Source organism: Centrocercus urophasianus, unplaced genomic scaffold (genome assembly GCF_019232065.1).
Source record: "Centrocercus urophasianus isolate 14NV4802_14NV808 unplaced genomic scaffold, USGS_Curo_1.0 seq_10, whole genome shotgun sequence".
NCBI lineage: Eukaryota > Metazoa > Chordata > Aves > Galliformes > Phasianidae > Centrocercus > Centrocercus urophasianus.
The window spans coordinates 64290935-64362405 of NW_024884142.1; the positions used below are offsets into that span (position 1 = coordinate 64290935).

The window sequence follows — 71471 nt, forward strand, 5'->3', positions numbered from 1 at the left end:
AGGAAGAGACACTACCTGGTGTGGGTAGTCCCTGTGCAGCCCTACATGCTTCAAGCTGAATGGCTGGGACTGGATGGGAGAGCAGGATCATATCCTTTCTTAAAAAGACAAACAGAAGTTGTTGTTCAGTGGTACATACTTCAACAGGGCTATGGAGAGCTGCTTACCCAACCTTTGCTACTGAAGGGTACTGATCTGAGATTTTCCTGTAGCTTAAATGGTGCTAAGTTCTTAAGTGGTCATAGGATCAGTAAGGCTGGAAAAGACCACAGATCATTAAGTCCAACTGGCAGCCCCTCCCCACCGTGCCCACTAACCATGTCACTCAATGCCACCTCCACACATCTTCTGAACACCTCCAGGGATGGTGACTCCACCAGTTCACCAATTGTGCTTCAGAGCAGGCAGGATGACACTCTCAGTGTCAATTGCATCCTGCTGAAGAGCTTAACAGTGCAGTTTAACAATGGACTGATTTGTTGGTTTGGTTGCTGAATGAAGATGTTAAGATGCCACTGAACTTTTTGGAGATTAATTTCAGGACTGAACACATTCGTAATCCTGAAACCAGCCTTTGATTTGGACTTGGCATTTGCAGGAAAAAGATTGTTTGGAAACAGATGAAGAGAATTTTCAGCAAAGGGAAAATTAACACATCACTTTGAGTCTGGTCTTCACTGACCAATTTCTTAAGAATTTCATCATCCTTCATGCTCTTGGGCCAGTGCTGCTGACAGGAGGGGGAGGATCATCAGAGCCAGCATCCTCAGCATCTAGGAATGTGTGCTATGAGTAATGGTGACACTTTAGAGAACTACTTTGTTTCCCCAGGGCTTTCCCTCTTCTCCATGTAGAGTTCACTTTCATCCCTGAAAGTCCAACTTTCTGGACTTCCAGCACTGTCTGCTCCTGGTGGCCTATCCCATAGTGCCACAGGGACTGTACCAGGCACAACCTTTTCCCAGTCATGTTCTGAAGCCAGCTCTGTTGGCGGGAGGCAGCTCTGTCCCTGGGGTGCTGCAGTCATCCAGGAAACAAGCCTATGCTATAACCCCACTTCACAGGGCTGCATATATATAGATTCCTGTAAGCAGCTTTCTTCTTTGGCATATCCCTCCAGCCCATTATACCCTCTCAGCCCTACCTGCTCTCTGCTCACTCTCTCTTAGCTTCCAGCAGCTTTTCCCTGCTCCAGGGAAAACAAAATTCTGAAGATCAGAGAAAAGTATGATGACTTTATAGAAGAGCTCTCGTGTGCTCAGGGGTGAGCAGATTAAAGCCAGTGGCATCATGTGCCCTTGCAGCTCAGAAAACCAGCTGTATCCTGGGCTGCATCAAAAGAAGCATGGCCAGCAGGATGATGGAAGGGGTCTTGCCCCTCTACTCTGCACTGGTGAGACCTCACCTGGAGTACTGCATCCAGATGTGGAGTCCTCAATACAGGAGAGATGTGGACCTGTTTGAGAGCATCCAGAGGGGGGTTGCGAAAATGATCCAAAGGGTGGAACATCTCTCCTATGAAGACAGGCTGAGAGAGCTGGGGCTGTTCAGCCCAAAGAAGAGAAGGCTCCAGGGAGACCTGAGAGTGGCCTTACAGTATCTAAAAAGTGGCTGCAAGAGAGAAGGAGACAGACTTTTTAGCAGGGTCTGTTGTGATAAGACAAGGGGAAAAGGTTGCAAACTAAAAGAGGGGAGATTTAGATTGGATATAAGGAAGAAGTTTTTTTACAATAAGGGTAATGAAGCACTGCAGGAACAGGTTGCCCAGAGAAGTGGTGGATGCCCTGTACCTGCAGACACTCTGGCTGGACTAGTCTCTGAGCAACCTGATCTAGCTGTAGGTGTCCCTGTTCACTGCAGGGAGTTGAACTAGATAGGCCCTTCCAACTCAAATGATTCTACGAGACCTATGATTCTATGACACTGTGTTTGTTCCTAGTCCTGCTCATGGAGACATAACCCCATCTGCCTTGATTCAGTGCAGTGTGGCAGATCTCTCCCCTGAGGACTGAGGTGTACTTGCAGAGATGGCTATGCCTGCTTGGCCCATTGGATGAGTCAGCTTTTGGTTATGTTGCCCAAAGCAGAACCCTCTGCATTCTACTCCAGGCGAATGTGTGTTAAGGGATGCACCTCTGGCCTTTCCCAGGGAAAAGAGGTGGCAGGAGCTGGTGACTCTTCATCTGACTCCTCCTGAACCACTTTTCCACTGGGAAAGAGACAACAGAATTTTGCATCTGATTCAGACGGGATTGGTGCAGTCAGTGCTTTCTCTGAAGGAGTTGGGATTCCCCTGGACTGCTGCCAGCCCATGAAGTAGGCAGGTGCTGCTGGGCTGCCTTGCCCACGGTACTCTTTGGGTAGAGTTTTCCAAGGGTTTGCTGTGCTGTCATGGGGCCTGCAGAAGCCACTGGGTAGAAGAAGGGCTGATGGCCACCAGTGCTGCCCCAGGTGATGCACCATGACAACAGGACAGAAGTGTATTGGTTTTAATCTCCATTTTACCTTTTCCCATCCCAAGCTCATCATGGTTTTCCCCCTGACCATAGACAAGTCAACACTCCCTGCGATTTGTTTGTTACCAGCGAAATGGCTTTTCTTTTTTCTGACTCAAAGGAAGATAACAAGGAACAGCTAATGTTCATGGAAGATTGTGAGATGTCGTCATGAAGGTGTTTGGAGAACGGGAAATACTTGCCATCCTAAATTTAGCCCTGAAAGTCATACAGTCCAGTTTCCTGGCACAAATACCAGGGAAAGTCTAGAAATCTGAATGTCTTCCAAGCACGGCCATGACCCAGGGGCTGCCATGGCCACCAGCTGGGCTGGGACATTCCCATACTAGCTGTGGGGTCTCCTCCTTTAGAAATCTCCAAAAGCCACCTGGACATGGCCCTGGGCACCCTAATCCAGTGGCCCTGCTTGAGTAGAGGATGGAAAAGATGGACCCAGATGTTCCCTCCAGCCTCAGCCATGCTGTGATCCTGTGATAACTCCTGTAAATCTTGGCCAGGGCCCAGTGACCAGTGCAGCTTGCCCAGATTGGTGATGGTTCTTCATAGCCTACGACTCGCCTGGGCAAAAGCTGAAAAAGGGCTGTGGGCAGGCCATGGGGTACACCAGCTGGGTGTGCATCACTGTGTAAAACTAAAAAGGGGCAGGATGATATGAAGCAGTGAGCAAAGAATAACATAGAAAACACTGCAGGGTCAGCACACGGCAGGGACTGGGAGATAGAAGTAATGGGGTCTGGGGCAATCTGCAGCACATTACTGATGTTCTCCCAGTTTCATACCGATAGAGGCTCCCCAGAGGCCCTGTGTTGATATTGCACTTAGTATTAATTGTTGCCATTTGTGCAGGTGAGGTTTGGCTGATCACACCTTGTGGCAGTTTCATCCCATTTATGGAGTCTCAGACAGGCAGCACATGAGACAAGCCCTGTGTTTATCTCCCTGCAGATGTGCTGAGTCCTGTGAGTGGTCCTCATTGAAGCCACCAGAGGACAACAGATCTGCTTAGTGTCCAAGGGTTTGCACGGTTAGGGCCTGGATTATGAAACACAGCCACTGAAATAAAAACAATATTAACATCTAAGGAGGAAATGCCTTCTGACATAACCACAGGGGCTGCCGCCTTCTTCAGTGGCAGCGGCTGTGCTGGTGGCATGCGGGCAGGCTGCAGCCTGGGAGCTCTGCCCTCTGTAATCATAGGCTGCGTGCAACCAGCGGGACAGTGAGTGGCCTTCCAACACTTTTGGAGAAATCACCATCGATGTGCTGACCACATATGGGCATGGTGTTTTTATATGGTAAGTGTAACCGTGAGCAGGCGTTGGTATTGCTAAATGAATATTTAAAGCAAATGTCTGATAAGTTCCTCACAGGCAGTTTGACTTGTGAGTCACGTTGCAGAGTCCCCAACCTTGCCCCTCTCTATTTATAAGTTCATGCCTTGCTATATCTGACTCGCTAAATAAGCCTTCCAAACTGCAGCAGGGATTCTGGGGGCGTATTATGGGACGTGGGGAGTGATTTAGAAGAGCGAGGGGAGCTGGGGAGGGCACTGCAAATCTTGGTGTGCCCACTGCCTTCTGAAGAGCAGAAGTCCCTGCCCTCAGTCTGACCCACACAACTCCAATCTACTGGCACAGGCAGGGGGGAGCTCATGGCTGTGCTTATGACAGGCAGGCAAGAACTGCAGCAAGGTTACTCCAGGGAATACCCATATCATCACCCTCTGGAGGGCAATGTTCTTTCTGGTTTTACATTCTCCCAGTGGGACCTCCAGCATTACAGTGCTGTGAGCATCAGAGTGGCATTTACCCAGAAGGAAGGATGGACCTCAAGGTATTCCTTTAAGGGCTTCACCCAAAGGCAGCTCACTCCCAGGTCCTGCCTAGATTTTGGAAATGCTGCACTTCTTAATGTGGCAGACACTTTCTTCCCAATTTCTCTGATTCTATCTTACACAGCACAGGGAGAGATGGCATTGGCTCTAGAAGGGAAAGTGGGGTGCCAAACAGTGAAGTGGCCACAGCCTTAAAATGTAACCAGTATAACCGACTTAAAGATACGGAGTTGAAAGGAAAAATAGGACTGAAGGTGAAAAAAAAACTGAAGGTGAAAAAATAAGGGGGGGGAATAATTGATTTTCCAGAAAGTTTTTTTGGTTAAAAATCCAAAATAAGTTAAGTACTTGAGATGGCATGTCTATGTCTCAATAGAGATTTATTTATTTTTAGATCAGCTTTCATAGATAAAGATATAAAGGTTTTATGGTTGTCCTCCCACAGCAGATTTCCAGACCATTGCCTGTTGTTTGGCTCTGTCCACAGTGTGTTTATTTAAACAGTGCCACACTTTTCTTGGCAGGAACTCCTGATGACAGTATAGGAGAATATATCTTCTTCAGGAGGGAGAGCTTAGCAGCATGTTGAAGGAATAAAGGGTTGTTCTCTGTGCCACTGGCTAGATGCCTATTGTAGTTTCTCCACCAGAAACCAAGAACACATTTCCAACCCACCAGGATGCAGAGGGAGAATCCTGACCTGTCCTGCTTGCCTCCCCTCCCTGGGTGAAGGGCAGATACATTTAAGGAGCTCTTTAAGATTGTTTTGGATGACTGCATGACCACCTTTTCCCCTGTTGGCTACCTCTCAGTGGTGACCTTCTGCACAGCAGAAGGTTTACGCTGGTAAACAAGAGACCTTCAGAGTGTCATCTGGAGCTTAGAGCTTTTTGGTGAACATTCATTGCTGAAGGACTTCACAGGAAGGATTTTTCAGCAGAGCAAGGCAAAGTGTAGAGCGTTCATTCAGCTTTGTCCACAGAGCTTTTGGGAGCAGTGGGTCCTGTATACAGAGCACAGTCTGCACAGGGTTTGGTGTGCTGGCAGCCTGGGCTGGATAAAAACCAGCGAGCTCAGGAGGTGAAAGTTAGCCTGAGAACACTCAGTGGAGCCAACAGGTTGCCTGTGCTGAGGAGATAATCCATTATAAACAATAAACAGAGATGTCAGCACTCTCTAAGGAGGCACTTACAAGTGGTGTTCATTTTTTTTCAAGGATGCCCATTTGCCAGATCTATCCTGGAGATGATCTGTGATTCTCCAATGGATGTTTTCTTAAAACATGGACTTCTTTCACTGGGCACACAATTGTGCTTGGTCCCCTTCCTCTGAAAAACACAATCCTGGCACCAACCCAGATGACTGCGTGTTTGAAATGTACTTTTTGTAAGGGTGCTGTTGTGTCTGGAGATGCTGTGTGTGAGTGGCTGCCCTTTTTGTGTCCATTCTTGGAAGGAGGCTACTGTGCTGGTGAATTTTAGGATGGAGGGCACTGGGAAGGACCAACAGGTGTGCGGAGAGAAACATTTAAGCTGGAGAGACCTGGGAAACTCTTAGTAACATTTGCTTTTTGGTACTGAAAACAGGCACTTTGGATTGCTGAGCAGCAGCTTCCTCCTACGAAGCCTTTAGGACCCAACTGGAAATCTCCAACCAAACGCTGAGCCCAGAGTTGGCTGCTGGTGGCTTCATCCCATCCCACCCTGCTGGCACAGCTTGGAGCTGGAGAGCTTGTCCACGCTCGGCCAAAGCTGCAAAGCTGGTGTGCGGTTGGCAGTGCTTAGCACGTGTGTGCATTCAGGCTGCTGGCTGAGATTGCTAGGAAGCCAAAGGAAGAGGCAGCCTAAGACTTTAATCCCCCTCCTATCTGGAGGCTAAGTTAACCCCAGCTACACTGACATTTTCCAGCCTGAAGCCAAGTGGCCGATTACGTGCCTCATGCTAGCGGCAGAAACCTGTACAGATGGAACTTACACATCTGCAAACCCCAGGGGGTTAAAAATAAACCCCACCCCACCGGTGGCTGTTTCATGTCCTTTTAGAGGTGTGCCATGCTTTTCATGCATTTCCATTCTAATAATCCTCTGTGAGACCTGAGAAAATGCATTGGTGGCATTCTGATGTTTTGTTCAAGGCACTTTTTTTTTAAACTACTGCTATCTGGGCTAGCTCCCCTCTGCAGAATTATTTCACCAGAAGTACATTTGCCATCTATGTGCCTTGTTCTAAACTGGGAGCTACAACATGTTTACCAGCACGTTTATGGCTCTCTCTGCCACTGCTGTGCAGTCAGCAGCAAATGACTGAGTGTTTCTCAGCAAGGCAGAGACTTGCTCTCTGGAATGGGTAAACCATTTTTGTTTCTTTGCCTTTTTTTTTTTTTTCTCGTTTTTTCTTTTCATGCTCCAGTGCAAGGAAGCTTTGTTCAGAAGAGCACCATCTGAGCAGACTTATTTGTGCCATCCCTGCTAAGTGGTGTCACCCCTTTTGGTGTGGGTGTTCCAGCAGGTCCCTGGCTCGGGCATTACTCTGAGCATCTGGGGTGTCCTCAGGAGCGTGTCCTTTGCAGGAGGAGACGTGCATGCACTCTGGAGAGCAGCAGAGCAGAGCAGCTGGGCCCAGACTCACAGCTTCTTGGGCTGTTTGAGATGTGGGTGGGATAAGGGAATGACTGTAACATGTGGACAGCATTTGGGTGAAGGCAGAAAAATGAAAGGACAGGTAAAGCCTTTGTGGATCCTGCAGTGGAGGGGAGAAGCTGTGGTTGCTGAAGGAAGGGTCTGACAAGGTTGCATTGCTCTGTGTTTTGGGGGAGGGACAGGTGAGTCACTTGGGTATGGAAAATGAGGAGAGCAGCAAATTCAAAGAGCCCCTTCCCCACCATATGAAAGGGGACAAAGCTCCTTTCTTGAATGCTCACCTTGGGGAGACAAGGGCAAAGGACTTCTTTTCCTCTGAATGGAAGGAATGGAGGAAGACAAGAACTGGAACTAGAACAAAGTTGGGAGATATAAAAGAGTGAAGTTTGAGGAAAGCAGCAGTATGAGCAGGTCATGGCTATGCAGCTGGTGCAGCTGTACTGGAGCATGCCTTGCTGCTGCTGCAGCTGGAGCAGGGCAGGGAGCTCAGGACAAGGGCTGGGTGTTAGAAGGTAACCCCCAAAAGTAAAGCTGCATGAAGATGGGCTCTCTCTGCCAGTGTCCACTGCATCCCAGTCACTGTTGGTTGTACCCAGCCACTGCATGCTGCCTGAAACCCAAGAGAGCCTGGACAGCCTCCAGGAGGCAGGCACAATTCCCATATTGAGCCAGTCTTGCTCTTTCCCTGCTAGCACCCAGCATGGTTTGCCTTCGTGGGGGCTTTTATACAGGGCTGCATTCCTGCAGCAGGAGCCCCCAGCCAGTCAGCGCAGCCGAGGCCATATTAGGGACGCTGCTCACCAAACCATGGCTGCATGCCCTCTGCACCTCCCCAGCAGGGCTCTCTGTGGGGAGGAGGAAGGTGGGCAGGTGGGAAGTCTCTCCTGCTTGCCCTGCCTCTCTCCTGGCTGGGTGAAGGCCTAGGTTGTGTCAGGCTCAGTGGGCAGACTGCAGGGGTGCTGCTGGGGCTGGCACCCTGGCCATCACCCTGCTTCTGGCTCTAAGGTCTGTTTCTTGCAGGGACCTCCTTGACCTGGCAGCAATGATGTACAGCACTGTAGTGCTTGAGGAGCAGAAAAGTGGGAAAAAATGGCTGATAACAGTAAAAAGGAGAAGATATGGGCAAGTCCACTGATCCTCCTCTAGCACTTGCTGCTACAGAGCATGGAGGAAGGCTGGGCTGTGGGATCTGATGCCAGCTCTGCCATCAGCACGTGGAGCTCCTGACTCACCTGGCCTGCCACCTGCAAGAAGCCAATGATGGGGACTAGAGGCAGAACTAAGGCCCTCCTGGGAAAAGGCCTTTAAAAGTGAAAAGCATGTTTAGAATTCATGTTCATGTTCAAATGATGTCTCCAGATTTTTAATGAAGGAAAACAACAGCAAAATATGTGAGGGAGGAAATTCTTATAAATACTGTAGTTCTTCATTCAGGCATCTGTGGAGCTGAAGCTACTCAATAACCGGCTACTCTCAGCCTGTGTATGTAGATCTCTGCCATGAGGCACTGAAGCCAAAACTCATTAGGATTAAAGAAATAAATGTTTACATAGCTACGCTGAGCACATCCAGAGCTGCTGTGCTGAGGAGCTGGAGCAATCCCTGCGTGTGTGCATGGAGCTGTGCTAAGAGGCTCTCACAGGAGTTGCCTTTAATCTCTGTCATCTAGCTCAATGTCTTCCCCCAGAGCCGCAAACAACACCTCAGGGTTGGGTAGGGGTGATGGCTGGCCTGAGGCATGTTGGGCCCTGCTGACTGGCCTTAGGGGCCCTGTCCCATAACTCCTTAGGGAAGGCTGTGGAGGGCCATGAGGAACGTGCGTGGGTAAGGTGTGGCTGTTGGCATAGCATAGGCACAGCTGGGTGTCTCCACAGGCTTCTGTGGCAGGCCTTTTACACAAACTGTCCCTAGTTAGTTCTCAAGCGTGCCTGCTGCCAATCTGCCCATCACTGGGGGATGTATTGCAAGAGATCCAGGACAAACTGGAGTGTATGGACAGCTGGGCGCTCGCTTTCATGGCAGCGAGGGAAAATGGCCCTCAAAAAGGCTGGCACAAAGAAGGTGAGGGCTCATAACAGCAATCAGGTGCTGTTTGCAAAGTGCTGACGTCCTGTGGCCTGCCCTGAATGAAAGTGCTGAAGGTGGAGCTGGCAGCGAGCCGGCCTGCTGTTGTGGTTCTGGTGTCCCTATGTGAAGGCTGAAGCACGAGTTAATGGCTGTGAGATCTGTGGGCACTGGGGTGCCTGTGCTCCCTGTGTATGGCCATGTCTGCCTCCGCAGAGGGTTGTTTCCTCTGAGGAGAGGCAGTGCACAGGAGGAGAGGAGCCGGTGCTCCAGGAGCCAGCTCACAATCCCAGCCGCCCAGCCAGTGCTTTGCAGGGTGGTTCAGAATGCCATTGAGCACACAATTACTGCTTCCGGACAGAAGGCAGATGCTGCGAACCCAGACCTGTCATCTACCATAAATGTCATCTGCCCATACATCCCTGGTTTACTGGGGAGCAATCTGTGCTCCTCCCTGGCCCAGGCGGCCGCGTCAGCCCCGCAGCTGGGCGAGGGCACAGCTGGGCGGCGGCGGTGGGTGGCAGCGACACAGCGGGCGGCCACCAGAGCCCGGGGGGGTGACGGACACGTGTTAAACGGGAAGCCGTGTGGTTTGCCTGCGCCAGGGCGGCACGGATCGATCGGCGGGAGGACTGTATATCTCGGGTGTCTCTGCCGGCTCCAGCGATCTCATTTACGCTGGTTCGGGCGAGCCGGCCTTCACCGTAGCAAGGCGAGAGGAGAACGACGTTTGCCCGCTGCCTAAAAGTAGGAGAGCCTCCCGCCGCGCTCCTGAAAGCCGTCAGTGCCCCCCTGTGTCGGAGCAGGGCGCCGTTCAGCCTCACTGCACGGCCCGGCGCACACCCCACCACTGGGTGGCGCTGTCGCCAGGCGACGCGAGGAGGCTCCGGGGGGTGTCGGCGGCGTCGCGCCGCGATTGGCGCGGCGGGAGGGGCGGGGCCGGGCGCCGCTGTTTGGATTTAAACGTTGCAGCGGGAGGGGCGGGCTCGGCCTGCGGCGCAGCGCTACGCGCCGTTCCGTGCCTGTGCCGCTCCCGTTCCCCTCCCGGCCCCGCCATGGTGGTGCCGGCGCGGCGCGTGAAGACGGAGTACATGAAGCGCTTCAAGGAGCCCAAGTGGGAGTCGTGCGGCGCCTGCTACCTGGAACTGCTGCGCTACCGCCTCAGCCGCCGCCTCCTGGAGCAGGCGCACCGGCCCTGGCTGTGGGACGGCTGGGAGCAGGACAGCGTCGGCGGCAGCGGCAGCAGCACCGCCGGGTCCCCCTCGCCGCCGGGAGCGGGCAGCCCTCCGCCCGCGCAGGAGGAGGAAGCGGCGGAGGCGGAACGGGCCGGCCCCGGTAGGAGCGGGGGGATGGCTGGGATGGCTGTGGCGGCTGTGGCTGTGTGCCTCCCTGGGAAGGCGCGGCCGGGTCAGGTGCGTGGCCGTGGCTGGCGGGGGAGGCCCGGCCCTGGTGGTGCCGCAGTGTGGGCGAGCTGCTTGGGGTTCCGCGTGCAGCGAATAGGGCGAGAGTATTGCGCGTCCTGCTCTGTGTGCTGTAGAGAAATCTGGGCCGGGAGCTTCTCAGGGAGAAGCCTATCCGTGAGCTGCGGCTGTGGAACCTCAGGGACCCGCAACGCTGAGAAGCTGGGCGTCCCTTTAAAGAAGAGCGTTGTGGTAACTCATCCTGACTCACAGCCGCTTATGTAAACGGTTGCCATGGGAGCAGCGCATCCCTGCAATTATATAAGCAGGTTCTCTGGCGAAAGCGGCAGCACCAAGCTAGGCTGTGTGCCAGTGACTGGCACACAATGTTACTGCTTCCCTGGACCTGCGTGTGACATTCTTTTGTCTTTGCTGAACACTGGGTTCCTGCTGATACCCGAGCTCTGTGGTCTTGGTTTTGCAGTGAGTCAGTAACCCTGAGTGAGCGTAGAGATGCAGTCCTCACAGCAGCGTGGGCCTGTGTGCCACCCGGCTGTTATATGCCTGCTAAAATGCTGTTGAGCTGACACACAGCTCCTCAGTGTTGGGAGAAAATGCCAAGGTGACAGGAGTGGTTAGGGATGCTCTTAAGAACAAGGTCTATTCGAGTTGAAGGAGCTGAGGTACGCACAGATGCTGGCTGCCAGGGTAAAACACTCCATCCCTCCAAAGCCATACAGTGATGGGAGCAGCTCACTGGGATGAGACCAGGCCAGAGTTCCTTGGTAGCTTGATTCCATTGAGGTCTGCTTTAGCAGCAGGTAAGAAGTTGTTAGTTGCAGATGTGCTCATATAAGCATATTCTGTAGTCAGTAATGGTGTGTGTGGTCTGGTTCTGGCACGTGTGGATGTCTCTTCACCTTTGCTTATCCTAGCCAGCAGTACTGACCTGAGCAACGCGGAGGCTTTAGGCAGCAGTAGTAAGGTTTGTGGCTGCTGTAAGAGAGTACCTGATTCTTTCTGAGGTTCTTCCCATTTACTATGGGAGGGAAAACCTGTATCTGATCTTCATGTCTTTGCAGAGTGACTTTCTGCAGGCATTTTAAAAGCTTTAGCAGAAGATCTAAAAGCAATACAGCTTTAGCAGCTGGATTAAGTGGAAATTTATTGTATATTCATGGACAGCTTACTGTACAATCAGAAAGCAAGCGACTCGGTATTAAGCAATTATGAAGGTGCTATTTTCTTTTGTTCAGTGACTTCATAATTAAAAAGCACAGAGGATATAACATACAAACCACCACCCCGTGAATCTTTCATTATTAGACTGCTTGTTTTCTGAAAGGACTTAATTACACTGAAATGCTGTGGGAGCAGTGAGTGTGCTAATGTCAGTGATGTTTTTTGTCTTCTGAATCTGACACCCACCCACATGCTGCAGCATCCTGGTTGGGTTGTTACCTGGCTACTGATGCTTCTCTCTCTTCTGGAGGGAACCAGATTTCTGCTAAGAGTTTGTGGCGGAGTGTGCTTGGCCAGCAGTAATGTTGCTGAAATCACACATGCAGTGTTTTTCTTCAAGAAACAATTACCTGTTTTGTGTGGTGTTTTTTTTTGTTTTTTTTTTTTTTTAAACTTAGACTGCTCTGTAGAATGCATTTGGGCCTGGACATGATCCAGTAAAATCCTGACCGAAATCAACTGGTCTAGTTGACACATACTCAAAGCTGTCAACCCCATGGTCTGGTAAGTGAATGACAGGAGCTCTTGGCAGCAGTACTGCAAGCAAACCTGCTCCTTGTGAAATGATACTGTTGCACACACATCCAGGATTAGGCCATCTTTCCAGCCTTATTATGACTTTTTTGCCTTCATAGCACTTTATACAGAAGTTTTAAATGACAGCAGTGACAACTTTGTGTCAAAACAGTTGCCACACAATAGACTGGATTAGTGCATCTGGGTAGAAGACCCAGTCTCAAACTTGTTCCCTGATCTGTCATGATGCTGTAGGAATGCTTGCTGACCCAGCTGCCCAGGGAGTGGTGGCTGATGGTGGAGAAAACGACTAACAGTGTCAGTTCAGGAATTTACAGTGATTCAAGGATACTTCAGTGTCTTTTGGGTTGAAACAAGTTTTGCTGTCAAGTCAAGCTAGGTACAACTTTCTTCAGCTGGTGAATCTAATCAACTCAACTGCTGTGTTGCTGGTCACTCAGATACTGTGCCAGTGCCTCACATGAGACTGATCTTGAAGCAATGCTGCTGCAGCCTGTTTCAGCTGTAGTAAATAGTAACTATTTTCTGCCCAGCTGTAGTCAGTTAGTGCCCCTCTTCAGGCCTTGAAGACCTGCGCAGTTGGGACCTGCTCAAGCTGTCATGGTGTGTAGGAGACTGCTTGTTTGGTACCTGTTCTGGGAGCTGGTGTGTTTGAACAGGGTAGCTCTCGAGATGACTGGGAGCAGTTAAGATGACCCAGTTTTTCCTGCTTTATTACAAAATGCTTCCAAACCTGAGGTAGTAAGGGGCAAACACTTCTATGTAAAGATAGTAGCGCTGACCTCTCAGACTTGTGTATCTGACCAGAAGGTTGGTACCTCCAGCAAGTCAGCAGAGCCTTTGCCTTGGAGGTCTCATCAGCCTGGTAGAGCATGCACAGCTTTAGAAGGCGGGGAAAGCACCATCAGCTCCTCTTCAGGCCACTGGAGAGGAGCTGTTATGTAAGTTGGGTGATGCAGGAGGACTCAAGTGACCTCTTCTGGGCAGGAGCTTTCTACTGCTGTGTTGGGTGGGCCTGGCAGCCTGGTTCTGCTGCTAAGCACTTAATCCCCTCCTGTCCAGTGTGCTCTGTTTAGCATCCATGATGCGGTTTTTAAATGTTCCTAGCTTTTTCCCTATGCTGGCTAATCCCTGTAATGCCCCAGCAAGTCAGTTGAGTTTCCTTTTCTATTCGCAGCATGCATTTAGCAGTGCCTGCCTGAGCTGGCACACTATGGGGGAAGGAGATAGATTTTGCTGACAGTTGGGCTTCCTGAGTAGCTGGGTTTGGTTCCTCCCTTGCTATAACTGCTGCTTTTCTCCTTGCTGCAAGGAGTGCCTAGCAAAATAGCTTGGATATAAATTGTAATTGGCTGTTTAAAGCATCCACCTTGTACCTTCTGAGTTTTATATATGTGAACTGTGGGAGTGAGCTCATTAAAATACCTGCTGTAATAGCAGGTGCACGTAAGGTGCCAAAGTATACTCTGGTATACAGCATTTACTGCAAGACTGTACAAGATTCTGCATGCCACTTAGTCATATGCTTTTATAGCTATTTTGGGACAAGTTGGCTTCATCATTTCTGCACCAGCTGGGACTGTTATCTGAGCGAGCTGTATCCAGGCTTGTCTGTTGCCTTGAAGTAATAACTTAAAGCTATGCTCCCAATGCAATCATGGAGACTCCCCTCTTTTCTTTAATTTGAAGGCTTTAAATGCCATCTCTGTTCTGCTGTAGACATGGAAGGTTTTTCCTTGAAGGCAAGGTTTGACATACCAAAACAAAAGCACTCTTATCAGATTCAACAACAATATGCCTTCCTTCAGTGTCTTTCTGAAATATCACTGCAGTGCTCAAAAAAGTGCTCAAACCAGTGGTGTGATATGCAGAAGGAGGACCAAACCAGTCCCCTCTTAGGAGTGGCAGCGTAGAGAAACTTGTGGGTAATAAGCTTTTGCAAGGGAATACCTCTGTGCTGCAAGGATCAAAAGCACTACTGGATTGGTAATCAGTGTGCTAGGTAGGTTATGTCTGTTCTGGCAAAGCTGGCTGGATGCTGTAATGAAACTAAAGCAGTGTCAGATTGCTCATGCATGAAGGTGATTTGCTAAATCAAAGCAATTAGCATGAATGATCCTTGTTGTGTCGTACGGATGGGCAAGTCCTTCTGCTTTTAATGACAGTACTTAAGTAAAATTTGTTATTGTCTGTGGTCAACACTGCAATATGCAAGCAAGCCTTAAACTAGATTATTTCATTCAACACCAGTGCAGGAATCTTTCCATAACCAGTAGCATCATACTCCTCTTTCCTCTGCACGCAAACAATCGATGCCTGTATGAATAATCAGGGAGTTCGAAAAGGAATCACTTCTTTCAGTCAAAGCTTATAGTATGAGAGATTATTCTCTGGCTGGCAGCATCTACCTGCTACTTAGCAGTCCATCTGCTTGCTGTCTGAAAGATAGAAGGATGAAACAGTGAAGAAAGGAGAGCACTGGAAACAATCTTAGTGCATGTACAGCACTGCTTGGAGCTATTAGGCATCTGTAGCCTCACTAGTGAAAGGTGTGTTTAAATGTGGCAGTATTGAAGGACAGGCTTGAAAATACTGGTTGCTAAAGAGTGAAAGCATTTAAGCAAGGCATGCCTCTAATGCTAAGGAATTAATGACTTCTTTCTTAAAAAAAAAAAAAGCACAGTTTTCTTGAGAGATCTTGAGATCTGTACTGAGAGGGGCAGTGCAGATTAAACAATATCATGTTGTCATTGAAACTTAAAGCAGAACTTAATTTTTTTTCAGAAAAAGAAAGACAAGATCAAGAAAAGCATCAGAAAGAAGAGCAAGAAAAAACTGTAGAACATACTTCCACAAAGGAAGCAGATAAAACTTCCACGAAGGATGCAGATAAAACCAGCCGTACAGGACGACGTCCAAGCCAAAGTGCCTTGTCCAGTCGTAACGATCGAAGATCAACCAGAAGTCCTCAGAAGACAGATGGACCAAAGGAGAATAAACATCCATTTGCTCTCTATGGGTGGGGAGAAAGACAGACAGATACTGGAAGCCAGAAAACTCACAATGTCTGTGCTTCTGCTTCAGTGAATGAAGTAAGTAAAAGCTGCTGTTTAAGTGAGAGAACTGACTTAGTGCCTGGAAAAGACATTGCTAGTATCTAGATAAAAACTTTTCAGAGGTTCTTTTATTTGTGATCATGTAGGGAATTGTAAAGACTTTCAGCAGCCTCTGTGTTTTGCTGTAGTGATAGTGTCCTACAAATACTAGCTTGCAGTTGTGCCAGAATGAAGTTAGGGGCTTATTCCACTCAGTTCCTTTGAACTGGTGTCATTGTTACAGGTTTAGTTGTGATTGAGACTGTACATGAATTCTTTCAGATAGCCCTTCTAGGCTGTGGTGTTTTCGTGTGTGAAAAGGCCTTCAAAGTATCAAAACCCATGTCTGGATGCCTAGTTTGGGGTGCTGCAGAATCTTCTGATGGGTTTCCCAGAGATGGGCAGTTTTCCATCATATCCATTTGGGTCTGTAACAGAGCGTTTTCTTGGAAAAAACAGCAAGTGAGTTGTTTTGAAGAGACAGAAATGGCTTTTCTTTCTCCTCATCAAAATGAAATAGTAGTTGCCACATTAAAGGCCTATAGGTACAAGAATACAATGGAGGACTGAATGCACAGAACTTCTAGGATGCATAGAACCCTTCTACCTCTAGGAAACGGAGGTTTCATCAGGCAGGAACACATCTGCCCACAGCTGTGATAAACAGTGCCATAAGAAAAAGACAGGTATGGGATGAAAGGTGATTGATGCCACTTCTAGGTTGAGTATTGGTTATGTGCTGTATAATCAATGAATATTAAGATGTTATAATTATGAAATAAACTAGAGAGTTTGGCAAAGCAGATAATGATAATGAAAAGAGGATAGATAGAAAGCTTACCTGTATCCTGGGCTCACTTACAAAACACCAGTAGAGGTGGTCTCCAGATGAGATCCTTCCGCACTGGTAGCCAGCTCTTAAATAGGTCTAGGAGGGGTGGAGCCTGGCTCCACCCCTTCCGGCAGCACAGCTGAATTGCCTTCAGCTGTGCTCCTCTGGCTGACCCATGGCTCGCCTCAGGTGATCAATCAGAGGTTCAGGCCGTGACTCAGCAGTTCCCATACATGTGCATTCATACTGGTCACAGCAGGTATCAGCATTTTCTAGTAGAGTGTGCTTCAGGGGTAGAGCTGTGATCTGTAGTCCTTTCTAATGCAGCTGTCATTGAAGTTAACATCTTCGTATGGCAGTCGAGAACTTGGGTTAGGTATGGAGGGAGAAGCAGAGGAAAGCAGAGAAGTATACTTCAGCTGTTGATAGGTCTGACAGTACAGTACTGTCATTAGGTTTACTGCTGTAACTTCATTTAATACTAAAGATGCTTGGCATGTCCAACCTGAGTAACTTTTAACTGTTTATTTGTCTTGAACTCTCTGCGTTTTACTAATACTTTAAGAATCTGATTAATGCTTGGCTATCTTGTTTCTGACTATTTCAGTGCTACCAGCAAAACTGGCAGTTCAAAACGTATTTCTGCATTCTGAACAAGAGAAAAGCAGCAGGCAGTTAGCACCAAGCATCCCAAAACAGGCAGGTAGATAAACATGGGTATAGTGCTGGGCTGTGAATAAGCAACTCTTTCTGCAGCAGTATTCAGGAATAGGAGCCCCAGTGTTTCACTGCTAAGTTGTCCAGCAGGCTGTTTCAGCATGTTGCCAGTGGGGAGCTTTGGTAGCAGAGCAGGCTGTCAGTGTCTGATGGACTGCAGGGCTGATGTAAATATTAGCACAGCAGCACATGTAAAATTCACGTGGCCATGGGCAACAAAAGAATTAGGTTCTAAAATGTCATTTCCTTATTTAACAAGAAATGATAAGTTTGGAGTGCTAAAACTGATCTTTTCAGTTCCAGAACTCTCCTGGTAAGATACACTGATTCACTCTTTCCAGCATCTTGTCATTGTCATACTAGTAATGCAGAACCTGAATCTATGACCCAAGACATCTGAAGCCTGACTTCCAATGGGCTGTTCTGGAAGGGATTTCAAGTGTAGTCTTTTTTTCTTTCTGGATGGCTCTCCTCTTAAGGAAATAAGATGGGTCCTGTAGCTTTTGAAACAAGCTGCTCATCCTGGTAATGGGTGCTGTTACTGGATCAATAAGCTTAGGTCAGTGGTGGTAATGGCTGACTGATGCTTTGCTGAAGCCTGACATATGTTGATGTCCAACTTGAGCATTAACTGATGCTTTGAAAGACTTTTACTAATACTTGTACTAGAAAGAAGGGTACAGAACTCTAAAGATCAGGTCTCTGGATTGTAGTGAATGGAACGACTCCTCTGAAACACTTCCAGTTATCTCGGCCATGCAGGCAGCACTGCCACTAGTGATGCTTCTGTAACGAAGGTCTGCTTACTGCCTGGTTAGGTTACTTTTCCTGAATATTTTCAAGTTGTTACTCTTATCTGACATGGGAGATCTTAAAATCTTGTGATAGAAATCAGCAAGCATAGAGGTTGGCTCTTGAGACCATAGTTAAGGAAATTTATATAATTTCTTAACACAAAAACATGTATTTCTGTGGCATGTTCTGAAGATTAAGAAGCTCTTAAGTGCCTTATAAGGAGTCTATAACAACTGATCGTAGTACTGAGCTTAGATTGTTAAGGGTTGCTTGGGTGTACTGAAGGATAATTAAGAATTCTAAACAGTAGCAAGATGAGAAAGCAGGTTATTGAATGTCAGAGTAAGATTAAGACAAACATTTTGAATGTTTACGTACTTAGCAGCACAGAATCAGAAAAATGCAGAATAGAATTTGAGGCATTTATTTAATGGAAATGCACATGACTTTTGGATAGTGGTGCAAATTCCAGAGGTAAGTTTTTTGGTAGCAAACTGTTTCTTCACACTGGGGGTAGGGATGAAGCGGAGGTGACCCTTGACTTTGCTGTGAGGTTCCTAGTCCATTTTCCTGCTTGTAATGCTAACTCTGATCTTCTAGATTCACGAATCTGCTCTACGAGCGAAGAACAGGAGACAAGTGGAGAAAAGGAAGCTTTCACAGCGGCGAGTACGATCAGCAGAGGCAGAGAAAGCTTGGCGGATAAAGCCTTCCCCACCAGATAACCCCTGGATGACAGAGTATATGAGATGCTACTCGGCCAGAGCTCGGTGAATTTGGATTCAACTTGGGCATCTTCACAAGAAGTTATGCATATCAGGACACTGGTGCAAGGAACCAAACCATTTATGCAAGGTTTTTATAGGGAGTTTCCAGCTGTTGAAATATTTGTTAAAGTATTTTTATCTTGGCTACCTACCTCACAGTGGGGTGTCTAGTTGGAGCCATAACATTTGAAGAGGCTTTTAAATATAGCTACCCAAATTTTTAAACAATTCCCCTTTTGGGAATCTTTCTAATGAGTTTCCATTTACTTGTTTTGAGGGGGAGGGGGGCTTTGCATACTGGCAATCAGAACAAACTCTTATTTTATTGATATTGGTTATGAATAATCTGCCCCTTACTTTTAAAAGATCTAAAGTCCTCCAAACCACAAGGAGGTGGTGCTGGGAGGAGGGAATGGGAGGAGGAGAGGGAAGGGAGGGGGAACTTGAAAGGTGTGATGGAGGTGCCTTTGCATTTATTTTATTAAGTCAATACTTGTACCAAAATAAATATGTTAAAATGGGCAACAGAAAGGCAAGTGGGTGTGGTAAGCAGCACTATTGGGTGTGGATGCTTCAGACAGACAAATGCCAAGTATTGTCTGCATACAGAAGCTTCAAAAAAAAATTAGTACATCTGCTGATTCTTAATTTTCATTGCTGCTTTCAAGGTTATCTGTAATAAAATACTAACTTTCAGAGCAAGAAACAGCTGCAGAATTATTGTGCTGTTGCTGTACCTGTTGCACTGAATAACTGATAACGACAATCATCATCTGACAGCTGCTGCTCAAAAAGCAGCTGCTTGTTCTATGAGTATCAACTTGGCACCACTGTACTGAGCTTGTGGTCACACTTATTCTGTGCTTAATCATGTAAATGCTGGTTTATCAGAGCAGGCTGGCTTCTGTTTAGTGAAGTCTATTTTTTATTACTTATGAGTATCTATCTATGCTCAGTGGGGTTAGACTGCAATATGTATTCCATTTGGTGGTACTGTATGAGTGTGCTAAATTAGAGGCTTTTAACTTAAACCATTTTTGATAAAATTTAGATGAAGTAGAGGAGCCTTAGCCTTCTGCACATAACTCCTCAATAAGGGGGGGTGAGAGCGAGGGGAGGAAGGAGATGGTATCCTTCAGTAGAGTACGAAATGGCGTTTGGATGCTTTCACTTTGTAGGTCTTTCTTTTACATACACTGTCTGTCAAACCTACAGTGATTTTTTTAAACTCAATCTGCTATGAATGATTTGTCTGAAAATTGAGCTTTAGGCAGGTGACTATGGTTATGAACTTCAAGTTTAGTTCAGATGTGCTGTGTTTGTTATATATGTTGTTTACCTTGCTTTAACAGTTTCGAAGCTTGCTTTTTACAGACGAGACCATTTCTCACAGGAAGCGCACTTAACACTGCTGCAGCAGAAGCCTGTGCTTCACTACCCAATCTCATTGAGTCAGCAGGACTAGAACCCCTGCTGCAACAGGGGCAGTTAAAATGCTTAGTGAAGTCTGATTGTTGATCTTCAAGTAATTGTGGGAAGACAAAGTACTGTTGCCTTCTAATCTTATATCAGTAAGATGGAAATTAAGATTAAATAAACCTTTAATAAGAAGTTTTAGAGTCTGTGAAATTATAACCTGATTTTTCAAGCATATAACTTTAAAAATCCAAACAGCTCACGTTCAGGATGCCTACCAGAGATCTTGCACTTGTAAATCTCAGAAAGTATGGTTGTCTGATCCATGAAGAATGACTATTCCAACTTCTCAGCAAAGCACAGTTTAGAACTTCCTAAAATTTCAAAACAGCATTCCAAACTGAGGTGAAATTATCCAACAGGATGTTTTTATTCCACATGAGATTTTTATTTCTTTGTATACCATTTTTCCTATTTAAACATACTTACAGCAGCTATTTAAGCTGCTTTGATGCTGTTTCAGTTCAGAAATCTACTCTAGTTTTGAACAGTATCAAAGCACTCAGTAGTACCTAACAGCCTTGTTGTTGTGTGGAGCACCACATACATACACACCTTTGTCTTTGTGGACTTCGTGTAACTGGCAGATGAACTATGTGCCCTCTGCATTTTGTTGCATTATGCAGGTTCCTTGGTGGGACTCGTCTTGCCCTACTTTCCATGCCAGTTTCTAGAGTTCCCACTGAGAATGGGGTGAGCCAATAATCCTGCCTTAAGTACTCATTCTTGGATAAGCTGCATTTCCTATTAGATTTCAGTTGCAAGGTTTTAACAGTTTTCTGCCTTGGATACTGGATACCAAGCCTGAGAAGTCTCCAACTTGGTCATGATCTGCAGAACATTAGAAATATGTTCAACACCATCTGGACAGCTATGTACTGAGGAAATACTCATTTTTATCCTTGTCTAGATAAGAGCTGTTCCCCAGCAAAAAAAAAAAAAAAAAAAAAAAAATTGTTAGACAGTAGTGGCAGTAATTGGGTTATGTGAGTCACGCTTTTTCAAATGGTCTATAGCTGAAAATAATCTTGATTGCTATGTTGCTACTATCTTAATTAAGAAACATAAGGCCTGAAGTGAGGGGCAAATTATTCTGCTGAGTAGGTAGCTTTCTTACATTTGGTATTTGCCTTTTTTGAAAGAAAAAAAACTAAGAGGCTTGCTTAGACTGTGTGAAACAGTATAGTCCTGACCACTCCAAGTTGTGTATGCAGAGTATTTGATATGCCAGGCCAGAGTCTGGAAAGTCACTTTTGTGTTTTGACATGAAATTTGATGGAGTCTTTTTTTAAAACACAGAAGCTGTAGCTGCATTTCATAGATTGATAGAATAGCCTGTTTTGCATTAAATTTAACTTGCTCAAAAGTGGAAAACTTAGTGAATGTTTACAATATCAATTAAGAAAGTTCTGACTTGTCTTGCAACAGACTGTTGAATTCAGTCAAGTGATGAAAACCTGTCACACCTGTTGTACAAGTAAAACTTTGTAAGAACATGGTTAATACACAGTTGTCCAGTCTTCATGAAAGTTTACTCCTTCCAGTTTCTGAAAGCACTTAGCTAAATGAAATGAGACCTGCACAATGTGTAATGCTGCAATTTAACTGTAGTGTTGTATAGATTAGTGTTTACAATGTGAAATGTTGCAATGAAAACTGCATATGAGTGTCCCTGTGAAGTACGGTAGCATGCTTGTTCACTCAATGCTGTCACATTCTTTGCAGCTATGAATTCCAGATTTCTTTACTGGAAGTCTGAAATAGTCAGGGTGATATTTAATTTAGATCCAAACTTAACTGTTAGGAACAGACCTGAATTTCTGGTAAATAATTCTATCAAAGATTAATGCATATTAATCAAGTTTCACTATGTGGGGAAACATATCTGCCCTTCTAACTTTTTAACATGCAACTGAATTACAAAGGTCTCTGAGTCTCTCTCTTTTTCTTTAACCATGAGGACCAAAAGCTAGCAATCTGAGGAGCTGTCCAGTAAACCTGCATGTGCCAACTTACCTTCACTTTCTGCACTCAGCAGCAAAGCCATATGTAGAGCCTGACTTAACACCTTGACAATAGCACCTATAAAATTAGGGGTAGAAGAGAATGGGAAGCTGCCTCAGCTCCTGTTAGCACTGGATTCACTTTAAAAAAAATATAGGGGAAACAGCATCTAAGCTTGAAGTAATATGTGGTGTTTTTTTTTTAAGGTTTTTAATAGTACTTGTTTTTAATGCTTCTGTATTGTCTATATTTAATAGTGTGGTGTCAATTTGTATATGTGAATAAAATGAGTGACCGTCTCTTGGCTGCTTATAACTGTTATTTTTTGGCTCTCAGCTGTTAGAGGGTTCTTACAGACCGTGCACAAACTATGGTTTCTGGTTCTATGCCCTCCCTATGAGAAAAGTGACTAATGCAACTCTTTACCCAACACCATTCTTCTATTCTGCCTGTAGTACTCTCTCAAATTCTTAATACCTTTTCCTTACAGAGAGGTCAGCTGTGCTCTCAATCTGAGTTGCCTGTTAGTCTGGAAAAGTTCTAAGAGCAAATACAGGATTCAAGTTGTATAAACATCTTCTCATAGCTTTTAAAAAAGCATTTCTCACTTCTGAAATAAGGCATTCCAGGAGCTCTAGGGACATCACTGTTTAGTGATCTGAAGCAAGAAGACAGACAAGCAACGTACAAGGCAACTGGATGTAGCTTCATAGCCCTGACCTCCTCCAGGATGTGCTACTGAAAACACACCTTGCAGTTGCTTCCTCTCTAACCCAGGGGGGAAGCAGCAGGGTGCCAGGGCAGGGGCCTGCCTGTGCAGTGGGAGGCCTGGGGGAATCTAGTGCCAGCAGGGACAGTGACTTCCTCGCTCTGTTGCTGTGAAATACACTCCAGCAGTACTCCACTCTCATACCTGCTGGTACTTTCCCAAACACTAACTCCACTATAAATTCAGCTGAAATATTCTTTTCCTGACTATCTAACAGTTTGTCTTGGGGACTTCATTCATGTAACTGTAGTACAAATAAATAGAATATGCTGTAGCACCCCTAGAAAAATTAAGAAAGACTCTTTATTTCTTGTTAGATACAAGCATGAAATGGAATATAAGCCAGTAGCCTCACTGAAAGGCAAAACAGATTTTAATAAGACATTTAGATCTTCTAAGGGACTGGAAGAGTTGAAACTCTGTATTCAGTAAATCCTAGGATATGGCTGCCTGGAATTAGTTCACATAAAATTAAGCCATTTTGCTTTGGTAAATTAATTTTACACTAAAAGGCATATGCAGTTGAACATATATATCACTTAATATTTTCATGAGCTAGGTTTATTAAAGCTTGAAATTGATTCCACAGCTGTTATGGGCATGTTTATTTTTAGAAATAAATTCTCAGAGGAGAACTAGTAAACAACTAGTAAACTGTTGCTTATAGTATTGCTTCCCAAGTATTGCCCTCTGGAATTTCCATTTTAGAAGGTTTCTTTTCAAAATGTCAATGAGATGCAGCATGGGGGTGCAAGACTACAAAACATTAACCTGGTTAAGTTGCACTAAGGTAGCAGGAACAGGTATTTAAAGAAATAGTAAAAACCATGTCAACTGATTATAATGCAAGTATTTTTTCCTTCATCCTGGGAAGAAGACAGCATAAGACAAGTTGTTACCAAACAATGAAACTGCTTCCTGCTGCTTAACCATATGAACCAGTATAAAACAGAGAGCCAATTTGTACATAAAGGAAAAAGGAACAGAAAATGTATTTTTTTAAAAGTCAGGAAAAACCAACCACACTTCAAAGTCCACGTTTCTTTCGTTAGGGGACGATTCAGAAGCAACAGAACCACTCCCCTTATTCTTCAAACTGCTAGCATAATAATAAAAGTAAGTTTTAATCAAGTGCCAACTCCTGCCTTCAACCACTTTAAGTGACAGAGGGGGAGACCTTTAGCTCTGTGCTATGGCAGAACTGGTAAGTGCTCAGCCTTCACTTTATCAGTGTACCAAGAAATCTGATTAGATGAAGGGGAAATGGATTCCTCTATTATTTTTTCCAGCATTTCACTAATGGTTTGGTGTTTCAGAACTGACATATTCCCCTCACTCTGCATTTTTGCTAGAGTTCAGGAGGATGGCAAAACATCACAGTTGAACAACAGGCCATTTGGACTGGTAGAGAAGCTAACTGCATCTAACCTCTACTTCAAGGGACTGCTTTTGGTACCTCCGTCTGGTTTTGGAGTAGTGGAAGCCAAATTAAGTTATTATGACTGACAGGTAAGGTCTATTCAGAGTTCTTTCTTTTATGTCCCTGTAAATTGCAGAATTAAGATGCCTCAAAAAAAAAAAAAACAAACCAAAACACTGAATTTTATCAAGAAGAGAATATGCCTTAGGAAGAATTATTATTAGTTATGCAACAAATCTAAATCCTGAATAACATAGGACATAGCAGAAAGCTCTAACAAGACTTCGGACTCTACAGTCTTTTAAAAACTTACTGTGTACTGGAAAAGTCTAGGGTTAATTATTTCATATTTTTATTTCAGAGATGGCCAAGGTATATCATTTTAAGACAAACATCCATTTGAAACAAAAATGTCAGGACAATTATTTTTTCCACACAATTCTAATTCTATGAAAGATGGAATACCGTCTTCTCTGTATCATCCTTGGTTTGCTTGTGTGCTTTAACTGCCCTCTAAGTCACAGCAGCAGTTCAGTTTTCTGATTTAGTTTTTAAATATGCACCTGACACGCGTCCCTTAAAAATACTCATATATAGAAAATAAAGCATGTTTTTCCTTGGAATTTTCATACTGTTTTCTGATGAGATAAACTATTTTCTGTGTTTGCTTGCATTCGCTTGCATTTCCAAAAAGACTTCCAATTTCTAATTACATAAGGAACTAAGTAAAATCATCACTAGCAATTTATATCCATACAACTGAACTATCATTTCCCTTGTGACAACAGTTTGAGTTCAGATAGCTCCAGAAACACTTTCCACAGCTCCTTATCTGACAACGTGAAAGCCGTATCTCTTACCTGATCATACATACTACTCATGGTTCTGTCCTCACGCTTAAGCCCTCTGCCAGTCTATTCTGTCTCCAGCTGAGCAATGACAACAGAACTCTTAGTCCTCACCCCGTATCTCCTTCTTGCCATATAAGAAGGCAGAAGGGAAGTATGAATTGCTTGAATAAGAAATGAAGTCAGCACTAAGGCTGATGTTTCCCCGATGAGTTTCACAGGAAAAACGAACTACACCACCAGCATCTTTTTCTTTCTTCCCTCATATGAGTCTCCTGGAAGCAATGTTGACAGCGTTACGTACCATATTTTCCCCAGAAGTTCAAAAGGTTGGACTCCAGCAAGACAGACTCTTCAGTTCCTGATTTTGAAGTCTACCTTTACCATCCAAGTTCCCAATTGTATTTTATAAATGTTTAAGATACCAGTATTCTAAATCATACATTCGGGATACTTTAGAAGAACCAACCTGGGTTCAGTTTGTACCTCACAAGGCATATTTCAGCAGAAATCAATTTTCCTACAGGTGATTGCTTAGTTAGCAATCAGAGGTTAATAGAACTCCTACTGTGACAGGTTTCCGGAAGCCCGTGCCCAACACCAGATGTACAAAACACACAGAAGATGCTCAATTCTGTTCACATATACATACTATCTTCATGACACCAGTGCTATACAAAACGTCAGAACCAAGAAAAAAGTTTCAAAATCCACATCAGTTAACAGCCATTTGAGAGACTTACGTTCTCAACATAAGTATGTTTTCCTGAACTGTTACAGTTTGATAGAAGTGCTTCAAAAGATGATATATAAGAATTTTGTTAAAACAGGTGAACTTCAATAAAAACGACTTTTCCAACTTGATGCACTGCCCAAAGCAAGCAACCAAAACTAACCCCATATTGAGAACCAGTCATAGAAACACCTTGTCAGAACGTGGCAAAAGAAATGGGGGGGAAGCGTGGGGGGAGAAAAACAGCCATCCCTCACTGACACTGCCAGTGGTTTTATAATTCATGGCATAAATATAAACTATTATGCAACAAACATGACAAAGTCTACTTCAGTTAACTTTTAGTTTCTACAATAAAAAAATAAAATATTAAACTGTTGTAGTGCAATGTTCTATCATCATATATATATATATATATATATCATGCTTTGTAAATTTACTGTTACATTATTTACAGTATATAGTAACGCTTTCAACTAAAGGTGAAATAAAAATAGGTAATGGAAAACGTTTACATACAGGTATTACTTTAACACTTCCCACTGAGTTAGCAGGCTCCCTTTGCAGGCTTGTGCCACATGAACATTCCTGCTCCACACCACATGATGCACCTCTCTGTCAGCAGTGGTCTGCTCTGGCTGTACACAGCAGAAAGATGGTTTTCAAAACTGCACAGCTTTCAAGCTTTATTTCTTCAAACACCATTTGTATGGACAGCTGAAAAATACACAAGAACTCCACTGTTTATTTACATCTGATCAATCTTGGAAACTCAATTGCTGAAATAAAGATCAATAGACAGCTGTAGAGCCATATATAACTGGACTAAATGAATGCCCTTTTATAGCAGTTTTTCAGTTGAAGAAAGCTGCTGTATGAGGAGAAAAAAAGGCAGGAAAGCAGTTCAAGGATTCTTATGCATTATTTAAAATTCTGAGATTTAATTGGGAGCTAAGCTCTCGGAACAGAGAACAAAATATGAGAACATATAATTTAACACTGCTTTATTTAACATTCTGCAAAGCTTCTGCTGGCAGTCTGAATAATGCTGGTGGACACTGTCCAAACTGATAAAAATGAAACAGGCAAAAAATATGTAGTAACTATACTTCCAGTAATAGTTTCATTTGATATTGCAGCCCTCAAGTTAGGAAAGTAAGACTGAAAGTTGTTAAAATAACTTAATTACACAGCAATTTCTTAATTACCTTCTTTAGTGACTGAGGGGGGCAGGGCTGCCCTAACAGCCCTTAATAATATCCCTGAATACTGAAACATATCTAAGAACAACTCTTTATAAGAAAGGCTAACCATCAAACTCTTCTTGGGATCAGGCTTTACATCTTTCAGCCGTCTTCTATTATGCTGAAGTGAGGAACAGATTATTCCTTTGCTCTGTTCAGCATCTCTAGGGCACTACACCTACACCACAGGCTGCAGTAGCCCAAGAAGAGATGCTGTAGATAACAACACTGCCTAAGCAGCAAATATTGCTGTTCCCCAGTTGATATTTCCACTTGAGGTAGACAGGAATCAGAATCACTCTGGGCCAGTTTTAGGCCCAGATGTCAGTGGAAGTCTGAAATCCAGTCTTATCTTTCATTTTCCAGTCTCAATATTTAGTGAGATTGCATTTTAAAAAAAAAAAAAAAAAAGCTATATAAGAGTTTTGGATAAGATAGTGCCCCATACATTTTATAAATTCTTGTTTCTAATAACATTTGTTCATTATACTACGGAAATTATCGATTTTTTCCTACAGTGCATTAGATAACTATTTGAACTTTAATGCATTCCAGAGATACTGAATTCCAAAGTGTTATCCACAGTATTACTCAGTAAAAATTCATCAATATTTCAGAAGGAGCACTGCTTGTGCTTTGGTGGACAGACAACAGAAGTACAGAAACAAACAACAAAGAAATTAATTCTACTGTGCATTATTTCACTAGATTCCACAGTGCTTTGCAGGCTGTGAAAAAGCCAAGCACTTGATACGGCATATTTCTCAAATATGGTAACTCATGAAACGCTCCAAGATTTCTGTCATCTTACCTTCTGTATCTAAAGTGAGTATTTTGGATTTTGTGTTTTGCTTCTTTAACACCCACATTCCTGAGCACTTTGTGCTTGTGCTCTTCGTGGTGATCTCAGCTGTCTCAAGGCAGCATCTCCATACTGTATACCTGAGCCCATTCTTTCTGGATCTAATTCTCCTGAAAAGAAACAATGTGGTCACAGGGGATAGATTACTTGCAAATAATACATACCAATTTAAATGACAGTATCAGAAACAAATATGTAATGGCACTCTGCTCTGGTTATGGAGAGATCTACTGCAATTCTGTTTATTTTTAGGCAACTTCAAAACTATACCATTTTATCCTGTAATTTCAGCTGTGGGTCCTTAATGATAATGACAAAGCAGCTCATTGCTGAGCTAGGCTGCAACAGTAAGTGTTTTTCCACTAACTACTTCTTAAAAAGGAAATGCCCAAAACGTGTTCTGCAAATACTGTTTCATGTTGAGACACATGCTTTCAGATTCTACTATGTAAGGAAAGAAGCACTGCAAATACACCAAGCCAAACAAAAATGGATCAATCTCAGAGTCCACAAAGCACTGCCCAAGAAGAAATGGCTTCAGCCTTCCCTGCTTCTGTTGTCCACTGTTGTAACTGCTTTACTCCACACCCTGTGCCTTCAGAAGTTTCCCTACAGATCCACGGAGAACTGGCCGAAATTAGAAACAACTAGTTAAAATAAAAAATACCCCTGAATAATTCAGATCAGTTCTTCAGGTTCACTGCATATATCTACTCCCTCTGTGAGTTAGGAGATGACAACATGCTGAGCATGACACCAGCTGAGGGTAGGGCTACTATTCAGAAAATACCATGGGTAAGCTAGAGGACAGCAGGAATCTTGTGAAATTCAACAACTACACACACAGAGCCTTTTATCTGTGACAGAACAAGGCCAAGCACAGGTAAGGCCGGGGACCAACTACTTAGGTAGCAACTCTGCAAAAAAAGAACCAGGGATCTTAACAGACAAAGTGACCACGAGATACAGCATGCACTTGTGACAAAGGGTAAATAATGCACAGGGCTGTTACAGCATGACTGTGGCCAGCAGGCTGATGGAAGTGATTATTTTGCTCTACCTGGCACGCTCAAATCCACACAGAATCATCCAGAACATCTAGAACCCTGTGTTCATTTTTGTATTCCCCAGTAACAAAGAACCAGAACTGGAGAGAGTCCAGGAAAAGACTGCTGTGGCAGCTGCAGGCTCAAGCTCAGTATGTTCAAAAAGAAGCTAAGGGAGCTGTGTTTGCTTAGCCTGGAAGACAGAAGGCTAAGAGGGAATCTACATCTATGATTGCATGGTCTTATGGATGTGAACACTAGAACCAGACTGCACACAGAAATAATAAAAGAAGGGGTAAGAAACACAGCCTGCACAAGGAGAATTTCTGAACACAAGGGAAATGAAAATGTCACTGTATACTTCAGTCAGCATTGAAACACACTGTCCAAAGGGGCTGTGGAACCTCCAGTCTCTGAGCATCTCACAGTGTGCTTCAATATGCTGTGTGCAACTTGTTTTCACTTTGAAGCTGAATCTAGAACAGGAGGCCGGACCAGAGAGCTCCAGTAGTTCTCTCCAGACTCAATTTTTTCATGATTCAGTGCATGACTGCTGATAGAAGGGACAGGACAAGCAGCTTACAGAAAGCTGGACTTATTTCTGTTATGGTAATGCCTCTTTATATCAGTTATGGGAATACTAACTAGCCAAATGCTGCTTTTTGTTGTTGTTTTTGCTTTTCTTTTCTTGTTTTGTTGGGGTTTTCTTATTGTTTTGTTTAAAATGAAGGAGGCTATTTGACATTGATTTTGATGCAGTAATGAGGAAATTTCTATGAAAATATTGTACTACTTTTTTTTTTTGTTGTTTGGCATTCAAAATGAGTAAGAAAAAATGAGAAAAAAATCAGAATAACAGATTAGCTCTAGTGACACAGACACATCAGAGCCCATTTCTGACAAAAGCTTGCCCACTTGCACTGAGAAGTTTCTGGCATATTTCTAGATCTGCAGAAAGAAAAATGACTTCAGCTAAGGCCAGGAAGGTCACATCAGAGAAACACAGTTGCTAGGAAACATCCCTGGTATTTTGTGTTAAGTGTTCAAATTCTCTTCATCATGTTGCCTGCAGTAAATGAGAAGCAGAATTAAAAGTTATGCCCTTACATCATGTTCTTCTTCTGCTTTGTTAAAGCTGTCTAATGTCAGGCTTCACTGTTGTATGCACATAATCCACAGAACATGCAACCTACATGCTGAGCTCACTACTAAGGTAAATATTGTACATCCACAATCCACCTCTCCCTCTTTTTAGGTACACAGATCTTACCTGAATGTTCATTCCTGTTAAAACATACAGCTATAAAACAAATGGGTTATATTACCACAACTAAATAACTTTAGATGTTGATACTTAAACACATGCTTTAAGTTTCTAGGAAAAAAAAAAAGGTTAAAGTAATATTAATTTCTGTTTACCTGATTCAATTTTATTGAGTATTTTTCTTGCACACTGTACAAAGGCCTCCTCAACATTTTCCCCCGTCAGTGCGCTTGTTTCCAAAAACATCAGCTCTGCATTGGACACCAGAAAAACAATCTCAAAGCAAGCCTGGAACATCTGATACAGCAAATCAAGCATGAAAATTAATAGAAACATTTTTTCTTAGACTTGTTGAGAGCTATCCTCCAATAGCATGGTCCTGAAACAGTTACTTTGTGAAAGCAAAACTTCTAGACACACAAAAACTTCCTCTAAAACTTCAGAAATATAAAAATTAAGACTCTAAACACAATTACCTGGGCTGCACGTGCAAAAACAGCACATGAAAACAAAGTACTTCCTATAGGCTCCTGTTATAGGCTTCCTATAGGCTCCTGTTAACAGAAAGCTATTTGCAAGAGAAAAGCCAGCAACAACAGTAAAATACATGGTAGAAAAGACCCGATAATCAATTTATAAAATAAAGAGAGACTTTACTGATAGTAGGACTGCAGCACAAAGGTCAGACTGGCTTCAGCTGCTACAGAAACATGCCTCCACAGACTGAAAATTTTGGACACTACAGATCAGTTTTCTGGATCCACACCATATATTGAACTTTGTTTACCACGAGTTGGCTGCTTTCAACTGCAGCCAACCCCACTCCATCTTGACTATGATCTGGTTTTTAGCATCTTGCAGGCTTTCCAGGAAACCTTACTCTGTATTTTCTCTCCAGCTCCTTGGTTGCAAGGTAACAAGAAAAGTCATCTTACATACTCTAAGGAATATGACACCACATGAAGATATTCTTTAAGTAGCAGCTCTGAATGGAAGAATCATCAATAGCAGGACAAATAGTACATGTAGTTCTTATTACAGGCACTGTCTTCATGTCTCCCTCAGAAAAGATAACAGATACAGCAGACCAAAGTATTCTCTAGTAGCAAAAAACCAACCAAACAAACAAAAAAAAACCACCCAAAAACAACAACAAAAAAAAACTGTTTTAAGTACTAAACATCTTTCAGCATTACATGAAGATTTTTTTACTACTTACCATTTTCTTGTGCAAACCGGGATGCTTCTAGAAAGGTTACTTCACGATCTGCATCAAGATCTTTTTTATTTCCACACAGTATTATCACAATATTTTGACTTGCTAACATTCTTGCATCTGTCAGCCAATTAGTGAGAGCATTGTAGGTTTCACGGCTGTGATTAAAAATCCCCATGTTAGAAAATGCTCATTTCTAGCAAGCAGATCACTGAACTAAAACTTTTGAAGGCAAATCTACATTACTGCCAAGCCACAAGACTGTACTAGTCAGACAAGTCACCTACACACCTCAATTACACCAACAACAAACTGGGGAGAGTACCAAGTTCCTTCAAGAAACAAGAAGGGTAAAGTTCTTAAAAAGCAAAATCAAATCAATCACAACCAAACCCAGACAATTTCTTTCCAGCAGCTTCTCTCTCTGAAGTCGAGAAACACTGTGTAGTCTGCTGCTAGAGCCTATAAAGGCAGTACCGCTCAGCTCACTTCTCACAGTGCTTATGAATGTTCTGCTCCGCCACTGCCTTAATTCCTTTCATTAGACAGTCATTCTGATTAATAAATTATCATCTAGACACCAGGACCCATGAGCTGAAACACATGAAATCCCAGCTGCAGCTCCTAAGAACTTTGAAAGCGAGATCTCTTCTGAAGCATCACTAAGATGTTTTGGAGTGGCAACCCACTGTTCTCCAAAAGGGGAACAGATGATTAAACACACATATAGCTCACGGTGCATTTGGCTACACGTAGCCTTTGAGAAGCAGTAGCTTACTTCTTATTGATGCAAAATGCCCACAGATTGGAATAAAAATAAATAACAAGATACTTTGTTAATGTGAAAGGCTAAAATTTGAAGTGCTAATCTAGTTTCAGCTTTCTGTGCACAAAATTTAGGAATAGTGATGAGTTATTAATATGGAATTCAATAATTAAGTTCCAGATGGTATTATAAGAATTAGCTATGCTAATGGAGAAATGCAGGCCTGAAGTATCACATTTGTTTTAAGACCAAAAACATCACAGGCATTTATCCTGCTCACATTATAGTGGTGGGCAAAGCTAAAACCATCAAGACCGACTGACAAATAAGGTCTGCTGAGCTCAAGCACAAAACACTGATTTTGAAGAGTGCTCAAGGGAAAACAGTACAACAGTACACTCACAGGAAAAAAAGCAATACATACAGCGAGTCATCATTAACCAACACAAAGCTTATCTGATAAGCATTAGTCTATCAGGGCCAGAAAAAAAAAAGAAAAAAAAAAGCAGAAGTGTGCAATGCTAAGGTATTCTACTGGCTGCCTACAACATTAAAACAAACAAAAAACCCACAGCAAACAAACAAGATTAAAATATTTTTGGGCCATAGTTACAGAACACATGGGTAAAGCTAGCTTCTCCAGATGATGACCTGTTACACCAGCACACTAATAAGCAGCTTCCACAGACGCGTGCTACCTTACAAGTGGCTATATTACAAGTGGCTTAAGACTGCTCTAAATTTCTGTTGCACACCACCAGTGTCAGGTTATTTGTTTTCAAGGACATGAAACCGAGAAACACAGACCAGTTCAGAGGTTTGTTTATCTCTTTGGAAAACCATGAATGCAAAATACAGATAAAAAACACAGTAACAAGACACGCAGTGATCTTTTCTCAGTTTATTCAGTTCCTAACAGCTGTTGTTAACAGTCTTCCTGAGCCACTGGCTGCACATAGTCTAGCATGATTACATCTACTGGTGGGCCAATTCCTACATATTTGTCTAACCCCCTGAGCCTTTGTACATTTATGGCTTTAGAATCACAGAATGGCCTGGGTTGAAAAGGACCACAATGGTCATCCAGCTTCAACCCCCTTACCTGTGCAGGGTCACCAACCACCAGACCAGGCTGCCCAGAGCCACATCCAGCCTGGCCTTGAATGCCTCCAGAGATGGGGCATCCACAGCCTCCTTGAACAACCTGTTCCGGTGCATCATCACCCTCTGGGTGAAAAACTTCCTCCTAATATCTAACCCAAACCTCCTGTCTCAGTTTAAAATAATATGTCATGTAAGCAAGTTCCAAGGCTTAGATATGCACTAAAATAGCAATACATTTCGTATTTCTTTTCTTTTTGTCTATTCTCTGTCAGAGGATTAGATACATGGGAGGGATTCTAGTTACTCATTAATTGTTTCTGACAGCCAATAAACCAAAGAGGAGCTAGTTTTCTTACCTGGTTATATCATAGACAAGTAAAGCACCTGCAGCACCTCTATAGTAACTTCTTGTTACAGATCTGAAATATAATTGACAGATAGATATACATTTTTGTTGTATATTTTGTTTAAAGTCTAGGTTTCATGTATCTACTGTATTATATAAACAATTATCTTTTTTTTTTTGATAAAAATAAAAAAGTGATTTTAATCATAATGCAGCAGCAAAAACTTGTAACTAGGCTTTCGATGACAAGATGACAAGTTTTCAAGGAATGCAGTCATACAGTGATTTCTGAAAGTCTATTCTGATCCATGTCCTGCTGAAGATACATTTGAAATACGGCCTGACACAGAACTGGGAGCTGCTGGTGGTAATTGCTCAGCTTTCATGCCACAGTTAAGTTATGTTTCATCTTTCAGCAGTAAAGGGAGAGTGAAGTAAATGCCATTGAACAACTTAAGACTCCTTAAAAAGGAAGCAAAGAACACAAAGCATTCTTCAAAAGGTAGAGTATGAATTAAAAACAGACTGCTAAGTATGCTAAGTTAATCTTAAAAACAAAAGGCTCACATGGATTATAAAAAGTACCCGAAGAAAATAACCTGCACATCTGTAAATGCATTCAACTTAAAGGAACATCATTTTTATGAGCCTCTAGAACAAGCTCCTCACAATCTCATGGTATCTAGCCAACAGACTGGAGACATCTTACTGCATATCACTGCCTGGCTTTGCCTGTTAGAGGACAAGTATTTGGACTGCAGTCCATTCCCCAGACTTTTACCACTGCGCTCACCCTTGTTAACCATTGGTAGCTCTCTATACTCTGTAGACAAGCAAAACAGACCCCCCCCAACCAATAAAAAGCCTCTGAGAGATAATATTTGACTGCAAATATACTCAAACACATGCCTTCTTTGCCAAATTTGATATATGCCTGCTTTTAAGCAGGAATAGATAATACCCACCATCCAAAGTAATGATTTAACAAGAAACAACATTTAATAAAACGGCTGAAAAGGGTACCTGAATCTCTCTTGTCCTGCTGTATCCCATATCTGCAATTTCACGTATTTACCACCAACATTTATGATCTTTGAACCAAATTCCACTCCTATGGTATGATTTGAATCATCTTTAACTAAAAAAAAAAAAAAAAGAAAAAAAAGAAAAAAAAGATGAAAAACAGATTTACTATTTGAAGAACATTGGGAGTGAATAAGTAGTTTTCATTAAATCCAACGTAGGTGCAATTAAAATTTTCCAGTGTTCAAATGACAAACTACTACCTGAACAAACAAAATCAGTGCAGCTATTGCCATCATGCAGAAAAAAGATTTCTTACAAGTTTTGAACATCCCACTGAATTAAAAATTATTACTAGAATGGCCTGCCTTAATCATATTATTACGGCTGATGGAAAAACAACATTTTCTTCAATTTTGTTTTCTAATACTGCACGGCAATTTAAAAAGAAGAAGGAAAAGCAGAGCACAAAATGCCAGTCTTTTCCATGAATATGCAAAATATGTTTGTTTTTTCATGTTAAGACACTACTGCACACATTCTCAGCAGTAAGTTTCTTGATTATGCATCATAATCTCAGAGCTGTTTCTCAAGAGAATTACAGTTTGGCTGAGGAAGATAACCCTTTAGGGAACTCTTGCTGCGCTCACATATACTTACATTTCTTTTCAATAAATTGGTGTAGTAAACAGGATTTTCCAGTCCCAGCATTTCCTATGACCAAGAACTTAAACAGGAAATCTGAAGATTAAAAAAAAAAAAAAAATTGCTAACTTTTAGTGATATTAGAAAGTGAGAGCAAAGAGTTACTTGTTTATGGAGATACAAGAATGACAACCGGAGATGAAAATGATGGAATCAGAAGGCATCTGGCTGACTTTTCTACCAGCAACCTACTTTATGGGTAAGTAAACTATTAGCTACAGTCAGTACAATTGCCCTCTATAACAACATCAGCTCCAACAAAACCCAACAGACCTTTCAATACTTGAATAATCTGAAAAAAAGTGGAATGTGTTCTCTACAAATTTACTGGCAAGGCTTTTTTATTCTGGAATCTCTGCTTTTGTGTTTCTTCCATATGGCAAATTAAGGAAGTTATTTCTGGCACTTCACCTACTTAGGTGCCATTGACATCAGCGTTCATTTAGTAATGGCAATACTCAAAATCTCTTTTGTCTTGTTACAGACACCACTTTGATACTACCTCTCCAGTTTTGCTAACCGTCGAAGAAAGCTTCCTCGTCTCATCATTCTCAAAGATTTGCACTGATAAACTATGATAACAATGCTTACAATTACTTTCCCAACTATTTATTTTTCTACCAACAGCATCCTTTTTACAGTCATCTTTACAACTTTATTGCATCATTTCTATTATAAACACAGTAGGTCTCCAGAAGACAACAGATAAGCATGCAATGAAAAGGATTAAGCTTGCAATACAAACAAAAATAAAAACCTAGCATTAATTTCATTAACACTGTTCAAAGCTGTCAAATGCATTACAGTAAATACCAGTTCATGGGATGGCAGAATAAAAACAGGAATACACTCAGTCAAAGCACTGATTCATTACTTCATGAGAATTTTGTTTGAACCTCTGGCTTTGTAAGTTGAATTTAACATGCACAAAGAAGTCTGCCCAATCATTTTCCTTTATGAAGGAATCAGAGCATCACAGAATCTCAGAATGTCAAGGATAGGAAGGGACTTCAAAAGATCATCTAGTCCAATCACCCTGCTGTAGCAGGAACACCAAATAGAATGGTTTGGGTTGGAAGAGACATTTAAGATCACATAGTCCACAACCCCCTGCTGCAGGCAGGGACACCCCCCTCTAGACCAGGTTGCTCAAGATTCTACGATTCTATGAAAACTTAATTAAATAAGTGTATCTTATATTCTTATTCATGGTAAGCAGTTTCCCACTGTTGAAAATTCAACAGCAAAAGTGAGGGGTTATGAATCCAGGAATGTCCAACATCCTTTGTTTTCAGCTGTCCTTCAGATGTTATCTTTAAAATGAAGTATTATTTTTACATATCATCTTTACATGATTTTTTGTTTCAAACACTGTAACAGACTTTGGAATGGACTCTATTCTGAAAGAAGAGGTTGCCTTTTCTCACTCACAAACATTTACAGTCTCTAGACATTCTGTTCCAAACTCCTATCGTTCTTCCTGCCCGCACTCAGCCATTTGTGCTTTCTAGACAAAGAAAAGAGATTTTGGTTCAGGTTTTGAAATACTGCCTATTATCTCCTGTACAGAAGGACCCTTTACATCATTTCAATTGCAAAACACACTGAGGCTCAGAATATATCATCCTTCAGACTACCAAATCTCCACTGTTAGCATGAAATGCATGTAAGTCATAAATAACCCTTAAGCATTTGGTTAAGAAAAAAAATCCTCCGTGAAAGTTTCTCTTTTATGGACCAAACAGTGAGCTACTTTGTGCACCTTCCCATATATATTTAACCAATGTGGGTGTGTGTAATCTCACTGGTTTTATCACTTCCAAAGAGTTCCTCAAAAAGCAAAATGTTCTGAGACATCTGCAAGTAGAATACTGTTGTCTTGTCTCTGCAGCTTTTCCAAAAATAAATTTGAAACCCAGTTCAAACTGGTTCTCCTACATGTTTGGTAAATGCTGCTTGCCAGAATTTCTTGTCAAGAACAAGTGAAAAAAAGTAAACCAAATATACCTTTTTTTTTTCCCCCTCCCATGGACTAATACAATTTATCAGCTACCATCAAACTACAACAGGAGACACATCACATCAGCACTCTATTCCTACTCTAATTCCTCTGTCATTTTAGGCCCTGGTTGTTAAATGTGGTTGAATAAAGGCATATTTCACAATCCACGTCCAGCAGCACATTTAACAAGATGCTCCATTCTGTGCGGCCAGGCTGCCAGCCAGCAAGAAATTCTGAGACAACGGTGTCACTGTCAGGGACTGATAGGGAACAGACTGAGAACAGCAGTGTATTTTTCCTGAGGTGCTTTGATTTGAGGCGCTTCATATTTTGCTCTGAGGGCAAGAGTAATATTGGAGACTTCATATTAATTCCTTTACATTGATATCATAACAGCACTCTACAGGTAGACTCCTAACTCATTAAGATTCTACTGCACCAGGCAACTTTAAGTGGGAATCTCTTCTATGATAAATATTTGGATAGATGATTATTCATTATCTGCTTACCTGGTAGACAAAAAATGCTTCCATCTGCCAAAAAAAACAAACAAGTGTTCTAAGGTGAAACTTGAAACTGCAGTTTCATACAGTAACCACGTGAATTGTAAGGAAGTCTGTTTTAATCACTCATAGAATGGAAACAGCCAAAGCTTCTATAAAAATGAAAATCTTTTTGCGCGGGGGAAAGCAGCAACCTTTCAGAGCATGCAAACTTGTGGAGCAAGGAAATTAACACTCTGCAGTCACGTTCACAGTGTACTTCTATCACTTGAAATGACTTTACATAAATTGCTTGAAAGAGCACAAGGCTCTCAGTTCAGCTTACGTTAATAGTTGATCCAGAAGCATCAGACAACGTGTTTCAGGAAACATGGAGTACAGTGTACATTTAATCACCACGAAACAAGGACAGGAAAAGGCATGTGCCAATACCGAAAATCACAAATACCCATATTGATTGAGTTGACGTGCTGGGCTATGAATCTAGAAATGCTCTCAATGAAGAAATGTAGCAGATAAGAAGAGAGAGAATAGTTTTTCAGTTTACTATTCCAGAATGTATATCTTATGGTGTCATTTTGAAAGGTAACGACAAGCATTATTGGTAATGTTTTTTATAATGTCTTCATTGTTTGATTCAGAAGAAATATCTTCTCTTTCAACTGTAAGGGCACCTAAAAAAATTTAGCATGGCTCTGAAACTGGATGAGACAGACTGAAAGAACTCCTCTCCCAGAGGAGTTAACTCATTTCATAGTTTTGTTTTGTTTTTCTCCCCCTCCAATTGACAAAGAAGCTCTGAGCTCTAACATTCCAGTTAGCCACTAAGGCTGTCACCCTAGAGAAGTTTTTCTTATGAACTCCGTTGTTCCTCCTTTGTTGAGAAGCTGAAAAGGAACATCATTGCAATGTTAAAAATGCTTGCTATCATTCTGGCTACTATGAAGATCTGGATAAGTTAAAGTACTTTGCCTGTAAATAATGTCTTTATACAGAGAAAGGATTTAAAAAGAAAATTAAACATCATGCCAAAAAGAAAAAGGGCTGCAAGACATGCACTAGAAAAAGCATAAAGAGATTAAAGATAGCATATCTGGGCTGTTTAGGAAAATAAGACGTCATAAAGAATCAACTTACTGCCTTCGGTAAGCTACATGGGTCACCTGGTCCCACACTGGGTAGGGGTTACACGGAGCAAGGCAATGGGACAGATCCCTGTTCCCCAGCACAGGTGAAAAGCAATCAGTAACGCTGTGGCTCCACCCCAAAGAAGCACCAGCAGCTGAACTGCTGTGTGCAGGGGGAGGAAAGGGCTGAGGGGGGAGGAGAAGGGAGACAATCGTGGGCTTTGACTCAACTACCATGGCAGATCAAAACCAGATGGTTGGTGTGGAAACCACCCCAGGATGTCCAACCTCCTCCTTTGACCGAAATCGATTCCAGCAGAGGGAAAAAAATTGAACAAACCACTGCAGCTCAGTCTTCAAAATGTAGCATGAATTGTTTCCTGTATTCTTCTTAATACAGAAGGGGGGGGGGGAGGGGAGTGAGGGTAGGGTGGGGAAATCGACCAAATTATATCCTCTTTCATAGATCAGTCTTCTACCAAATCCTTGATAAAGAGTAGAACATACATTCATTAGTTTCCAAAGGATCAGCAGTATTTCATACATGTCATTAAAAACAAAAACAACTTTCCTGGTCAGGTATCTTTTATGTTGTAGAAGCCTGCGTAAGGGAGGAGTGCTCTGAAGCAATCCTACTGACAATATGCTGCCTCTAAATGAGAGAAAAGAAGGGCTATCTCTCTTTACTCCTTTCTCTAGCAATAGCAATTAAGATCAACAGTAGAACAGATAAACTTGGCTCAACTTGGCTCTTTATCTGAATAAAGACTGCTTAAAAGGAGGAAGCTCTGCTTCCTGATGAACAAAAAAGCCATGCCCTCTAGGCAATAAAAGAAACTATGAAATAAACTGAAGACCAAGGTGATAAATGAAAATACATTTGCTAAGTATATATGGGGAGCAGGAAAGGCAGGACTGGGAGAAAAGCATGAATCAAATTACCTAGACAAAATGAAACACATTTCAGTGGACAGGCAGCTTACGCATTCCAACAACAAATTCCAACAAGACTCATGATCAGACTGGCAGTAGCAGATATTCAAGGAAAAAAGAGAGGAAGTAGGAACTGAAGAGACTGAGTGAAATGTACTATTTTTCCAAAGATAATGCAGTCTTCTAGCCTTACACCATTTAAAACTAAAAGGTGGTTTTGCGTTTATCAGTTAAGGACAAGCCATTTTAAAAATCAATGTATATTTATCATAATGTGAAAATGGATGCATTTTACACTGGGAAGCAGGACAAACTCTGCACATGTCCTGTAGTAACTATCCATATACGCTACAGACACTGTATCACAAGAAACATGAGTTACTCACTGGAAAATTAAGAGATTTGTTTCCACTGTTACAAGCTGCATGCTTTAGATTATTATTATTATTATTATTATTATTATTATTTAAGATTGTATTGGATCATTCTATTGTAGTTGTACTACAGTAGAAATCCCAGCTTGTTCCAGTCTATATCTCAACTGAGTACTGTCAGACTTATGTTACCACTCCAAACCGAGCTGAAAACACAGACAGAATGGAAAACTACACACTGAAGGACAACATCCCAAACACCATTTCTATTAATTATTCAGTCTATCATAATATTGCTTCCCAGAGCAAACTGAGTCATCTCTCTCATGCTAACAACACAACAGAGAAGAGAGAGTACTATTTTGGTGAAACATTTGCAGTGAATAATCGGATGTTTGTATGGTGAAACTTGGACTTAGAAGACTTTTTTTTTTTTTTTTTCCAGTGAAATCAAGTAAATTTATAATAGTTGTGTGATGCAGCCATTACAATTTGAATAAACACTGTGTTCCGTATCAGTCCATTTCACTATCTGCTGTAGAAACTGGCACTCAAGTTCCACAGGTCTCCAGCCCTTGATGCTTCACCAGTAGCAAAAAGTTGCAGATAAAATTAAATTCACACTCATATCTCATCCAGTTACAACTTCTCATTCCCTATTTCTACAAGTATTACAATCACTGGGCAGCGGGTTCAAGGCTTGAAAACGTGGCAGTGTTTCCATCCACCTCCCACCCTGCTCAAGAACAAGATCAATGCTCAGAGATCATTCATACACATGAAGATACTCCAAGGAGCCTGGAAAACATCAAGCCCAAAGCCTTAGAAAAATATTAATCAAATACACAGTGAAATTCAACTCATTAAGAAAACTTTTTTTTTTTTTTTCTTAAATGCAACTGGCAATGGTAAGAGAAAGGAGAAGCACCCTTAATTGTGGGATTATAACTTCTACTGCAGATAACTTACAATATTGCTATTAAACAGCTCTGTAAGGATTTTCCAGAAAGAATGGAATTGAGCAAAGTACAGCTTTCAAACCCTGAGAGTAAAGCAAAATGATTGGTTATGGTAAAGCAGTTTCATTAAGCAGAAAAATATTTCTTAGAAAAAAAAAAAGAAAGAACCTCCATCCCTAGCATTAGGAATTCCCAAGTAATTCTAAGAAAGCTCAAAGGCTTGCCAAATATTTCCAATACCCAAATGTATCCTGAAAAGGAAGAGTTCGCCTAAGTAAGTTTATTCTAAATAGCTTTTGGAAAAATACAGTCTACAGTCTGAAAAATACAGAGCCAAAATATTATCATAATTAGAAGAATCTAAGTAAAAGTGCTATGTGTTGTTATTCTGCCGTTAACAAGAAAAAAAAAAAAAAGAAATACAACATTTACATGTAGCTAGCACTGACAGCTAGCAAACAGACTGCAATGTCTCATAATTTCAAATAGACAATTAATGCACAGTCCTCAAAATCACAGCAACTCAATCAAAACCATTACAAGTGATACCAACCCCTAGCTGAACTATGGAATATAACATTCAAAAGACTAAAAACTTTTAATGGCAATAATGGAGGCAATTCAACTTGTGTTGTTTTATGCAAATGCATTTCATCTTTCCGTCAATAAGGTCTATGCAACCATGAGTGAAATCACAAAGAGGGGAGATGGAGATAAATACCACACTGTTCCAGCAGAAGAGCTAAGGTCATCAAGTAAAACTGGCCATCAAGTAGAACTCAAAAAATGAGGAGAAGGCCTTTCACAGAACAGATCATTTCCATAGGGAGCTCCCTGTCAAAGGGTGCCACGAACACAAATTTGCATTCGAGAAAAGACTGGGTGAGTTCATTGAAGAAAATGCTGCTGAGGGTTTATCAAGAGAAACTATGGTTGGCTCTGGGAACTATTAATATTAAAATAGTAGGAGGTCGAGGAATCTTACATCCCATATGCTTGCCCTGCTCTCATCCTCTTTCCAGGGCACCAACAGGACACTGCAAAGTTAAGATACTGGTTACTCCTGCGGTCAGAGATAACATAACCATTGTTAACATCTACGTCATGCCATAAGGTGATTTATATTTTTCCATCTACTTTAAATCTTGATTTCTTAATAGCTTAATTGCGTACAAAAAGAATAAACATTGGAACTAGGAAGAAAAATACACCAAACAGAAAATGAATAAAAGGAATAACTCACAACAACTGCAGAACTTCAGCGTTAAGGCCATAGTTTCTAGAACACTGAACCAATTAGAAAGCATCAACAGTTAGAGTGGGCTTACAATTACTATTCTGCATCACTGAACCAATGCAAAAAATGTCTGAAGTGTACTTGTTTTAAAATGCAATCATCTATACGATGCTGCTGCAATAGCAAGCAGGCTAAAGAGTACAGCTAGAACACTTTCCACCTTCTCTGGTTGCAGATCCATCTGATTGCTTGGAAAACCACCAATTCCAATGCAAGCATAGCAGAAACGATGCCAGTTCTTGATCACGTGAAGTGAGACTACGAGAAGTTGGTCCAAACTCTTATCTAGATCTACAAGGCACGCCTCTAGTCCAGCTTCTGCCTACACGTTTCAAGCATGGAAAACAGAAGCAGGATCTCAATGCTTACACTTCAAGGGCTGCCTGATGTTCTTGCCTCATTTTGCCCAACAGTTTCTTATGCTTACTGTACACCAAAGCATTGACCACTGTGAAAAAACAGCCACTGGTGGAAACTGAAAGCAAACAGGCTTGCGCAGCAGAAGCCAACAGTTTTCATACCGATAAGAACTCCTGCTGGCAACACAGGCTGTCTCATAGACAGCAGAGGTTTGCACCTCACTGTACGGCACCTATGGAAGCTATTTATTTCCAGGACCGCGTTCTCCCAACAGTGAGACACACGTCGAAGTCAGAACTGCTGCTGAGGACGGAGGAGACGAAGGAACACACCCAGCACACCGCGTTCGAGGCTGTTCTCACCCACCCTAGTGCCCCGGCACAGAGGCTCTGCAGCCTCTACGCGTGAGAGCGCTGCCGTTCTGCAAGATGTCACCGGCCGCGCTACGCCAAGGGGCGGAAAGCCGAGGCGATCCAAGCGCGCTCAGCCGGCTGGAGCAAAGTTAGGGCAAAGAGGCATGCAGGCTACCGCTGCGGGCCAACGCCAGCCCTGCCCACCTACAGAGCCCTAGCTTTACCCCCAACCTCCTCCTCGGGGCCGCCGTTCCCCCGACAGGGGGCCGTGCTCCCTCCCTGCGCGGGGCCGCACCCGCTGCCCCCCGCTTCCCGTCACGGTCCGTTCGCACGGCCCCACCCCCAGCTCCTACCGTAGGTCTCGGACATGGCAGCCTGCGACATTTCGCGAGTAGCAAACCTCCCTCGCTCGTTCCGCTCCCGCACCGTGCCCGAGAAGCGAGCCGCCGGGCGGAAACTCGCAACCCCGCAGCACCGAACGCACACCCCTCACCGCCGCCCCACCTCACCTCGCCCCGCCCCGCCCCTGGCCCCGGCCGCTACGGCCGCCTCTGCGCATGCACGCCCCGCTCCCACACCCTCGGCGCGGCGCAGGCGCGCGCAGCTCGTTGTGTTCCGGCGAGAGGGGGCGCGCCTCTGCGGTGCGTCCTGTAGAGCTGCTGCTCGGGAAGCGTGTTCTCGTCGGGGCAGTGCGGGCTGGTGGAGAGGGCAATTCCCTTCCTCTCAAGTGTCTCGCAGCTCTCCTTGATCAAGGCGATGAGACCCCAAGCCGCGTTCCCTTGTGCCCCTCCATCCGCAGCCTTCCCTCCCATCCCCTTAAATCTTGTCCTTGGTATTCTAACTTCCCAATCCTGCTGCCTCTCTGTTGCCTCCTGGGCTGTAGAGAAACAGTACTGAGCCTTGAAACTTGACCTAGCAGTATGGAATTCCTGACACACATGTTGTGTGTGTTGGTTACACACACAACATGTGTTCAAAGGTAAGTGGCAACAGCAACAGAAAAAAAAGACAAAGCCAAACCGAGGCTTGGTTAACACAGAAGTAGATAGATTTTGCCTGATTCCTGAAACATATTGTGCTGTATCAGTAAGAGGACAAGCAGATCTAGCCATCTTGCACTGTACATACAGTACTCTAGGCTAAATGACAAATTAGTCTCGCGATATCAAAACAAGCTTACCTATATGGAAGTTATATTTGATAAATATCACTCTCCTCTGCCTCCAGTCACTCCCAATTAGCTAACATGCACATACTGATAAAATGCATCAGAAGTATGTAGCCTTCTGTAAATATCCTGTTAGTAATATTGAAGAAAAAGATGGGTGTTGGAAGAATGGAAAAGGAAAGATAGAGCTGCTAATGGAGTCACCGTTGCTGGAGTTGTCCAAGAAATGTGTAGATGTGGCACTGAGGGACATGGTTAGTGGGCATGGTGGGGATGGGTTGGTGGTTTGACTAAATAATCTTAGTGGCCTCTTCCAACCTTAACGATTCTATGACTGTGAAAAGTACTGGGTCTAACAGCATTTCTACTTTGAAGATGAAATTGAGAACAAAGTAAAATTCACAAATAATGAGTGCTTGCAGTAGGTTGGAGAATATATTGCTGGTATTTGAGGGATTTGATAATACAGGCTGCTGTATTTTAATGAAAATATTACTTCTGACTAACTGAAAAATAAATAGCTACAACTGACCTCACCGGTGTCCATCTGTAGTCTGAGAACAAAGAAAGCTGAAAGCCAAACATTTCATTTGTCTTCTGGCTCATGTAAAGACAGAGACATCATGTCTAATTGTGTCTGCAGATCAGACATTTAAACACTATCATTTGTTCCCCAAATTAGTTTCACCACAGTTATTGTTCCTGTAATTGGCTGTGGTAGTAAAATTGCTATCCAAAAGGCCATGTTGATGTTTCTTTAAAAATGATAATCTGATTTTTTAGAGTTTTTTACTAACCAGAGTACCAGAACATTAGTGTTTGATACCCTAGAAATAGAAGAGTACTGCAAGATCTCCTCAGATGCGAACTCAGGATGGAGGATTCTTCAAAAGCTTTTTCCTCCAAAGGAAACAACCTGACCTCTGGGACTCGGGAGATATGGAATTGGCTTTTAATGCCTTTCCCTATTGCAGGGAAACAAAATTCAGCCTGAAACGGAGCCATATTTTGGATTCACCTTCACAGAGTGCTCAGTCATCCGCCGTTCATCCTGTGAAGTGGGCCTGCAGGACCCTTTTGCCATGACTCCAAAGATATGCTTATATGTGGCACTTAAGGACATGGTTTAGTGAGCATGGTGGAGACAGATTAACAGCAGGACCTGATAATCTTAGATGTCTTTTCTTAATGGCTACAGGATTCTGTTAGATGTGGGAGCGATAGGACATGTCTTGGTTTAGTCTGAAGGTGGCACTACAAGGCCATTTGTGAAAGGCACTGCGGTAACGCTATACTTCATGTATGTTCGCTTGATCAGTTACGGTTGCATGGCATGCAGTCCCACCTGAGAGGTTAGTTAAAATCAGGAATCAAGTGTTGTCCTTGCATTCCTGCCATTTCTGTGACAGATATGGAAAGCAACCCAGTGTATGTAGAAGCTGCAGGCTTCAAATAGATTTGAAGTGGTCATGAATTTGGCTCCGACAAGCCAAGTGAAATATGGAGACAGGTGATGGATTCTGAGACACCTCAGAGATTTACATGTACTCGGTGTTACTGGCCAGCTGACTTCATCTGAAAACAACTGACATCATCTGAATACTGTCATCTTCAACTTCCACTGAAGCTGCCCTCGACCTATGAATGTGGTTGTCAATTAATGTCATTACAGTTATTCATGGAAATTTATGGGCTAAATGTTTCTAAAGTCTTGGGCTAGTTCCTCAGATGTTAGCCTGGAGTAGATGGAGGTGGTGAAGAAGGTGATGCTTCAGGTACTGTGACCGAGCTCCTTTTTTGCAATAAACTTTCCCAAATATGATTCCTGCAAGCTATACCACTGAATTGACAACTGGTAAAGGCCAGAGTCCAGCATGCTGTCTGCTAGTGACCTTCTATTCCTCTTCAACATGCTGTCTTCACCAGTGGTAGGGAGAAGGCAGCCACACTTCAGTTCAGTGAAACTCGGGATTCCTGAACAATTGCCAGGAGCTGGGATAAGCTCATTTTCAGATAAATCCATAGTATAGTGCAGAAGTACAAATTTGCTCTAATGTGGGATAGGGTACTGTTCCTTTTTATTTTGCAGAAGCTTATATAAAATGTTTAAAGCTTTTGTTAAGAGAAACATGTTAATGGATTTTAAAGTAGATCAATATACAGGCCACAGATTTTGAAAACACTGGTTTAATTTTTCAAGATCTATGTAAACAGAGTGATGAGGCCTAAATATTTATTTCAGGAGAAAATGAAGAGAACAGTAGTCTGGGTCTTTATAGAATTATATTGTAGAATTATTACACGTTTATGTTGTCTGAAACACAGTTTGTATGAAACTCGCTGTATTTTATGAAGTTAGCCTCATGGTGTCACTGATTAACTGCTCTGCTGGTGAAATACAGTGGCAATGGGATGTAGTAGGCTGCATTTGTTCACTTTTACTGTCATTATACTTGAAAAAGACAGTTTATTAACACGTTATTTTGAAAGACATGAGGCCACACAGGTATTCCTCGTCGTGAGCCCAAAGTGGTTCTCTGCTGTGGAGAACTCACATGCAGTAGAAACATTGCTCATTTGGGTCCCGCTTCTCGAGTGAATATCCTCAAACATGCAAAATACCAGTCTTGATTCAGTTCTACCACTCCAGATGCTTGGATGCATCATGCCACTGAGGCACAATTTGCACATGGATATCATCTGTCATCTGCATGGTTCACTTGGATGGCTCATCAGGTCTAGGTCAGTGTGAGCTGCACATTTGAGAAAGAATTTGCCATCATGCCCCATGTTTCAGACAACCAAGCAGTGGAGGCATGACCTCATGCTCCCAAGGCCCTGGTTCCCATACTGCTGAATCAAGGACCTGTCCAAAATGTACCACGATCCCTATGCCTGCTGCAGCTGTGCCGCTGATCCACAGCCCATGGAGGTGCTCCTATGTCCCCCCTTCGTATGTAGTGTAAGCACACACCAGTTATCTGGGCACCATCCATATCAGTGCAGAATTAGAGGCACTAAAGAGAATGCCTCAGCAAAGGTATCTTGACAAGCCATCTGTGGGCTTAGATCTCCTCTCCATTGGTTCTGCCACGGGGGGAGTGCGAGTCATGCTTGGAAAAACTAAATTTTGAGTACCTAAAGGCACATTTTATTGTGCTAAACTTCCTCTCTGAGCTGTTACATACCTTTAAACATGCAGTCTGCAGTGACTACCTTGTCTCTGAAAATAGCTTTCTTTCAATAATCCAAAAAATCTGTGAAGCTCCTGATTTATGTTAGTTCTGTTGTGTACACAGATGTGGCTGAGGGGACACAAACTGGTAGCACTGAGCTGTGCTCAATGAAAAATTTCCCTGACTGCCAAGAGTCTTCTGGTCATCAGGTGCTGCAGTTTTCATCTGCATTGTTGCTGCAATCAGTTGTAATTGCATTCAACTTTTTCCTAATATTGCTGTCCCTCTGAATGTGGTGGTATCATGTAGTCACAAGGCTGGGTAAGTGAAGGGGCCAAAGAAGGATACTCTGCATATCTGCTGTAGCAGTAAAAACATCACAGCAGTTAGAGGAGAAGAGAGCTGTGCATGAGGGAATGTCTTTAGAGCTAACATCTTGCTATGATTTTGCATGAGCCTGTAGATGTGATCTGTGCCAAGATGTTTTAAGAAGTCTGCAGTGCAGTGTTAAGTCTTCAGCCACTAATGATGTGCTACATTTTCCTGAAGCCACAGAATATTTATGTATTAAAAGCCTTAAGACTAGCATTTTTCAACTTGCGAAACATTTCGTGACAGAACATCTCTTGTAACTTATTACCTCTTATGAATAGTTGTTTTTTTTTCAAACCCTCAAAAAATCCAGAACATCTAAGGTCTAAGATAGGTTTTTGTAGATGATTTTTAAAATTTTTTTTATTTTTTAATTTTTTTTACTTTAACATGCATTCATCTTGCAGTTTTCTGAGACAGAGGTGTCTGAACTGCCTTACATGGATGCTCTACAAAGAAGGCTGGATGTCCTCTGTAGTTCATGGGCAGATCCAGCCAGCTGGTAAGCTGCTTGCAAGGACCTATCCTGATGATACATGGATTTAAGGTCATATGCCTTTTGCTAAGCAATGAAACTGTGCGTGCAGATTTTTGAAAACAAATATAAAGAAAAAAATATCTACAGTAATAAACGTAAGAATCAAGTCAATCATGTCTTTTTATTTTTACCTACAAACACAAATACAAACGTAGTCTTTTCACCTGACAGGCAATTGTTGAAGAGTGTCTGAAGGAAAAATCTGAGTCTAAATATAACAATATTTATGCAGCAAGTGAATGAATTTCAGTTCCCAAAATGCAATTCTATCTCTGGCCATGCACATCATTTTTCATGGCTGTCTTCTTGTCTGTTTCACCTTCATTTGTAAATAACCTTGGAGCTAATTTCACCTTGGAGCTATTCTCTTCCACAACATTTTTTTTTTTAAATAAAAAGTATGAAAATACTTGTGGTCTATGAAGAAGCTTCATTCCTTTTTTATTTTTTAAATTACAGCCAAATAAGAAAGTTCTACACCATCAAACTGACATGCTGATTGAAATGAACAGGCATGGCTTTTGAGTCTAGCTTTGGTTATTAGTGACAGCACATTGTTACTGATGGCTTATATAAAATACGCTTGATGATCTTATCTAGTTTCGTGGCCATTGCTGTCATACAAAACTCACACCAGTTGGAAGAGACGTTGAAGGCAAATGAGGCGGACATGCTTTACAGCAGACATTACTGGCTTCTTAAACTGGATCCCATAGGTAAAGCAGGGCCCTCACCCAGCCACCTCCAATTTCCCCTGCCTCACAACCAGATTTTCTCACAGATCTGCAGGCTCTTCTCCCATGCAGGGACCCAAGGAATTCATGGTGAAGACCACAAACCTATCCATACTCTGTTGTCCTTTTGTCCTGCCTATGGGACACAGGGCAGTGACGGACTGGTGTAGAGCACAGTGGTGAGGAGGCATCAGCACCATGATCTTTATGCACAGGAAACCTTTTTGGAGCACTCTGGTATTTTAAATGTCTCCAAAGCAGGCATAAATGAGGGAGTGGAGAATTAAATTCATAAATTTTCTGCAGTTGCATGCCAAACCAGGTACTCTGCCTTCATCTGCTTGGATGCAAGCACACGTGCCCATCTGTTAGGGTGGCACCATGCCCAGGCTGGCCTGGTCCCCCTCATGGATGCTGTTGCTGTGCCAGGTGTGATGTTTGGTGGCTGACCTCCATGACTTGGAAAGTGACCTCCTAACAGCATGGTGGCCTCCTCACACAGCTGGCACATATGTATATGAACATCATCTCTCTACTGACCACGCTTCAGCTGAAGCAAGAAGGAACAAGGGCTCAGGGGCATTTGCCAGATGCACAAGTCACCCTGCACAGACAGCTCTCACACCTCTTCTCCTTTTAAGGAGCGTGGAGCGTATGCCAGCAGAGCCCTTTGTCTGTTATGTCTAAGGTCATGCCAATGTCAGTCCTTTGCAATAAGAAGAAAATGAGCTTTTTAACAAGAGAAGAAAAGCCTGCTGAGCTCAAAGCACAAATGGAGCACTTATGCTGCTGAGTGGATGAGGTGTTGCCTCAGAATGTAATGTTCTTTTATACAAACAAAAGAGCAGACAAGGTTTTCTATGCTGGAAAGTAAAGCAAAAAAAAAAAAAAAAAGGAAAGAAAGAAAACAAGAAAACAAAACAACAACAAAAACAAAAACAAAATCACAAGAAAAGTGAAAAAAGAAATGGAACTGATTCTCTGGAGGAGCAACATGTAATTGTAGGTATTTGCAGGCTTTTGCTAATTAAGCCACGAAAGCCTTGTGTTTCCTCCCACATGGTCTAGATGGGCACAATCAATTAAAGCATCAGTGCAGTAGAAGCAGCTTAGGCTGGCTTCTTTCCGGAGAAGGGGTGAGAGCAATTCTCTGACACCACTTAGCTAATGGGGTGAAGCCCATACTCTGCTGAATCCAACAGTGCTCAAAGTTTTGGCTCAGGATTAAATTTTACACAACTGAGACATACAATCCCTCTCTAAATTCCAGAAATCAGATTTAGATCTACATAAGGTCCTTAAGCACGAAGCCAATGAAAACAACACAGGACTTAATGGGAATCCTATAAAAGTATAAATACAGTGGATTTACTTTCTGAAGCAGTAGCAAGAGTTAGTTGTGCAGAAACTACCATTAATACAGCTTGCCTAACTCTCTGTTAGAAGTGTAACACACCTTTTGCAACTGTTTAAGTGCCTTATACATTAATAGAATTCAAACTGAGATAAAAGAAATCAACACAACTGTTTTCACTCCCTCCTTCAGGGGTTCATGCAAGGTTGCTTTGGAAGATCTAGGTGGTTTCTGCTTCAAGTGTTCAAAGCCATAATATGCATCAGGCTCTGAAGGTACACAGAACAAGACCACTCTTGTTTCTCATGGGAGAAAACTCCACAGGATCCTGTATTCCCTATTCTTCTTTCAGCTTCTGCACTGTGTGCTTGTTTGCATACGCTTCCTCTGCACAATGGCTCTGAACATTTTTGCTAGTAGTAACAAAAATGTCACTAAGGTGCAGGCATATGATACCATGTACCTCCTTCTGAGATTGCAAAAGGAGATTTCTGGAGATATTCCTGCAGCCTGTTAATACTACACAGTAAAATGATGTTAGAAGTCTTTTAACAAGATTGAAGCTCTTGGGCCAGGGCTTCCAGTTGCAATCTTCTAGTGGGACAAGTCCTCACTGCATGCTCATGCTCCATACTGATAGGAGAAAGCCCTGGTCTCTATAAACAAAATAAGAGTATAGTATCACATTTGGGAGAAACTCTTCTTGCTGTGCTGGCAGCAATATTACACACTGATAAGCAGCCTTTCTTTGGAAGGAAATTTTAATATAGCATCAGTGATCAGTTCTGTTGGTCCTGTAATGGTAATCAGATTTTCCTAACAGAAAACAGTCAGAACACTGTTAAGTTCTGTTATTATCATCTCTATTCAACCAGCTGTTAATGTTGCAGATCAAATCATAGCCCATACACCTAAAACATAATTAAATCTTACTGAATGAAAGCTTAAAGTAGTTGCAAACTTTTCTCAGGGTCTTTGTTGTATTTTAAACAACAAATAACCACATAACTGGTTATACCTCTACTTATGTGTGAGTATAATTATTTTAGAATTATTTTAACAAGTACTGAAATTAGGAATTGATCTTTATTTTTAAGTTGTAAAAATTTAGCTTACTATCTTAGCTACTATCAACTAGGTAAATGATTTATTTCCCTCTTCATTTATATTTGGCTGAATCAGTATTCTAATACTCTTTCATTCATCAGCATTTTACATACAGAACCCATTACAAGTCTGTCTTTTGTGACTGATGCATTTCACATATGCAGCTTTGCCTAACAGTTTTCCTCTGCATATTCAAGAAAGGTTCTTCTTGATCATAAATGTATACAACAGGCTCTGTTATGTAGAAATATTTAGAAATAAGAAGATCTTATAGCTCAAAGCTATAACTGTGAATAAAGATCTCATTGTTGAACAGAACACCCCCTAAATAGCTGGTGACATACTCTCAAAAGAAAAAGGCATTGGGTTAGAAAGAAATCTATCCCTCATCCCTCCATCCTACAATGAGCATCCTTTGCTCATCCAGGCTTTTTCATGTATTTCCCACTTTGTGGACTTTTAATGCCTGTTCTTGGTATTTGGCAAATCACAGGACCCCCCACTTCATGCTGAAAAAAATTGCACATTTGCTAGTTACTTTTTTTTCTTTCTCCCAGTAACAATGGAAATTAGAAAGCTGAGAGAGGCTACCCGCTGCTTGCTTTGAGTAACCATCACAGACATCCTCTGGGCTTTGACTTGAAAATCCTTGCATCAGTCTAAAATAACATTGTTATTTAAATAGAAATATTTTTGTTACTTCATTCCTAACAAATTGCATAGAATTCTAGCCTAATTTCATTGCTAAAGAATAAGCTTGCAGCAGCAGTTCAGACTTGAAAATTTCCATAGCAGCAGGCCAGGCTGCTATAAATCATAGGTAGTAGGGATTGGTCCAGACAGTTTCTGGGGAGACATTCTCCAACTGATACTATGTCAATTAATTAACACTGGAAATAGTATCTGCAACATTCTTGTTTTTAATAGCCCTAATTGGATACATGTAAGTCTCATATATTAACAGTTCAGTGAAATTTAATCCATTTGTGAACAATTCAGACTTAAAACTGCATCAACTAGTAATGTTAAAATATCCTCTGTTTTCCAAGCATTCTCCCACAAAAATGTGTCAAAGCAAATATTGCTTTGGCTTCCCCATTTCAGCAGGCGTGCCCAAGTCATTTTATAGCCGTTGCCATTAATTATCTAATTCTCCCCAGACCAGTGCCCTATGCTTGCAGTCATCAGTTCCCTCACTATTGTTTTAATAATATGACTAATTTGATCAATTCTTCTGAAAACGTGAGGCATATAGAAACAGGTAATTTATACTGAGCTTCCAGCAGTTTCAGACATCTGGCCACCATGGTTGGAGTTGGGAATCATTATCATTGCCACTAAAGGAAGGTTCCTGAAATGCCACTAGAAATGTTCCCAAACTTTGGTTCTAGCTGTGTCCTAGCAAGGGCCAGATGCTCTTTTAAAGGGGAGATCGGCGTCATCTGTGTGTAACATATGAAGGTCTTCCTGCACATAGCTGTACATCTTTTCTGACCATTCAAAACTGATTGTCAAATGTATAAATTGTAAATATATAATCATAGAAATAAACCCTTGCTATTATCCTAGTAAACTGAAAGATTTCTAATAACATTAGCTATTAAAAACAAAAGCGCTGCTGCATGTCTCTCTTATTAAACACAAATGCCTTACACAGGCTGTCCTTCACAGATCTTTCTCTTGTTTTCTGAAAGTTTTATAAAAACACACTGGCTTTAAAATACTTTTGGTTATTCCTAGTAAACTATGCCTTCATGCTCAAATAGAGAACAAGCCTGAAATGAAACTTCACTCTTATTTTATTAACTAATTAAGAGAAAAAATAATAGGAGCCAATTCTGTGAAAACCCATACCCAACCTGCCTGTCAAATTCATGGTGCATTTGTAGGGAATCACTGTTGGTATTTCCCCAAAAATTAAGCTGTGGGAAAGTGCCAGTAACATGTTCTTCTGCTCTCACTAGTTGGGTGCTGAACAGTGGCTAGAAAACAAGCATGGAAAAAGCAAAGAAGTAAAGGCTACCACAGTGAAGGGAGAAGAAAGACTCCACAAATAACTCAGGAATTGCAATGGGGCAGCTAAATCTGAAAATATTCATTGGTAAAAGCAAAAGCTGTACTTTTCTAGAAGATGGTTTCTTCCTCTCCTGCATGAAGGACCTGGTTCTGGCAGAGCCTAAGGAGAGAAAGCGTCCTGCTTTGGGACTGAGTGATACCATGCTCTCATGAAGACCTACAAGATGTGCTACCAGGGGACTACGAGGCCAGCTTTGGGATGCTGGTTGCATAGTCACCACTGGACACAGTGGTTTGAAAATCCAAGCAGATACCTGGGGCAAAGGGTGGCTCAGTCACTCTCAGGCTGAGGAAGAAACACCGTGGCTTTGACAGATTGCTGTTTCAAGATGAGGTGGAAAGCAGGAGCTTCCTGTTTTGAAAAGCTGTTCTCTGCTGGGAATATTCTTCACTACCACATTCTCAGAGCATCCTACCCGCTAGAAGGATACAGCAGCTTTGCATATCCATTGAACAAGCATCACCCTGACACCTGCAGGTCTTGCTGGCATCAGCCCATGAGTACCCCTTCGAAATGTAGGTACTGCAGTAGTGGGACCTTTTAGAAAAGAATTAGCTAGTGATGTCTCAGTGAATATGTTTTAGTAAGAGTTCTGGCAAATTTTTGTTCTTTGAACAATAGCATTTGTTCAGGGCTTCCAAATTTTTTGTTTGTCTCACCTTCTAGTTTGTCTCACCTAGTTTGTCTCACCTTCTCCTCTGACAGCCTTCTGTCAGCTCTGGGAGGGAATGGGATAGAGCCACATAGGCAGGGTGAGACAGTGGCACTACAGAGCTGCTGAGACAGAGGGAAGCTGAGAAGGTTGAATGATGGGAACACTACTAATTCCATAAAAAGCATGCAGAGAGATATGGAAAAAATAATCTTCCACTGCTGTGCTTAGCTTTTGTGCTCAAATTACCTGAGAGCAGATTGCTCTGTTTTTCACCCTAGCTGAAGTTTGTGGTAACTTCCTGCTGTGGATAATTAGTTTTAATCAAGCTTTTTTTAGTTTACACTCCATCCCATATGACTCTTCTGTTTCAGTGAGTATTCTTATTTCTTACACAAAGAAATAAAAATCATCAGAATAGATTGCAGAAAATCTAAATCTGAATACAACCCATCTGCTCAATAAATGCCAGATGCACACTGAAGGAGGAAATGGACATAGACCATCTATTTCTTTTGTCTTGGGCTCACATGTCCTGGAAGATTTCAATTAGGTCAGAGCACACATTCTTGAGGGGCTTGAGCCACATATTCCAGCTTCCTCTCATTCTTAGTTACCAGAGTCAAGGTCCTTTCTTGCACTGTTTTCACTGCACCAGTCTGGTCCTTGAATTACATGCCTATTCATCTGGCTTTCTGAGGCTTGCATTTTCCACCACCTGAAGATGAGTGAAGGAGTCTTGGAAAACATTACTGTCCCAAATGTCTTGATAATGTGAGGAGATAGACCCAACTTTATGTTATCCCACATGCTAGTGGTGTGACATAGCATAGGGCACAGAAACAGCTGCAGGAGGAATTTCACTTTGCGAAGTCATAGATGCATACAGCAGCTACATTTCTTTTCTGTTGAGAATCTGAGAAGTCACAGATTGTAAGCCATGCACTGCAGAAGCCCAGGAGGGCTCTCAGAGAGGTATGAGGGATGCACTGGTGCTGGTGCTCAGTCGCGTCCATCTCAGTCATCGTAGAGCCCCCAGGCCACATCTGCACTCGAGTTCACAAGTGCACACCCTGTGTTTGGATCCGTGTCCAAGGAAACAGAGCCTGACCTCCTGCTGCTCCAGAGGGATTTCCTCACATTCTCCCATGGCTCTTACTCATGTTTCTCATACTCAGTATGGCCTCACACTGGAAAAAGCTCTTCCAGTCACATAAAACTCCTCTCTTGTCCTGGGCCATGTTTGGATAAACTATATGGAGGGGTTTTCTGTATTTGCTTTCTGACATTCCCTGATGACGAAGCCATAGTTTCACACCACATACTTTCTGGATGTTTGCACGCCCTGTTGGCACAGCTGCTGGTTGGCAGGCAGCCCTTGTCCTGTGACAGCTCCTGGAAGCAACCTCTGGATGCCCTGGTGCTCCTGAACTCTGCTTCACACCCTTCCACATGTCAAAGAAATGCTTGCTTCTGGGGTGCAGGAATGAGCACTTCTAAAGCACAGAGCAGGATGGCTGTATCAAGTCCTAGGATAGGACAAAAACTGCATCAGAGTCCTTTGCTCTGATACCTGCTTATTTATCTGCACTGAAAGAACAGCCGGTGGGTATATCCCAGTCTCAGGAAGTTCTGTCAGCACTGCAATAGCATTTACTGGTATCTGCTGGGAAGGGAGGAAGATTAACTTTTTATTATTGCTCTCAGGGATGCAAGGCCTGCCTTTTTTGCCCTGGCTGTCTGGAGCTTTTATACCCTTGGCCAAATTTTGGCCTCTTGCCACGTACTGTTTCTTTTCTCCACTGAGTTCTGCACACTCTTTTTCCTGATAACACTTTGTGTGCATTTTGTGTCTGAGACAAAGACCATGAAAACTTACAAATGTTTTGTAATAGGAAAGGGGAAAATCTTCTCCAGAACTTAGAGGATATACTGTATGAAATGAACTGTTACATGCAAAGGTGGAGATGCTGTCTGAAGTAGTAAACACACAGCAAGGCTGATTTATTCATAGAGAAAAGAAATTGGCTGCTCACCTTTGGGAATGGAGATCGGAAGAAACTTACGGTTTTAAAACAAAATAAGCTGTATGGATTCAGCCCTCTCCCTGGGCTATGATAATTTCAGCATCATGCTTCTATCTCATTTGGAAATGCCCTTTCTCTCCTTTGCCTACTCCCATAGTATATTGCTGCAGTATTGTTACCATCAGCTTGTCATTCTGGTGGTGTTTGCTGCTTCTTCTCAGCTCAAGGTGAGAAGAATTGCAAATTGAACTAGCAGATAGAGTGTTCTTCTTGGTATTCAGCAGCCAGGGCAGGTGGCTAGCAAGCAGCTGTGGGTATAGATTTTTGATACCAGTGCAGTCTGTGCAGATTTATTTTCATGGTCCATTGTGCAAGCCATAGTTTTTCTGAGAATATAAATGCAATTGTGAACATTTTCCTGTCACTCTGTGCACGTGTGCATGTGTGTACACATTGTTTGCTTGTACATGTATGTGTGCATGTGTCTGTGCTTGTGCTGGGAAGCCTCTAGGGTGCCAGGACTAAGTATGCCTTGAAGTGGGACCATCGCTCTTCTTCTGTCTTCAGAAGAAAGGATGGCTCTGTGATGAGTTGACAGAAAAGTCCTGGTCAGATACAAGCATTTTCAGTTTCAAAACTGATATTTCAATTCAAAGAGTACTTGAGCCAATCTAAATTTATTGTCCTTCCCCCTTTTCTACGATTTCTATTTTCTGTTCTTCTTGACAACCCAAACAAACGCTTCTCCATGCACACCCCTCCCACTTCAGCTTCCACAGAAGCAGCTCTCTGCACCTAATTGTTAGCCTTGCTTCCTTCCTATCCTTTTCTTCTTTCTCTCCTCCCAGTTCAATCTCTGGTTTATTTAATCCGCCTATTGGCAGATGTTTCCACTGTCCAAAGTCACTTTCGTATATCTGCATGGGGTGCTCATTTTGTTGAGGAGAAGGGCCTCCTCATTTAGTTTTTAACCACACATACGTATGCAGTACACAATTTCAGATGGATATGTGATTAATGAAGTTAGGCTTTTTTGTTGTTTTGTTCTGCTTTCTCCATGACTACTCCACCCTACTGTCAAAAAGAAAGCAGAGAATGACCACATCATACTTGTTTGTTTCTAGCAGAAATCCCAGCAGGCTGTACAGAGGGCAAAAGCAAGGATAGTGTGAAGTAATGGGAAGGGCAGTTGCATCTACACCACCTGGAAATTCCACATTTTCCAGGATAATTCTGATTTCTGGTTGCTGAAGATGAATGGAATGGCCCAAAGCAGCTGGAATATGCCAGGATCTGTCCCACAGTAGGGCCTAGATGTCAAGAAGGATTAACTGTTTTGACAGATAATGAAACTTGTTACATTCGATAGGCTCATGGGACATATATTATTGTGCTATGTGGCAGGTAGTTTTAGATTAGAGTTTGGAAAAGACTTTCCCATGGGCAAATGGGCAGACCATTCTTCAGTTTTCCATGGAAGAATTTCTTGTTCTCAGAACTGAAACATTTGCTGCAGGAAGATGTATCTCCCTGACAGATTATGCTGGTCTGGGAATGGGCAGCAATGTACTTCCACTTTCATACTTTCCTACTTTTCAAAGCAGGATTCTTTGTCAAATGGAGGATGAAGGAATTTTGACTGCTGGAACCCTTGGAAAGGTGGCTGGTGTCTTGACAACAGTCTAGCCCCAGTCCTGTTCTTTTTTCTGTAATGTAAAGACTGCAGGACAAGTAAATAACCAAAGTGTTGCATGCAGAAGCATTAACTACAAAAACACTTTAGGTACATCTAACTCATCTTAGATATCAATGTGAAATAGCAAATACCAGTATCTCACTTTACAGCTCACTTTTTCTGGATGTTTAACCTGCAAAGCAAGAATACTCCCTGACTCTGTGCTTGCAAAGCAGTATGGATATGATTAACGATTTCCAATTAAAAAGTAACAACTATAATGTGGACAACAACACCTCTGGGAGCAAGGTTGCTGAGCCATATGCTGCAAGGCAAATACCGGAGGAATTGCCACAGAATGCTCTGAGGAGGATGGGGTGGATTGAGCCCTTTTGCTAAGCTGACCTGTGTTGGTGGTGTTTTAAACATCAGCTGCAGGTCTTAACTGCTGAAGGGTGTGACATTGGTAACCCTGCCCTGCAAAGTGTCACCTGCTGCCTGTTTGGTCTTAGGGCTTCCTTAATAAAACCTCACACAAGAACAGTCTCTACAGTTTGGAGCTCTAAGTGCTGCAAAACTGTCCTCCAACTGCAATGCCAGCTTGGACCAGACTCTGAGCAACCTGATCTAGCTGTGCATGTCCCTGTTCATTGCAGGAGAGTTGGACTAGATGACCTCTAATAGTCCCTTCCAACTCTACAGATTCTATCATTCACATGATTCCTCATTTTAAATATCCCACAGGTTTTTTCTCAAATAACTTTCGTAAAATTAAAGTTGTCAGGTGGGAGGGCCAGAAGATGAGCTGTGTGCAGAGAAATTATTTGCCTGGTAACTCTAAAGGGCAATTTACAATAGGGTCAGGATACTTCAGGATCCTTTCTACAGAGGTCTGAGATCACAAGTTTGAGCAAGTCTTGCTGGCTGAGAAGGGTGTGCGGCTTGTAAATCAGTCTGTGCTTAGAATGGCCAGTGACAGGTCCCACACTACTAAATGTGATGCCTATTCCTAGTGAAATGTCTGTTTTTTCCTGTGGCATAGGTGGATCTGCCATCCCAAATCAGACTCTTGGTTCATCACCTCTCATTTTCTGCCTCCAGAGATAGGCAGTGGATGGTGCTGTACAAAACCAGCAGTTCTTTTTACTCATTTACACTCCCTTATTTGTGTATGCAGTGAAACAATGCAACCTGTTTGTCTCATCACCTCCACATGACCAATTAATGTCCTAATGCATTAGATTTGAGTCCATTTTAAGTATCTGGCATCCTGTCAGACCTTACTGACAATAAAACCATGCTGGATTTGCATTTATTCTCCCAGAACTATGTTGCTGACAATTTAAAGGCTTGGTTCCCTACTGTACTTCAATGCAAATGCAGGGTCTCCCAGGACACTGCAGTTAGATGCTGGTATTATCACCTTTATAAAATTAAATTCCAGCTTGATCAGCAAGCATATTCTTGTAGCCACTGTAAGGTCTATTTCCACTGCTGGATTGGTATAAACAAGTTTCTGTGTAAACGAGAACTTGGCCCTTGGGAGTTCTGCTTGCAAAAAGCATTTGTATTTGGCTGTGTGTTAATACAAATCTACACTTACTATTGTCCCCTTGTATTGAAAACTGATGTACTAGCTAGTTGCTACCCAGGTTGCAAAGGGATCTGCACCTAGTGCTGTGCATTAGAGACATATGCTATAACTAAGGTATCTTTGAAAGGAATCCCTTTGCCAAAGGAGCTTGGGGTTGTAATTTAAGGCAGAAAAACAAACAAACAAACAAACAAACAAACAAACAAAAAGCAAACAAAAACAAACAAACAAAAAAAAACCAAAAAAACCAGACCACAGCAAATTGGAAGACAGTATGTAAATGAAAGAATAAACAGATTGTAAAGAAATGGAAGTGGCAATCTAAGGCAAAATTCTTTTAGTGGGTTGTTGAAATGAGTGCCTGGTGCCTTGTGTAAGTAGGAAGCTGATAAAAATATTCACTGCTGAGAAATGTCATCGTTCTGGAAAAGAAATGAAGAATAATACTCAGAAATGAGGAAAAGGCAGGAAGCCCCTGGTGACTGAGGAATGAAGAACAGCATCATTTAGGCTTTGCTCGTTGTTGCTGCTGACTCTCCAGGGAGATCAGGGCTATACACTTTGCAAGCTTTATTGGAACTCTGTTGGTATTAATCACACGCCTGAAGGCAACTTGGCATGCTGCTTGGCAAACGATGCTGTGTGATATAATAGGAAGGAAGCACTTGGTTTTTTCCTTTAATAATGGTCACTACATATAGACTTGGTTCCGATCTTGCACAGATTTTGTATAGTGATTTCACTTATGTACACTAACATGTGAAAAAGCAAGGCCAAGATATTAGGGTTTACACGTGTCCCACCAGTGATTCATCTGACAGTGTTCTGTGAATTGCGTCTGCATAATACTAACAATTTTACCAGCTGAAGCACTGTAAAAGGGAAGAGAAAACAAAATGAATAAAACCTTTTTCCTAGACGCTTAGAAAAGAAAATCTTCCTTGTGCTACCTTCAAACAGGGCTTTATTCACCATTTCTCATTGTCATGCTTTCTGATACTGGTTTATACCAGGCACGTCCAACGTGTGACCTGGCACAGCTCACACTGCAACCCAGTCTGTGCCCTGTGCCGTCATGGCAGCAGCTCTTCCCACTGAGCAACCCTTCCTGGCCTTGAGTGCACAACTGTCACTCACTACCAACCAAACATCAATCTGCTATTAATGCTGTCTGGGCTGAAACCAGAACACTGACCCAGCGCACTGCTAACTTAACTTTTGGCAAAATATTTCATGCATTTGGATATGTTGGCTAAACACAGCCCTGTGAACAGCAAAAGGGTCACATATCCCACCAGATTTTGTGGTTTTGTTGCTCTCTTTTTTGTTTGTTTTAATAAAAAACAAAACAAAAAAAAAAAACCCCAACCAAACAATCGTTAACAATTAAGTTTTGTCATCTGTACAAATTAACTATACTATATATTTTATGAGGGCTGCTCTGAAGGCAGTTCTTCCTATTTTATGATATTGGCCCTCATGTCAGATGCAAGATGTTGATGGTATGACTGCAGGGGCTAGACCCTAACACCAGTATTCCATTACATGTTGTTGCTGTGTGACAGATGGCAGCAGAGGGGCAGTCTGACAAAATGGCATGGAAATGCTTATGAAGCACAGGTGTGTCATTGAGCTCCTCCATGTGGAAATAATGGCATCGAGGCATGCTGAACATTTATGAAGACCAAACATTTGATGTGAGCACAGTCAGGCAATGGGCGGTATGCTTCTGCAGTGGCAGCAGCAACAGTGGGTCACCTCCACTGGTGCAGATTGTTATGAGTGTGGCATGTAGGATCTTGTTTATTGGGACACTTGCCCTCAGTTCCAGAGAATAGTCCCCGATCTGTTTATTTTCCAACCTGGACATATCTTCTGTGACTATAACTATGGAAAATAAGGCTATAGGAATGGGAGTCACTGAGCTTCTTCTGGTGCTGCACTGTTACGCTTTTGAAGAATAAGATGAGCAGATCTGACACAAGACAAGATTGTATTTCAGTGCTGGAAAAGCAGAATGCTGTGCTACAAGACCAAAGATGAGCACAGCTACACTGAGAAGGGTGCTTATGTCATGTTCTAGGGAACCTGAGGAGAGTTAATACGGTACATGATGGTGACATCTCTCATACCCCTCCATCATATGCCTTGGTGGACATGGTTTCCATATACAGGACTTTACGAAAAACGGGACTCGGAGTGCTAGTGTTGGATGCCTGGGATACGTGGACTGGGAGGAACGTGGACTGCCTGGCTGTGGGCAGCAATGAGGGTAAAAGCAGGGCCAGTGAGGGGTCATCCAGGGTCAGCCAGGCTGCTACAGCTCAGGACCACACAAACCTCAGCAACGGTGCTGCTGAGGTGCTTTCTGGGACACTGTGCAACCACTTGCAGTAATCTTTTCAATAAATACTTTTGCTACTCTGAGTCAGAGTGACTGTAACCTGTAAGCAGATTGGAGCTTTGTCAGCTGTTTCGTGAGGCCAAAAGTGTGTGTGTACATAGTGTCAGACTTGCCAGATGAAATAATGAAGCCAATAAATAAAAATAGTGATGTTTGGTTTTACTTGATCAGTTGTGTTCTTCTTTTCTCTTTTCTTTTTTTTCTTAAAAAAAAAAAAAAAAAAAAAAAAGGTTTGGGCTATATTTTAAACATTCCCTCCGTAACACATGAGAACTGTGAAATTCCTCCTAGCAAAAAATGAAAGCCCTAATTCTGGTAGGTTTACAGATCTGCAAATGAATGTGCTTTAAGTGGAAAAATAATAGAATAAGATTCAGAATTACATTACAAGCAGTGAAAGCATTGGGATTGACATCTTCCATGTGCTCAGTAAGTGAGAAACCTTTGCTTGTCTCATCCAAGAGGTATCAGCAAATGGGAGTGATGCATGCTACAGCTCTCTCTTGTAACTCAAAGCATCTATCTGCTAGGTACTCCTCGGAGATGTTTACCGTGTACACTCTTTTCCAAGAAAGCTGTTAGCACTGATTCCAGCATACCTTCTAGTACACAATAGTGAACTTTTCTTTAACAGAACTTTATTGTATGCCTCTTTGCTTGCACAGCTTTTCTGGTTATGCACATTTGTCTTAACAGCAAGCTGCAGAGCCAGCTGGTGAGAGCAGCCAGAAATTACAATGCAAATACATTGCTTTTCTTTTTTTCAGCACTAACCTGAATGAAGCTTAATATTCTTAATAAATAAATCATACAGTGCAAGACACGTGGGGAGCACAAATAGAGGGAGAAGAAGCCTTGTCTGAATTTTCCTGGCAAACTTCACAGAATAATGGGCTGGTGCCTTTCATCACTGAAAAATCGTGCAGCACCTTCTCAGCTATTCATGCACGTGCAGTCTTGTATTTGTGGTTGCAAGGAAAATCACGTTTTGCTTTTCTCCCGGTAAGTGAAAATGTTGCTGAAGCTGCATGTGAAGGAGTTGTTATTTTCTACCAGATCCTCTTGGACTTAAAGGGAAAAAAATAAGGCACTGCACAGAATTTGTAAATATTTATGTCCCTTGATTTGCATGCATAAAATGCATTTTAGTTATAGCCTCAGCAAATATGAAAGACAGTGTGAAATACTCTCGCTTCCTTTCTTTTGCAAGAAGTAGTGTCTCAGAACAAAACCAAATACATATCTTTCTATATACCTTTGTTTCAGAACAAAACCAAATATATTCACTTGTGTTTCAGTGTATATTTTCTAGTGAAAGGAGGAAGGTAGCATAAGGAGAGCTGGAATTCAAGCTGTGTTTGGACATCACACTGAGACATAGGGTTTGGATTTGGGGTGGTGGTGTGTGGAGCCAGGAGCTGGGCTCTGTGATCCTTGTGGATCTCTTCCAGCTCAGGACATTCTGTAATTCTATGAAGTTAAAAATCTGTAGGAACCATCAGAAGTGACTCTATGTTAATAGGTAGTACAGAGTGAGATTCATTTAGTGTCTTGTAAATCATGTTGTCTTCCATTCTGTTATAGAAAGGCACATCTGCATCAAGCATCTAACCTCCACCGAAGCTCACAGAGATTTCTGAGGTCCAGTGGTAGGTCAGTGATTGATGCTCAGGAGTCTGTTCTCCACCTGTACTTCCAGAGCTCTTTTCTTGAGAATTTTACCAATTCCCCATTGCCAAGCTTAAATTTGACTCAAGGGGACTATTGACAGATGTGTAACACAGAAAACAGACTCTTTAGCAGTGTCTGTTGTGATAGGACAAGGGGAAAATGATTTCAAACTAAAACGGGAAATTTAGATTGGATGTAAGAGAAAAGATTTTACAATAAGGATAGTGAAGCCCTGCAACAGGTTTCCCAGAGAGGCAATGGATGCTGCCCTGCCCCATCCCGGGGACAGAAGGATGAAATTCTTATTTTTGTCCTCTGGTGACCAAAGGAAAAACCACAGTGTACTTTGGCAGAAATAGCAAAGCATGCTTGTGCTTCTTCCCCAGAGAAATCAGTAATATTTAACAATTTGCACTGCAGCAGCAAAGTCCCTCACTCACTGTGCAGCCTGGTGGTGTTCTGAAGATAGGTCAGGTACAAGTCACAGATTTCTCTTTTAAACAGATCCAGGAGCCCTTGTACCCTGCAAAAGTGGTGGTGAAAAGCATTCGAAGTATCACAGCTGTCATTCCAGATCACAGGTTCCGGCAGGTATGGACATGTATTATCTTGCTTCCCAATCAGCTCTGCCCTCTGTTCACCCCACAGGCCAATTTTGTGGATTCTTCCTACATTGGAGCTGCAGCCCAAACTCAGCAGTTTCAGCAGGATGTCAGGGTTCAATTCATGTTTGAAATAGCGAGCTTTCTATCACGCCTTGCTTTTGGCTCTCCTCCTCCCTTCTTTTTAAAACACTGGAAATGAATAACAAAAGCAAGGTTAAAAAAAGATTAAAATCTAACTTTCATGCTGGATTTGCAGACCTTCTGAGAGGGCTCATGGCATTTCTGCTACATTTCCACTGCATAATAACACATCTCATAGCTGCATAAGCAATAGGGACTTGTTCTATCTCACTGTGGAACCATATAATGGACTGCAGCTTCTCAAGCTTAACACATTTATTCATAGAAGTAGATAAAATGTGTGCAGAATTGCCCCTTTCTGTAATAAAACTCCATGAAAAGCAGATTATGCATTTTTCTAAATCATTCTTTTTAGAATGATGCTTCCTATTCATTTATTTTTTTTTTGCTATCGAGCAATGTAAATTTCACAAGTTTAGTTTCCGATGATAAATCAGATGTAGCAGGTCTCTACATCTTTAAAAGCAGCAGCTTCCCCGTTAGCCTAGCTGTATTTTCTTCTGTGATTGAGCCCTTTTTCATGTAATTCAGTCACAGAGCTTTTTTAAATTCCACAGCCTGGTGTGCCCTTTCTTTGTCTTGAATCCTGTGGGATAAGGTGTGCTGCCTCAATGTTCTTGTGCTTTTTAGAGTCATCTTTCAATGCCATGTAGAGGTTGCAGCTATATTTTTCTATCTCCAGATTTGTAATGTGCATCTTACGTTATAAAAATATGAAAATGTTTGAGGAATTATCTCCATTTATCTCTTTAATAAACAAGCAAACAAAAAAACGAGTTTGCATTTGAACAAAATCCTCTAAGATGTGCAAAACAGTGACCTTTAACTTAAAAGTTTATTCTCAAGCAGTTATTCAGTCCTGGTAATCTAAAATGCTGTGACATGAAACCTTGAAGCCATCGACATGGTGACAAGGGCTATGCCTGTGCTGGCCACTTTTGAGGGATAGTTCTGAAAGATGCACAAGCACTTCTGTGATGTTCTGGTCACTGACTGTCAAGAGATGAAGTCTGTCCACAGGCACAGCACCCAATACCTGGCATTTTTAGCCCTGAAGCCAGCCATCACCGAGCAGGACTACCTGAGACATTCAGAGCAGTAGAGCTCCCGAGACTCAAACACATGTGGATGTGGCACTGAAGGACATGGTTAGTTGGCATGGTGGGAATGGGTTGATGGTTGAACTACATGATCCTAGTGTTTTTTTCTAACCGTAATGGTTCTATAATTTGACCAAGTCAACAAACAGTGCCTGATAACTTTGTGTCTGGTGATAACTAAACATCTTCAACTGCAAGTCTCTCGTTACAGAAAAAGCAGCAGGGAAGAACATAGCATGGTTTTCACACTTCAGTGATTAGCACAAAAATCAGAAATTTAAGAACTGGTAAAACCAATGTGCATATGTCTGGTATGCTCTTCTTTTCACTGACAGTCTACAAGAACGGACATTTCAGGCCCTAAACTATCTTTGGGCCTAATTAGGCAGTGGTAATTTACTTGCTGTCACTGCTGTCACTTTCATTTTGATGCTTTTGTAAATAAAAACCTTTAAAAAAGAGCAGTAATTATTTATCCAAGCCTGAAATTTGCAAAGCTCTTACTTTATGGAAAAATAATCTGATCATGCTCTGATCTAACTCAGCGCTGCACATCCTCGCACACTAAAATACTCTGGCACACATGTTAAAAATAATGATTAGTGTCCAGGAACTACGCTACACGGTGGCAGTGTCACCCCTGGAGCTGACACATAACCATCTCTGCTCAGTGCTGCGAGAGGACGCTGGACAGAAGATGCAGTAAATATTGGAGAAAAGGTCCTTCACTCCCTGGCATGTGCTGATCGTGTTTGACATGGCCAGTCCTTGTAGGTACCAAAGGTGACAGCAGCTTGTGACTTTGGTATTTACTTTCCAGGTGGGGAATTTAAAATCAATCCCATTCTTTTTACTTCACTGATGCCAGTTCTTAGGAGCGAGGGCCCTCACAGAATAGTCAGGGCAGTTCTGAAGACAGCCTGTGCCAACTATTTACTTTCTTGAGTTACTTCCATTTACTGATGCATTCCTGCTGCTGGGGGCCTGGGCACTTCATAGTTGTCCCTGTTCTTCTTGAAAGCATCCAGAGAAATGAAATCCAAGGGGGCACTGGGACATGGTTCTGGACAAACAGCTGTTGACAGCAATGCATCTGGTACACTCCTGCTGTGTTTGTGTGCCTGCATGGCCTCTGCTGTGCTGAGGAACCTGTGGCTGGAGCTGAAGCCTCATACACTGATGCCCAGCAAGATGCTCAGCCACAGCATTGTCCTCCCACTTGTAAGTGCTGCCTCCCAATGCTGACTTCCTTTGACACTTGGGTCCCTGAATCCTATGTATGAAACAATGTACTGTCCGTGCTGTGCCAACAGAAAGGGTGATTAACGAGGGGATGAACTCCACTCACTGTAACACATCATGTACAAAGGGCAAGAAGGGAAACCTGTCAGACATCAAAGAAAATGCTTCCCGAGTGCTATTTTTTTTTTAATGGAAGTTCCACAAAGCTTTTAAAAAGAGAGAGCTCACTCTGCTCCCCTTGCAGCAGCCCTCCATGCTGGCTGACATTGTCCTGGAGACATCCTTTAGGTGTCTAGTCATGCCGTAGGGACACTGGAATTAGGTTATTCAGGATGTTCCCAATTACCTCCATTACTCTTTTTTTCTTCCATTAGGGCAGCTCTGGGACCTTTAACAAAAGCAGAACGAGAAGAAAAAAAAATAATTGGAAGCAAATTAACCATAGAAGATGCAGCTTTGTCCTTCAAGATGACCAATTTGAGGTTTCTGTTTTATTTTCTTTGTTGCAACTTGAGTTGCTCTGCATATCTGCCCCATTCATCTTGCCCAGCTATCTAAATAAAAGATGCAGACACAGCGGAGGAAGACTTTTTCCTTTGAGGCACACAATGACATCAAGCCTAATTTGGATGTTTTCTCATTAGATGCACATATGATGTTATTGGAGATGACCTTCCACTCCTTGTGGAAGCTCCCAGAGGGCTTAAAGTTTGGACCTGAATGTGAGATCCTTCCCTACTATGAAATCTCCTGGTTATGCCACTATGTAAGTTTTGCAGTTTGCAAGTTTTTGGAAGGTTTGTCTTTGCCTTTCTGGGATTGAGCAGTAGTGCGTATGGTTTATGTCAGCATTTGTAAGGTTATCACAAAGGTTATCTTGGCTAAATTATAGGCCTTTGTTTTTCCATGTGGTTCACTACGGTGCAAACAGCTGCACTGTCCGGAAAATCTTTCTGCTGCCCTCAGCCCTGACCTGGAGGTACCAGACACTGCGAGGCTACATGGCTCCATATGAGGGCAGCTTTGAAGGGGTTATGAATTAAAGTTGACACTTCACCTGAAATACCTGCCCCTAAATTAGCTGTGAAAAATCAGGTAACTGGTATGTCATTGTCTGGCAGCTCACTGTGGTCAGTGAAGCTTCCCCTTGCCCAAGGAGCTCATGTGTAGCTTGTCCCAAAGATGAGAGGATTTGCAGCTGGAATGGGATGGCTGGAAACACGCCAGGAGGGCTGGGGAAAAGCCGTCCTGCAGTGTGCAGACATGTCCTTGTCCTCTGACAGCAAGGGACAATGATGCGGCATGAGGCCACACGTATGAATGCTCAAGCACATGCATGTATGTGTGTAATCTAGCTGAAAAGAGGTTCTAATTAGAGATAACCAAATACAGGGAGCAATTTTTCTTTGAATAAATTATTCAGTGCATTTTGTCTTTGCTGATCTCATAAATTATTCAACTAATAATACATGAATGGTGCTAGGGCTGGTAGGCTACTGCAGAGACAATTAGTCAGAGAGTTCTTCTGTAAAGAAGATCAACATATGCTAAATAATATATTTGCAAATAATATTTGCCCAGCCCTAGCTCTAAGTTGTCCAAGGAGAAATTGCAGACAGCACATGGCGCTTGTGGACAGCTTGGTGCATGCTGAGGGAGCCAATCCCTCCTTCTCTTCTTCCTTCCCCAGTGCAAATACACAGACAGCTCCCTGCCGAGGGGCTGTGCATGACCAGACCTCATGCACTGGGATTGGATGCTGGCAGGTAGCACCTGTCCTGCTTCATCCTCACACTATGTGGGGTAATGGGACCCTTGTCTGGAAATAGCACAAAAGGAAGAAAAAAGAGAAGAAAAAATCAATATTGTTAGACTGGAAAATTTGCAGGCATAAAATAATTAAATATTTTATTGGAAAATGAAGATAATCTGATTTGCTGAAGGAGCTGGTTTAAGGGTCATGAATTAATACTTTCTGTATGGTAATTTTATGCTAGACATCATGGAGACATGCTACATCTTTGTTAAATTTTAAGTTGTTTAGTTGTGTTTTTTTTCTTTCACCGTCTTCATTTCTTCCTTTTTATGAAAAAGAAACAAAACCTAACAACCTAACAAATCCAAGCTCCTCCTTTCCACATGACATTTCTTTCCAGGTAGTCTTTCATCAAGAAAGAACTGCTTTTGGAAATGTCGAGCTAAGCCTTTGAACAAATGAGATGTCATTAGCTGTGTGAAATGTCTTCTTTCTTTTTCAAAGCCAAAGCTCAAGGATATCTTGTTTAGAAACTTCACATCTGCACTACTTAGAAATATCCAGGGCCATATAATTCAAATTAGATTCGTATTGTATTTAGATGGCACAATTATTAAAAATGTCACTTGAAAGATCAACACTGAGTGCCAGACACTTTGCATAGTAGCTTATTTCTGAAATAGGTTGATAGGCTGGGAACCTCTGTAGGCATAAGTAGTCCACGTCAAATACCAAGATCCATCCCATTCTTTCTAACCATTCCACATCTTTCTACATGCATTTTGTATACGCTATCTATAGGTGGCAACCCAGCAGTCCACCGATGTTTAGAATTCTTTTGGCTTCACTATTATTTATAAGGATAATCAAGAGTAGGAATTACCACAGCAAGGACCTTCATGCCTCCTTTTTTTTGGAAAAAGGAACACAAGCAGTGGCCACTTGCTTACAATAAAAATTGGCTAAATTGACTACACTCAGTCAGAGGAGAGAATTTGGAGATAAGAAAAAAGTTTATTTTACAATAAAGCACTGGTTGCCCAGAGATGCTGTGAATGTCCCATCCTTGGACACCTTCAAGGTCAGGCTGGACAAAGCTCTCAGCAGCTTGATCAAGCTGTAGGTGTACATGTGCATTGCAGGGGAGTTGGACTAGATGACCTTTTAGGGTCCCTTCCAACTCAAACCAGTCTATGATTCTGTGATTTACAGGCATTTTCTATTTCCAGCTGCAGGCATGGAACTGACCCAGTATAGCAGCAGAAGTGGAAACGACCCCACTGTGATTTGCTCCATTGTTCCTTAGTCTCACCTTTGAATTTAGTTCTACTAACACAACTCTTGGCCTTACTTATAGTCTTTTTTAAATGAGGGGACTGCAGCCCATCACTGTGGTCAGGGTGCTCCTGGCCATCAGTCTATATATATGTCACTATACTCAACTATAAGTCACTGCTACTCAACTGCGGGATTAGGCTCAGCTGATTTTCCTCTGAAGTTACTGCAGTTCTTCATGGTGAAAGCAAACAGCAACATGGTTTTGCGGCTAAAATTAGGTTGTAATCAATTTTATGCAGCATTAATTACTCTTGTAAATAAACCCCTCCAGCCACATATAAATCAAGCTGTAAGACCTGAACCAGCAGAACAAAAGACTCCATAAAATCAGTCCAAGTTATCCTTCTCCCCTCATAGTGACTAATTATGTTAATTAATTCAAAGCCTGATTAAACAAAACTAAGCTGCAGCAGAATCATCCCTGTGAGTCTTCTGAAATGCTACTTTTATAAATAATGAATTAAGCTTTTACTGCCTTGGAAATTTGGATTTTATATATGTTGTTTTTTATTATTATTATTTAATCTAAGATTTGACTAATTCAGTTCTGATTTTTAACAATGCCCTTGGCTCAGGGTTTGCCCATTGCATGTTATGATAATTTGCTTATTACTGAAATAGCACAGAATAGACAGAAATCTTTTAAAACTACAGACATCAGAAATGATTCTGAACAAAATCCTCAGGCCTGCAAGTCCCTGCGGTTTTTGAAAGCCTGGTTAAGGAATCTTGATAAATAAGCACACTCATCTATGGGAGACCTATGAAATCATTTTATCTAGCTGAAATGGAAATTAGATATTTTTTTTTCTTTTTTTTTTCTTTTTTTTTCAGAGGCATGTACCATGCCCAGCTTTATTTGGCTTTTTCTAGAAGTTTTAAGTTGCTTGCCATCAGGCAACCTGCACCACCCTTGGCTGGGTCTGGTTTCCACAGTGGAGAAGTGAAGCAGCAGGAATCACAGCATCACAGTGTTGTGTGGGTTGGAAGGGACCTCTGAGGATCATCAAGTCCAACTCCGTGCTAAAGCAGATACCCTACAATAGGTTGCACAGGTAGGCAGCCAGACAGGTCTTGAATGCCTCCACAGAAAAGAATCCTCTCTGGGCAACCTGTTCTAGTTCTGTCATCCTCACAGTAAAGAAGTCCTTCATCGTGTTTGCATGGAAGTGCTCCCCTCAGGCCAGGTGCTGATAATGGCCACCTTGGAGAGCCTCAGAAGGCCTCATGGAGGCTCCATGTGGAACCCTTCCAATGTGAGAGGGAAAATAGGGAAAATATCCCATGTCACAGTGGTGTGCCATTAACTGGCTTATTTTGGTAAGCAAGCAGATTTTCCTCCCTTTATCAGAGATGGAAGGTTTGTTCCTGCCCTTGGGTAATGGAGAATTAGCAGGGAGTGTGACCAAAACTTAGGGATTTGCCCTTTGAGCCAGGCTCAGCTATTTTGGAAAGCTGAGGTTCTGCTGAGAAAAGATGAAAATGCAGAGTTGCAGTGTAAAATTTTTCAGTGTTATATTACAAAACAGTTAACAATGTTGTAAATAAATAGCAAACATAACTGAATA

The 71471-nt window shown here is 42.3% G+C and overlaps 2 protein-coding genes and 1 long non-coding RNA gene across 5 annotated transcripts; 1 reads left to right on the plus strand and 2 right to left on the minus strand.

Annotated features, from left to right (window-relative positions):
• The first annotated feature begins 10093 nt into the window (after positions 1-10093).
• On the plus strand, positions 10094-22217 carry LOC122170959 (centriole, cilia and spindle associated protein). The gene is made up of 3 exons (XM_042838284.1): positions 10094-10388; positions 15017-15324; positions 18272-22217. Exons 1-3 carry the CDS (start codon positions 10109-10111, stop codon positions 18443-18445), a joined length of 762 nt encoding a protein of 253 aa, XP_042694218.1. The 5' UTR covers positions 10094-10108; the 3' UTR covers positions 18446-22217.
• LOC122171190 lies at positions 11602-16130 on the minus strand. The gene is made up of 2 exons (XR_006171937.1): positions 15081-16130; positions 11602-14670 (listed from the first exon to the last, which is right to left on the minus strand). It is a non-coding gene; the product is annotated as an uncharacterized LOC122171190 (long non-coding RNA).
• Positions 16324-43655, minus strand: RAB4A (RAB4A, member RAS oncogene family). Of its 3 annotated transcripts, XR_006171906.1 has the most exons (10): positions 43526-43655; positions 37776-37799; positions 35220-35300; positions 34560-34674; positions 33547-33609; positions 31324-31478; positions 30260-30355; positions 27744-27904; positions 26208-26405; positions 16324-16525 (listed from the first exon to the last, which is right to left on the minus strand). XR_006171906.1 is itself a non-coding variant. In XM_042838398.1 (9 exons), the coding sequence occupies exons 1-8, from the start codon at positions 43554-43556 to the stop codon at positions 27789-27791; spliced, it is 681 nt and encodes a 226-aa protein (XP_042694332.1). In that variant the 5' UTR covers positions 43557-43655; the 3' UTR covers positions 22967-26405; positions 27744-27788. The 3 variants fall into 3 exon arrangements, 2 of the variants coding, with proteins under 2 accessions (XP_042694332.1, XP_042694454.1); XM_042838398.1 differs by lacking the exon at positions 16324-16525 and having other exon boundaries at positions 22967-26405; XM_042838520.1 differs by lacking the exons at positions 16324-16525; positions 37776-37799 and having other exon boundaries at positions 22967-26405.
• Positions 43656-71471: the final 27816 nt, after the last annotated feature.

What these genes read in the sequence shown, in the direction of transcription:
- RAB4A (XM_042838398.1), bottom strand. Translation starts at nt 43,556, where the DNA reads ATGTCGCAGGCTGCCATGTCCGAGACCTACG. An exon ending in TGCCATGTCCGAGACCTACG is followed by an intron (nt 37,800 to 43,525) that starts GTAGGAGCTGGG and finishes TTTTTTTGGCAG; the next exon opens with ATGGAAGCATTTTTTGTCTA. An exon ending in AAGCATTTTTTGTCTACCAG is followed by an intron (nt 35,301 to 37,775) that starts GTAAGCAGATAA and finishes TTTAATCTTCAG; the next exon opens with ATTTCCTGTTTAAGTTCTTG.
- LOC122170959 (XM_042838284.1), top strand. Translation starts at nt 10,109, where the DNA reads ATGGTGGTGCCGGCGCGGCGCGTGAAGACGGAGTACATGAAGCGCTTC. An exon ending in GGCGGAACGGGCCGGCCCCG is followed by an intron (nt 10,389 to 15,016) that starts GTAGGAGCGGGG and finishes ATTTTTTTTCAG; the next exon opens with AAAAAGAAAGACAAGATCAA. An exon ending in CTTCTGCTTCAGTGAATGAA is followed by an intron (nt 15,325 to 18,271) that starts GTAAGTAAAAGC and finishes CTGATCTTCTAG; the next exon opens with ATTCACGAATCTGCTCTACG.